We start from the raw sequence: 72,089 nt of genomic DNA on the forward strand, positions 1-72,089 counted from the left end.
TGTGATATGCTTGGAGAGAGAGAGAGAGGAAAGGGAGATAAAAGAGTGTGCTAGAAGAGAGAAAGAGAGAGAAGAGAGGAGAGGGAGCTAGAAGAAAGAGAGAAGAGAAGAGAGGAAAGAGATGGTAGGAGAGAGAGAGATGGTAATAGATAGAGAGAGAAAGGGAGGAGCTAGGTTGGAGGGGAGGAGCTAGGATGGGCTGGGCTAGGAGGTGGTGGGAAGAGATGGTGGTGGTGGTGGGGAGAGTTAGAGAGAGAGTGTTCAAAGTAGAGAGAGATTAGCCAAGAAAATCTCCCTCCACCAAGCTCCCTCGATGATAACCCTCGTCGCGTGAAACCTCTTACTCTTGACACCTGATTGATGGGTAATATATCATCCTTTCATGGTTGATACATACTATGTGGAGACAATTGGTTCTACAATACAATAATCACACAACCACGCTGTTTATAAGTCTATTTTATAAACGTATGTGCCTAGGCAGAGGGCATGTTTTGTAAAAGTTAAACCCATGAGCTTAGTTCATACAAAAGAAGGTGTGAGCCTACATCTATAAGCCTAGAGATGTGACTCTAGAGGCGTGATCCTAGAGATGTGAACCTACATCTAGGAATATAGAGACATAAACCTAGAGACATGAGCATGCAATCATGAGTTCACCAAGAGTGATGTGAGTCTAGCTCACTAAACCTGGATGAGCCTATTTCATATAAAAAAGGTGTGAGTCTACAAGAATGAGTCATGAGTCGAGAGGCGTGAGTTACGAGTCAAGAGGTGTGAGTCCATATATATGAAACGTGGGTCTACATATGTACATATGTGAGCCTAGAGACTTGAGTCTATAGGCGTAGACCTAGAGACATGATCCTAGCAAAAAAAGGGTTTTAAGACTTGAGTCTATAGGCGTAGACCTAGAGACATGATCCTAGCAAAAAAAGGGTTTTAAAAACCAAAAAAACTCAAACATTAAAAAAAGCCTTATTTTTTTAGCTTGAGCATAACAAACTATCTAAAATTAATTTCAGACCTGCTTCAAGAACCACTAGACCGTTTCACCTAAGTGAAAAGTTTGATACAAACCCAATCATCTAGATTTATTATTAGCTATGACAATATAGTCAATTATAGTACATTAAGCCACACCTTCTCAAACCCACGGTCTCAACAACAAGACTCCTTTGGATCCACCTTAAACAAGGAGCTTTGGGACAAGATGAGCCATTTAAATGTAGGTGTGAGCAAAGGAATAGTGGAACCCTTAGAAACACAAGAGTTGCTAACAGTCCTCCAAGCCCTAGATTCATCATATGGCTTTATAAAAACATCAATATAAACTTCATGAAAAGGGCATTTAACCACACTATCTTTAAGAAAATCTCCAATGGAATTTAGGAGTCCCATTATCCCTCTTCTTTTTCTTAGGTTCCCTTGTGCTAGCCAGCTTACCCCATTCCTTTCTGAGCTTTGGAGAGAGTGCCAAAAGCTGCCCAAATGTGATTTGTGCCGTTTTCTCCCTAAGATCTGTTAAGAGGTCATAACTAAGAGTTCCTTGTCCAAGAGGAAAGTCAGATTGTCCAATTTTTCTCCTAGATGACTTCTTCTTATTATTATTTTTCTCCTCTTCTTCAGATTTATCCTCTTGTTCTTCTTCTTCCTGGCTTCTAGTTTTACGACCCCTTTTTGCCATTAATGGCATAAATGTTTCCTCTTCTTCTGAGCATATTTCCTCTAAAAGTGCTAAACTTTTATTCTCTCTTTTCCTCAATCTTGGACACCCAGTGCGATAGTGCCCCTTCTCTTGACATTCATAGCATGTGACACTATTTCTATCCCTAGGTCCATCCTCAACTGGTGGAACCCTAGGTGGCCTTGCATTGACTAAGTGTAACTTCAAATCAGCAAAATTCTGCCATAAGTTGTGCAATGTTATGATCCAAGGATGGAGCTTGTACCTGAGATGTTGAGGCTATCTCTACTCATGGTGGGGTCGGCACACTCGGAGTAGATTGGAATGTGGACTCAATATGAAGAGTGTCCTCCTTCTTCAAAGCAATACGAAGAGTCTCTTTAAAATTAGTGGGATCTTTGCTAAGAACTTTTCCATGCAAACGGGGATCCAAAGCCCTGATAAACTTGCTCATCTTAAGGTGCTCCATTGCTAAAGAACTCTTTGAATCTCCCATAGAAGGTGAAGAAGAAGAAGAAGCAACAACATGTAAAGCAGCTTGTTGATATTTGATGAATAAGGCTTCATACCTCACTGAAAAGGCAGAAACTGACTCTCCTTCCTTTTGGAAAATTTGATCCAATTGCAATAGTAAAGCATTTGGTGACTCCACTGTCCCAAATCTCTCCTTCATTGCTTTGGTCAACCTTTCCTAATCATTCTTGGACTCCTCTGGCAAAGCCTCATGCCAAGTTAAGGCCACACCCTCCAAGAAATCTGGAAGTATTTCTGCCCTCTCCTTCATAGACCAACCCGTCAAGCGGCATGCTCGGTTAAACTCTCGGAGATAACTCCCGGGTCTTCTCCTTCTGATCCTTGGAACACCTGAATGTTGAACATCTTGCACCAAAAGATGAGTAGCAACAAGGAAAATTTACTTTTTTCAAAATATTTTTTCTTTAATCATGCGGGACCTTGAGGTTAAAATAGAATAATTCTAAGTAAAACCTGCCCGCCGTCTCCACCAAAAGATGTGACACGAAGTTGGGGTTTGGACTTCGGTCACTTCTTAGAATCAAAACACACTTGTATGAAACCTCACAGCCTCCTCACCTCCCTTTCTCTCCCTAAGTTAAGATAAAGATATACACATCAAAGGTGAGATCATAATTCATGGAAGGACAGATGAAAGGCTCCAGAGAAGCAAGAATTTCTGCTAGTCTTGCAGCTCCAAATAAGAGGGTAATTCTTTGTTGGAAGAAAATCTTCCGACTCAAAATTATGTGAACGGAAACATACGGAGAATATTGGTAAGGTTCATCCGCACGAATTGGGAAATTTGGACGGAACATATTAAAGCAAAAGAATATAGCAATTACTTACAAGAAGGTAAGACACATGGGATTGGCCTTTTGATAAGAGATTAAGAGGAATTAATCATTATTAAGAAGAAAGAATGGCCAAAAGTCTATAAAAACAGAGATACACAGAGAATTGCAATTTTAAATCCATATAGGCTGTGCAAATGAGGATTACATAGATGCGTAGAGCTTGAAGAGAGCTTCGCGTCCATATAAAAACTTTAAAAAACGGACAGCCAAGTGAAAAGTTATGAGCATTTTACTACAAGACTATAAAACTGCCAAAATTCACCTAAAAGTTTGCAACTTTGGGAGGAATTCTGATCATCAATCAAGTAAAGGATTAAGAAATTAGTTACATGAGTGGAAAGAGCATATAAAGAGCTTCCTAGCCATATGATCAATTTTAGAAATCAATACCCAAGTGATGAGTAATTACCGGTTGAAATTTGGGTATTGGACCGCAAAAACTGCACTTCTCTCTCTTTGCATGAAACCTCAATTTTCACATAGCCTCTTGCTTCTCATCTCCTTCATGATTCAAGCTAGAGGGTAAGGGTTAACATTGCTCAGTGGACAATCATAAAGATTTACCTATGGTCCCCAAAGTCTTTCCACATGCTCATTACCGCTAAAACCATTGGTACCTCCAAAGGAGGGCGGCAATAAAGCAAGGACTACCTTGAGAAGTCATAGGTCCACCAAGATAATAACTCCTTATCCCCCTTATCACATGAATCATCAAAGAGGTCCAAAATTGGGTTAAGCATGAGGAGCTAATGCTAAATGAGATATTCACATGTAAAGAGAGTGTTTGAATAAGGGTTTGAAAGATAAGAGAATGACAATGACACAAAATGCTCAATTGAGGAGGCTTCATTCATTGATTTCAAAGGGAGAGGAGGGCTCCTTTTATAGGTGGAGAATCACCCTCTCTTCCATTGTTACAAATTACAACATAAAAATCTTCAACCCTTCAGTGACATAAGGGTAGATGTCAACATCAATTGTCCTCTTAGGCTGTCTTCTATTGATTATTAAATTGAAGACTTTTTGACTTTGAAAGTGTGATGAGATAATAGCCAAGTCCAAGTGGCATGTAGGTGGAGATCCCACTTACACATGGCAGAATTCTCCTCTTCCATGTAGGCATTCTAGAAGAATCTTTCCCAATTATGCACCTACACACACTCCTCCACATGCCTTCCACACTCCCCAACTTGTAGCCTTATGGTGAATACCATATTAATAATACAATAAAAATCCACGTGAGCATGAAGGCCCACTTTTATTTTCCACATCACTAGCCTATCTACCATACCAAAGTATTTATCAAGCATACTTGTGGCATTTACAATGTGTGCACCCTAAATCAAGTAAAACCATTATATTTGAAGATAGAATATTGTTATCAAGGTAGCCGCCAAGCCGCCGCATCACCACGCCGTTATTCCATTGTGGGCACCGCAATCTTCTTGGATAAGCTTCCACCTTATTACCACTGAGAAACCATCAAAATTGAAAATGAAAGATATCAATTTTTCATGTCACACTACTCAAAATAAGACATTTTGCAAATCAATTATAAAGATATGCACAAAATTAAAAATAAAAGATATCAATTTTTCATGTCACACTACTCAAAATAAGACATTTTGCAAATCAATTATAAAGTAGATAACACTTACCATTGTTTAGACTGTCTTATAGAAGTTCAAGCTGAAGATGAGTTGCATGTGTAACCATGAAGTGGTCTTCATTCTCGCCTTGTTTTTTAATACCCTCTTCCACCTCTTCTACTTCCTTTGTTTCTTTCATGGATTTCAAAGATGTACCTTTTTTTGTAGATATAGATGATCAATTTGGGAACCAATGGTCATCTTCTTCCTGCATTGTTTTCCTCCTCTTCTTTGTGCTTGTTACTTCCTAGCTTGCTTGTCGAGTAACAGTCGACTTTAATCAATGTCCACACTTTGGAGATAATTACATGTTGTGTATCCATTGTGTGTGAATCAATCTAAACACAACATATATAAGATAAATTAATTTAAGTAAATTAATAAAAATAAACATAATTAACAAGGAAAGAATAAATATAAAAATACTTGTGCAATCTCTTGCTGGTCATAAAATGATGTACCCTTTAGTTTGATTTAATGTGGAGACATCGCCATCTTCAAGAGGAAAAGGAAGCGACACTTTTCCTAATTTGACATCTTCAATCATTGATATGCCAACATATCCAGATGGTAAAGGAACTCCATGCACGATATCAACATTAGAGTTTACACAGTGCCAACACCTACTTTCATATTGTTGTGAACATTGGAAACACTCGTGTCCCTCTTTTGAGTTGAGAAAGTGCCATATTGAGGACAAGAGGGAGAGGATAAGAGAAATGAGAAAAAGCAAGAGATGAGAAAAAAGAGGGAGAGGAGGGAAGGAGGGAGTGAAAGAGAGAGTACGAGAGAGATAAAGAAAATGAAAGGGAAGGAGGGTAAAAGAGAAAGGAGAGAGGATAGGGAGAGAAAGTGAGCAATAAGGAGAAGATCAAAAAGAGAGAGGCAAGGGAAAGGTATAAAGGGAGAAAGAGAGAGGAAGGAAAGAAACAAGGAGGAAGAAAGCACGGCAACAAGCAAAGAGGGTGAAAGGAAAGAGAGGAGAGAGGTAAGAGAAAGTTATAAAGATAGAAAGAGAGAGGAAGGAAAGAAACAAGGAGAAAGAAAGCACGGCAAACAAGCAAAGAGGGTGAAAGGAGAGAGAGGAGAGAGGTAAGAGAAAGTTATAAAGATAGAAAGAGAGAGGAAGGAAAGAAACAAGAAGGAAGAAAGAAAGGGCAATTGGAAAGAGGGTGAAAGGAAAGAGAGGAGAGAGTGCTTACTAAAGACAAGGAAGAAAGAGACAAAGAGAGAGAGGATAAAAAGTGGAGATAAGGCAAGCATTCAAGGTTTAGGAAAAGATATAAAGGAGAGTGAGGGAAGCAAAGTTTGCTTTTAGAAGAGAGAGGGAGGAGAAAGGAGGCAAGGTTTGCTTATATAAAAAGAGAAGAGAGAGAGAGAGAGAGAGAGAGAGAGAGAGAGAGAGAGAGAGAGAGAGAGGAGAAAAGGGAGAGAGAGAGAGAAGGGGAGGAGGGGCGTAAGAGAGGCGACAATAGAGAGTGAGAGAGAGAGGGGGCGAGAGAGAGAGGGAGGTGCCCTTACTAAGTAGGGCGACCTATGAAGGTTGCCCTTACTTAGTAAGGGAAACTGGCTAGGGTCGCCCTTACTAGGGAAACTCGGAAGGTTGCCCTTATTAAGGGTGACATTGCCCTTAGTAAGGGCAATGTCACCCTTAGTAAGGGCTAGCCGCCCTTACTAAGGGTGACTGCTGACTAAGGTCACCCTTACTAAGGGCAACGTCGCCCTTAGTAAGAGCGACCCACTAAGGTTCCTTTGGCTAAGGCTGCCCTTACTAAGGGTGAAGTCGCCCTTAGTAAGGGCGACTGGCTAAGGTCTCCCTTACTGAAGGCAACCTACTAAGGCAACTCTTACTAAGGGCGATGTTGCCCTTAGTAAGGTCACCCTTAGTAAGGGTGACCTTAGCCGGTCACCCATACTAAGGGCGACCTCGCGCCCTTATAAGGGCTACCTATTAAGGTTGCCCTTACTACTAGGGGCAACCTATTAAGGTCTCCCCTACTTAGGACGATTGGCTAAGGCTCTCTATCTCTCTATCTCTTTTCCCCCTCTCCTAGAGCAAGCACATGATGGCCATTGTTGGGTGAAACCTGGACAGTCACGTAAAGTTTGCCGGAGTAGGCCGAAAGAGGCATTATGGAGGTTCATTTGAGTGCACTTTTGCCTTATGTGGAAGCAAGACTATGAACGACACACCGAATAGAACATCATGGATCGGTGCTTTATACCAATAAAAAAGCTCACATAGAAGCTTCCCTCTCTTAGCTTAACATCGAAAGGATATGGCTCTTTAGCTTGTTTCTACTTCAAGACCAAACTTGTATGATGCAGAAGCATGTATGACGCTACATTATATGCTTGATGACCATGCATATGAGTAGATTGATGATACATCAGGGGGAACATTTGCATGATGTGCAAAGGGACACATCAAGGCAAGCATTACAAAAGATAAGAATACTTGTGCAAGAGGTAGTTTCGGAGATTTCTATAAGTGGTCCAAGGAATATTCAAATGGATATCACAAAACTTGTATTAGCCTCTGATTCAATGTCAAAAGTAAGTTCAACTAATTTTATATAAATTATTAAGTTATCCCATTCTCTTGTAGATTCAAGAGGATGGTACATGCTTCTAGAATCAACAATATAGTGTAAGGTGTAGAGTCTAGTATCCTAGATTTAAAGAGACTGCACTTTTGAGTTCTTTCTAGGCTAATGGATGAGTCGGAGAGGTGCTATGTATTTAAAATGTCAACCACCACAGGTTCTGCATATCAGGTTTAGACAGTGAATTGTATGCGTCAAACATGAGATGGTGATTTAAAAAGGGCTTGGGTTTGTTTTGATCACGTTATGTATGTGCAGCGATGGACAACAATGGCTGCACATCCCCTTATTCAATGTCAAAGGTAAGTTTAACTCCATATACATTTTAATTGCATGATTGTGTTTCTTGACATGTGAAACATCTGAAGGACAATACCACATCATTTGAGCCTTTGGCCCTCCTAGACCAGGATGTCATCGCTCTGAGTAGAAGCTAGGGGCAACAACTCCAATAGAGCTTCCCTGTATGTATGAGTTGCACTTAAGTCTTCCATCAATACCTCCCAAACATTTGACTTTTGAGTTCAATGGGGTTCGTCTAATGGCCCACATTGTGCGTCCAACGGCCTCTTCCTTTACATGCATTTGTCCTCCGCTCATTGTGCCATAATGTTGTTTAGGCTCTTCATGTCCGACATCTTTGTTTCCTCCAGTCATTGGACTTTTTGGTCCTCCCCTTGAAGCGGGACTTGCTCTATCTCCAAAACTTACTCTTCTTGTTGTTCCCCAATTTTGACGATGTCAGCTCTGCATGACATAACCTGGACGATGTGAGCATTGGTCTACTTCCGTTGTCCTCACCCTCTTCCGTTGAATAGTCTCCTTATCTCCATGTAGAGGCCTTGATTCCTCATACATAGGAGTATCGGCTACTGTTTCATGGACCATGCGAGCCACTTGTGGTGGTGTCGGTCTTGACCTTGCTGCCACCCTGTCCAGCAACTTGCTCAAGCTTGGTCCCTCACCTTTGTGCTTCCCCATCTGGTATGCATATTGCTTTGCACTTTGTAGCAAAGCGTTTGCCATATCTGAAATGCACGCATCATACAAGCTAACCTTTTCCTTGTATCCTTCACCAGCAAGCCAACTCCCATGTACACTTTCAGATAAGTTTGTTCGAGGGGTTTGTGCTAAATCCATCGAGCTTAAGACCACCTGCACACAAGAGGTTTCATACATGAATTCACAAAATTGACTCCAATGCAAATACATCCATACAACATATCATTTCTCCATAAAATTTCTCACCCTTGACATGAGGTTGCCCCAATGTGCTATTCGTACTTCCCACCAACTCATCCACGTATCCATCACTGATAGTTTTCCCTGATGAAAAATTCCATTTCTCCACCACTCACGAATCTCTTTACTTTTTAAGAAAGCTAACTCCTTATTGTTGTCAATCTCCATTCTTCACACAGGTCAATATGGTGTTGTCGACTTTCTGCCTTCACGCATTGTTTAGCATGCTTCATCAAACTTTGTTTCCAATAAATGGAATGAGCACGTTCACTCCCTGTCCTCCATAATGTTGTGCGGACCCCCATTGAAAACGGTCCTAACTGCACACCAAAGCGGGTGCATAACCACATTGCTCCATTGTGCTATTCAGCATTTCCCAAAATAGTACTTGGCTTTTTGTATCCTCCTCCTTCATTTCGCATGTGGCAATTGTCAACAGCTCTTGAACACTATAGGATTTTGGAGAGAAATTTTTTCAATCAGCTATCATTCAAGGTAAATCAAGGTAAATGAAAGAAAGGAAAAATTTGAAGTACGTAGTCTCACCTTGGGTCGTAAACATGACAAGCCATTGTTGACCAATCAAAAACTCGATGAGTGTGATCAAACAAAACCCAAGACTTTGACAAGTCACCTCCACTATCACACCGCATGCGATTCACCAAGTCCACGCCTGATGCTGGTCCTCGCAAAGACATCTTAAAGACATAACATTTGTCATCAGGGCCACCTCGTCCTGGGAAACGGCTACCTTGTATAAATGAATAGCGAGATCTTCTCTGTATAAGAAGGATGCTATCAAAGCCCTCTCCTGCCGGCATCAATTTTCTTTTCTCCTGGGATACAATGCATCCAAACCTAAAAAACATAATTTTACAATAAAGAGAGGACCGAATGTAGAAAAATACATCCAAATATAATTAAGTTACAGAATGAATACTCACCTCTGGTTTTCCACAAGAGGACTCAACTCCTCCAAAAAATTGCAGAGCTCATGATCCCCAATACTTGTAGGTAGCTCATCATTTTGATTCATCGTGGAGGAAAACATCATATCCTTTACAATATCCATCTATATTTTTTGAGGACCTGCACTTCTCTGGGCTATCAACACTTGAGAAACAAACATTTTTACACGCTCCAACATTGACCTTGAAGTTCCTGGCTGAACTGGATGTTCATGCAGCCCAGTGTGGAGCATCATTCTTGTAATAGTTGTGTCACGAGGCATTACGTAATACACAATACATCTACACACTTGCACACAGTGTGCAGTTTTGCGACAAAAGTGACAAACTATTTTAGTTTTCTCATCCTCTGTCAGAAGTCCAACTGCAATCTTTTAGATGTCCATGAAAGAAGGTGTTGTTATACCTTTTATTGTTCAAGTAAAAAAGACAGCTGAGCCTATGGCACTCCAAAGTACCAACACAATAGCTAATATGCACGGTACAACTTACAGACATGTGATGTTACTGGACATGTCCATAGGTGACCATCATATTTTTGCTCCATTCCATCCATATTTCCTATTTTGCCATATGTTGGTGGAAACTCTAGGATGGAATCACCATCATAATGTCTTGGCACCTCCTAGACTTGGATGACTCGAGTAACTTTATTTATATTATTAAAATTGTGTGTGTGTGTATATATATATGTGTGTGTATATATCTATCTTTAGGCTATATATAATTTAGGCCACACAAACATATGTGGTACACATATTTTAGGGTACTTGAAGGAAAAGACGTTTTGGATACTCTCAACATAGCAACACGCATGCGAACGCATGCAGGAGGAAAAGAGGTATTTTTGTTTTTCATTTCTTTTCTCTGTGCTTTTGTTTTTGTTAGCACCGACGGCAACCTGGTTCGGGTGTCGACAGAGGTGAGGAGATGGAGGGAGGTGCAGCCGGTGGAGGAGTTGAAGCCGGGAGCCGGTGGAGGAGGTGAAGTTTAGGTACATGCAGGTGGAGGCGGAGCCGGTGGAGGAGGTGAAGTGTAGGCGCATGTAGGCGCAGCCAGTAAAGGAGATGGAGGAGGTGGAGGCAGAGGCGGAGTTGGTGAAGGAGGTGGAGGTGGAGGTGGAGCATCCCTTGCTCCCATGCTCTAGCCTCTCCAGTCCCCCGGGTGCGTTGGTCTCGCCCAATTTGCCAGTAAAGGAGCCGGTGCAGGAGGTGAAGTGTAGGTGCATGAAGCCGGAGCCAATAAAGGAGATGGAGGAGGTGGAGGCAGAGGAAGAGTTGGTGAAGGAGGTGGAGGCGGAGCATCCCTTGCTCCCATGCTCCAGCCTCTCCAGTCCCTCGGCAGAGAGCCGGGGGGACTGGAGAGGCTGGAGCATGGGAGCAAGGGGTGCGTTGGTCTCCGCCCAATTTGCCAGTAAAGGAGCCAGTGGAGGAGTTGAAGCCAGAGCCGGGGGAGGAGGTGAAGTTTAGGCGCATGCAGGCGGAGGCGAAGCCGGAGCCGGTGGAGGAGGTGAAGTGTAGGCGCATGAAGCCGGAGCCAGTAAAGGAGATGGAGGAGGTGGAGGCGGACGCGGAGGCGGAGGCGGAGTTGGTGAAGGAGGTGGAGGCGGAGCATCCCTTGCTCCCATGCTCTAGCCTCTGCCTCTGCCTCCACCTCCTTTACTGGACACAGGCGTGGACTGTAGGAGGGAGACACACGAGCACTACAATGGCTCCAAAACTGTTTCTAAAAAACCAGCTTTTATAAAGAAGTAAAGTAATGGGTTTCATAATGTACGTGTCACATATTCTTTCACAAAAAGTAAATGATCTCATGATTTGTATGTTACACAACCTTGTGTGACAAGAACACTTTGACTTTGTATAATAAATTACATCATTGAAAGGGTTCTTTTTCCATATTTTTGTTACATTGTGAAATTTATGTAACACAACCTGGAATATTTTTTGACAATATCCTTCTTGAAATGCTTATAGATGTGCATTCATACATATGTGGATTGCAAGTCCTTCATCAAAATTTACTCATATAAACTTTCTCCCATTCATGTTTGGATCGGCTCAATGTGCATGTCGACCTTGATGCCCATGCATTGCGCATGCAATTGACACTCACAAGGGCATCTATATGCACACCCAAACTCTTGGTATTCTAAAGAGTTACTTGGTGTAGTATTGACTTTAAGAGCTCCTTAATGTAGTAGTAAGGTAATGTATAAGGTATATGGTTGCAAAAAGTTTCGACTATGTCAACCTCATGCCAGTTTTAAAGCATCTTAACCTAGTTGTTTGGGCCAACATTGCACCACAACTTGAGTTGCGATACTTGATAATTCATTCGCTCCTATACATGGTAATATTTTACATTTATTGATTTTGCATCAAGTGATACTTTTCATACTTAGTAATTATTAAAGCTTCACCTTGATTTTGCTCCTCTAGCAATTGGAGGAACTTCTCCATAGAGTCTTCTTCAAGTTTTAAATACCTTCTTTGTGACATCTTAAGGACGTAACACTTTGTTCCTCTCCTTGATTTCTATAGGCTATTGTGTTGGAGCTACACTTTTGAGCATGTGCTAGGGATTTCGCATAGAGGAGTTAGCATTGGTAGCATTGCCAATGGAAGCACAATTGCTTCATATAATCCTGGGTGTAAGTTGTTTGGCAAACTGGTCTTTCCCACCATGTTGCCTCATTCTATGCAAAACCATGCAAAGTGAATTTCCAATCAGGTGTGAGAGGAAGGGATTCAAGAGAAGGATATTGAAGGGTGTTTTTCATTTTGATTTTTGTGTGTAGGTTAGCTTTCCATTATAGATTTGGTGGTGTGGGAAGGACGATTAGATCTAGCAATGGGAGTGGGATTAAGGAGTCATTAGGGTGTAATCAAGGCATGTTTATTAGTTTTTTTCCCTCTTTATAGTATCATGGATTTGTCGGTTTTTATTTTTTTGGATTTCTCCCCCCCCCCCCCCCCCCCCCCGTGTGGATGATCCACGGGGTTCGTAGCTGCTCCTCTAAACCCCTTACTCATGGCCTTATTTGATTAAGCCGTATAACCCTACACATATAGTTAGTTTATTTGCTACACGTAGTCGTGGGAAGATTACATGAAGAGAGACGCCTTACAAGCTACGAATGGGCATGATTGTGATCATATTCCTCAAGTTGATGATGGGTGAATGTTTCTTTCCTAGAGGTATCTTTCTTTGAATAGGGCCTATAGTTACGGCCCGATCTTGGTTTTGGTATCCGGCCTTGTGAGCTTACTGATCTACTCTTTGAAGTTGTGTGCTAGCCTCTAGAGCTTTCGCCATCCTGAATGTTTTCTTAGACATGTAGTAAGGTTTGTGTGTGAGGTTGATGTTTTCCTATGGACATGAAGCAGGGTTTATGTGTGAGGTTGATCATCTCTATATGTCATTTAGCTCAAACTGTTTTGCTACTCATATTCAGGGCAAAAGAGAGAGAGATGGCTCCAAGAAAAGCAGGAAAACAACAGGCAAAGACTAAGAAAGGTATATGATGTGAATAGCCAAGATTATTTTGAGATTGTGTTTTAATGTTTTAGATATGCTTACTTGGGCTTGGTGTGTGTGTCTTACAGACAACATGGGATACTCACTTAGATTTGGGTGTGTTTATTTGACTCTTAGCGAGGAAGCTCAATCCCGGACACCTGTGTCCGGGATATGTATCTCCTGTTAGAGAGGAAACAGAAGCGCATAATTCTCTTGTTCATGAGGAAGAAGCACTTGTGCTAAAGAACGAAATGAGCTCACCTCCTCCAACTCACACGGAGATTCCTGAATCTAGTACTGGTCAAGGGGAGACCCATAGAAGGCTTCTTGGAAAATCTATTGAATTGGGATTGCTTGGTGATGTATTCACTAAGTTTTTTGTGCAACGCAATTCCTCTACCCCATTGGTCCCTTTATGCAGGCTGATTCCAAAATCCGTACAGTTTCTAGCCAACTTGAGGTGTTTCGTGATTCCTTTGACTGCCATGGTTATGTCAAAGCATCTCCTCCTTTTTTAGTTTCACTTACACGTCCCGGAAGCTCTATGTATTTTGCGGTCACACAAATAGACTTGCAAGAATGGGGACCAAACTGGGTGGTACAACATGATAGATTTGAGGATGAAATCAGAGGAACTGAGTGGGAGGATCTCAATTGGTAAGAAGTTTCTTGTTTGGGATGGCAATCATCGTGTGAAGGCATGGATGTCTTGAGTGCGTGAAGGTATGTTCTTTTGAATGCCATAGAGTGGTTTTGTGCAACATTAAAAGTAATATATTGTAATATCTTTATTTTGTTTTCTCTAGTTTGGTCTCAAAGCCCCTCACACCATGTCCGGGTCAAATGTCAATTTTTGGTTGTGGACAAGAAGCAAGAAGGAGAATTGCTATTGGCTTTACGATCTCAAAATGAGGAAGTGATCTCTCTCTACTTAATTACGGACATTGTGAATTCATTGTTAAGTTCTTGGCTCATTGTGACTCTTTACAATAGATTGCTATGCACTAGTGTTACACCCACATTGTCACATGAGATCTTCATGTTTCAACGATTTGGAATGGTGGACAAATCATCCATATTGGACTACCTTGGTGAAGATGTAAGGAGGTGGGCTTTAATGGAGCTTAGTTTGGAGCGACGAAGTGGAGAGCAATGGTACAATGCTCCAGCTACAATCTTGGCACAGCTTGTGTGGAAGGTAGTGTTTGCATTTCCCATCTTTTATTAATAAACGGATTATCAATGTTTTTTAATCGTGTGAGTGATAATGAGTCCTTTTCGTTATACGTAGACATCATTTGAAAATGCGGTGAAGCAAGCTATATAATGCATTGATAGACATGCCATGGGGTTGCAAGAATATGAGACAAAATGTGAGAAAGCCAAACGTGGTGTAGAGCAAACATTTCGAGATAGAGCGTACAAGATGCTCATAATTGCAAACCCATCCAATGGTGATGCATTCTTTCAACTCGTATATAACTATGATTGGTCTAAGAAGGGATTGGTTGCTCTGACCAAAGAAAAGCTCTACACAGTCGCCATATCTCGGATTTCAACTCAAAGGTATGTGACATGTCAATAAACCTCCCTTAACATAAACTAACCTTAACATCTAATCTCTTATGGTTTTGGTATGATGCTGAAATAGGAAGACGGAATTGCTTCAAATGCATATGATCGGGAGAGCAAAGGACAAGGTAATTTCAAAGATGTTTGGGGATAACAAAAAAACGTTGCTGCATATGAAGAAAGAGTTGTATTAGGAAGAGCTAATAGGGGAGGCAGACTCTATTTTGGAGGGTTTATTGGTATATGATGATGTTATCTATGTCCCACCATTTATGCAATGGGTGCGAGAGGAGCGATAGAAACACATACCATGGGCCTTCCATGAGGTGTGGGCAAAGATTGAAAAAGTGAAGGAAGGCCAAAAGCAACCTGAGGTGGAGAATGCCGCAAAGAACAGGTATATATCTTCTAATGCCATTACATTTTTGTAGAAAATACATATACGCATTTAAAAAATATTTTAGTGTTTTTGTTTTATTTTGGATATGTAGGTGGATGCAGCTACTCATTGGCCAAGGTCTAATGGACGAAGAGACGGAAGCAATCAAAGAATGGGTAGATCCAAATTCCTCAGAAACAATGTACCCGAAGGAATGGGTTGAGAGAGGGGTTTCTGATTGGGAATTTAAGAGATGTCCTTGGTGGTTGGACTATCCTCTAAATCATGTGCCTCCAAGTGAGGAGCTCCTAGAAAAAGGTACTTTTTTGCTTTCTGCTGAATTATATGCATGTAAATGTATATGTATATGTTTATGTAAACCTTCCTACCTATACATATGTAAACTATCCATATGCATATACATATTAGATACATATACATACAGATATATACATATACAAATACATATATATACATATGCATACATAAATACATACCTACATGTTACACTAAATTATATACTAAATTCCTACATACATACAAAGTTCATGTTACATTTAAGATTTGGCATGTTACATTTAAGATTTGGCATGTTAGATTTTAAAGAAACATTGTTAAGTACTTGAAGTTTATTTTGGGATATTTTAGGAGAATGCAAAGGAGATGCTATCCAATTTTTTTACAAATTTGTACATACATACATACGTACATACATACATAGTTCATGTTACATTTAAGGTTTGGCATATCAAATTTCTAATGGATCAACTTTCTAAAATATATTCCATGGGAAAGAAAGTTGGATTGGTCATGCATCGAACAATGTCTGTTCATGTGGAATCAAGTTATTTGTATGACAATGGAAAACAGGTAAGTCATAATCTCTCAAATATTTCCCTTTGTGTATACATGTTATGTGGTATGGATATCCAAACATAATGTTTTCTCGTTATGGTAGGTGGATACATTGGCGCTTAGTATGTTCTATCGAGTAAATTGCCATGTCCCTATTATTGATCGTGAGGCTGGGCAAAATGTTTCAAAGAAGTTATTCAACGCTCAATGAAATTTCATTTTTGAGAAGAATAAGAAGCATCCATTCCAACGCACGATGGTCTTGGAGCGCTACATTCGAGGTGGTGCAGAAAGATCTCCTATGTTCTTTAGGTGAGACAATTTTCATTCTGTTCATTTTCATAGCTACTTTTTCAAAATACTTAGATGCACGTTTATGATTGTATTTCATTGTAGATGGCTAGTGGAGACCTTTTCAAGTGAAGGAGATAGTGTCTTGGATATTTTTGCAGGATGTGGAGGCTTGGGATGTGCATGCCAAGAGTTAAAAAGGCACTATATGGGGATAGAGAATGACATGGAGGTAGCCAAAGCATGTCTGGGAGATTTCTCATTAGGTCGGGATGACACGTAGAAGAATGCTATAATTTGTGGATCAAAAGACTTTGTAATCGAGATTGTCATGGTTTGGAAGTTTAAAGATCGATATATACATTTTTGATCTTTAAAAGATTGTGTTATATATTTAAGTAAGTAAGAAAGTATGTATGTAATGTATGTATATATGTGTGCTACGTAGGTAGCTCTTGTATGTATGTATGTATGTATATGTATATGTATGAGGTGTATGAATTTAGGTAGATATATGTATATATATAATTATATCAATAAGTATGATGTGGATGAAAAGACTTTGTAATCGAGATTTTCATAGTTTAGAACTTTACAGATCGATATATACATTTTTTATCTTTAAAGGATTGTTTTTTATATTTAGGTAAGTAAGAAAGTATGTATGTATGTATATATGTTAGTATGTAGGTAGCTCTTGCATGTATGTATGTATATGTATATTTTGTATGTGTATATGTATGAGGTGCATGAATTTAGTTACATATATGAATATATGTAATTATATCAATAAGTATGATGTGGATCAAAAGACTGAAATTTATCTTTCAAAGCTTGTTATTTATATGTAAGTAAGTTCTTGGTCCTTTACAAAGCTCATAGTAAGGTCATGGTCCTTTGCAAAGCTCATAGTAAGGTCATGGTCCTTTGCAAAGCTCGGACTCCTTGTTCATTGCTCCAAAAAGCTCGCAAAAAAAAATCCCCCCCCCATCAGCAAATTGGTGGGGAAAGAAGTAACTAGCACACCAATGCATGTGAAATCAAACTATATTGGTGCTAACATTACAATTGGTCAGCATTGAAAACCAATAATTATAAACCTTAAAAAAATACAAATAGAAACAAAACTTTCACTTAAATGCTTCCTTATGCTTAACGTAATGCAGATGATGTATTCTAAGCCTATATTAACCTATGTGGATGCTAAATGAACCATTTAAATCAGTATAAACACAACAAAAACAATAGATTAAGCTAAAATTTAGCTAAAACACATTCTTGTCAAAACAAAAAAGAGTAAAAGGCAACCAAAATCATCACAAATCTCCATCAAACCAACTCTTTTTTGTGAGAATCTGCTACCAGAGAGTATGGATAATCATTTATTTATAGATTTAGAGAAAAAAGCAAAAAAATCCAAAGGATTGCTTCCCAGTGGTACCAAAAATATTATTACTCGCTTTAGCCTCTCCTAGAAACACATTCACAAGAGAATACTATAGCAAGCTACAAGAGTTGTGGGGATCTTTTAATGACTTCAAGAGCTTTACACCTCCTTGGGTAGCTATTTTCCATCACCGTCTCTCTTGTGTGAGCGCTATTACACCATCACGTTGGGATCCTCGTCCCTCCTCTCACCTCACACCACACACCACAACATGTATTACAGAAGAAGATTAGAGAGAGGTTTAGCAAGAGTAAGACTTAATTGCATAATGGGAGATTATGTTGCATTATAAGAGAAAATGAACTACACAAGGCCATAAGTGTTTACACACACTTAACCTGTGGCATCAACGACCAAGTGTCCAAGGCTCATAAGTGGCCTTGCTTATACAATGCTTAATCTCACAATACTTGCGTGAAGTACATTCACATCCAATCTATTCTAGCTATTGGAGTGGGCATGAATACTATGTTATACCATTTTTGAGCACCCATCCAAGTTGTAGATTTGGACACCATTGCTTCATAGATTGATCATACATGCTTTTGGTGCCTTTATCTTTGTTATTTGATGTAGAACTATAGTGGCAAATCTTGTTAACCCCAAAATGGGTTAACAATGAAGCAATCTAATTGAGAAGGAATTTAGGTGACATTGCTGCTCAAAAAAGGGAGTGATAGTATGAGCGACAAATCTATTGTGTACGACAATCAGAGTTACATGGTGATTTCCAAGAACCCGTTGTTTAATGCTCACTGCATAAAGTGCATTGAGATACATGATCATTAAGTGATATTTTTGAGATACAGGATCATTGAGAGTGATATTTTTGAGATACAGGATCATTGAGTGATAGTGTTGATGTGCGGATAATCAGAGTTACATGGTGATTGCTAAGAACCCGATGTTTCATGCTCATGAAGCCCGTAAGATTATCTTCCACTCCTAAAGGGGGTTCTCCATTTGGAATTATGTGACATGGACATGCACAGATCCCTTTTGCACACAGTGAACTCCAAAAGGATGAGCAACCATTTGGTGATGCATCCTGTGGTGCAAGTCTTATTCACCAAATAAAGTAGTACTTTATGGTCGACAAAGAAAAAAATGGGTAGCCATGAGATAATGACTATACTTCTTTATAGTATATACCATGGTAAACCCCTCTCGTTCAATGGTTATGCAGTTATGTTACAACATCATTTAATTGATGGCTAGCAAAGGTTACAAGGAAATCCATGTTGTGCTCCCCTAGTTGTTCTAACATGGATCTGCATGTTGAAAAGCATCGATATACACATGAGATCCATGAAATAATACCTATACTTCTTTATAGTAAACCCCTCTCTTTCAATGGTTATGTAGTTATGTTCCAAAGTCATTTAATTGATAGCTACCAAAGGTCACAACAACTAAATCCATGTTGTGCTCCCCTAGCTGTGCTAACATGTATCTAGTTGTAAATGTTGAGAAGCATCGATATACACATGAGATCCAAGTTGGGGGATCTTAGGATGGGTGTGCTTACTAATGCATGCTTTAGTTTTTCATATGCCCATTGGCATTCAAACACAATCATCTTATACAAGACTTTGGCATATACCATGGCTGATCCCTCTCTTTCAGTGGTTGTGTAATTACGTTCCAACTTCATTATGGCTAAGAAAAGGTTACATGGAAGTCCATTTTGTGCTCCCCTAGCTATGCTAACATGTATCTAATTGTAAATTCTGAAGCATCAATACGCACATGAGATCCAAGTTGGGGATCTCAAGACGGGTGTGTTTGCTAATGCCTACTTTGGTTTTTCGTATGCCCATCTGTCCATTCAAAGACAATCAGTAGCTTACATATGAGTCTAGAATATATGGCCGTGCACATTTCATGAGACAACTCTCATGGTAAAGAGGTAGAAAACATGGTGCCAGATCTAGTTTGGCGCCTCATAGGTCTGCATTGCTCCTATAAGGGTTATAAAGTTATTAGGTGTGATGGCAATCGAGGAGTATAAACATCATCGTCAACATGAACATCATCACCAAGATGCTGCAAGGCATGCACATTTAACTCGTGTGTGTGCACCCTCTGTTGTACATCACCATATCCTCATGCAATGAATCCCTACATAATATGTCCTACTGTGAAGGTGATGCATCAACGTCTGAAACTCGCCCGCTATAATAAGATCTCACGTGATCATCAGGTGGATCAAGAGTGGGTGCATGTCTGTCAACTCATCTATAAACCCAAACAAGCCGAGGTTTGGGGGCAGCGGGCGCTGGAGGGGCCATGGGCTATGTCGCCTGAGGGGAGTGTTTGTATCATCTCCTAGTGCGGCCTCTGGCTCTAGGACAATGTTTAGCAATGTGGCTTTGTTGTCGACAGACACGACACTGGTTTGGTCTACTAGCAATCTCCATACACTATATAAAAAAAGAGCCATCTATCCTCGCAGCATCACATGATCATCTATAGAACAAGGGTCACTGATGAGTATCATGACTAGTGGTACTCCATAAACACTGGTCGTCTGAGAGCTACTTGCAACCCTGAGGAAGGTGTCTCTAGAAGGGTGGGGACTTCTAGAGCCCGTCCAAAGGTTAAGCCTATGGAAGCTCAAAACTTGCAAAAGATCCATGGGAGCACAGGGGGGAGAGATCGAATAAAAGTTGCAGCCTGAAAGTGAGAAGGAAGAGACCCAAAAATCTTTCCCATGAGTATGGTTTTGACTTTCTTTATCAAAACTTACCGATAAGGTCCGAAGCTTGTCTTCGGGGAAAGGGATTGACTAGTGGGGGTGGAGGATGATTGGGCAGAAGCCATAATGCCAATCAAAGGGTGGGCGACTGACTTAATTTCCGTATGTTGCTGCATGCAAAGAAGCGGGAGAAGCAAGAGACGAAAGAAGTTTTTTTCAAAACCATTCTGAGGTCGAATTATTTCAAATTAGGGTTTCATCAAGCTGCTCACTGTGGATCTCAAATTACTCTCACTTTCGGATGCAGGTTTCTTCAAGAGGTAGTGCCAGAACTCTCACCCACACTTCTGTGGTCTTTTCAGAAGAAAAATATAATTAACTAAAAGACAGCTACAAAAGGAAGACTCCAAAAGTGGAGTGAAGTTCAGCCCATACAGAAGGCAGGCATGAATGCATAGACGGCAGCACTGAATTAGAACTTTCCACCCTGTTAGGAAGGGGGCAAAAACATAGCAAAAAGAGACTAAGTAGTAGATATATCCGTGTTTACCAACGGCAAGGCAGAATTAACCACCAGCTCTAGCTTCCTTAGTCTAATCAAGATAATCTTGGGCAGTCATGATAGCATGGATGTGCTCTTGAATCTCCATATCTTTGGCTTGGATGGCCATTTCTATAGCCTGTATTCCCTGTGATGGCCTCTACAAGTTGATCTTAGAAAGTGGTGCCTGGCAAAGCTCCTGAATGTGGCTAGCAGTGACCATCAAAGCTCTTTTGTTGTCCCCTACTGCTCTGGTATCTTCCACAGACCTGAGATCTTTCATCTGGAAGCAAATATCAGCTCCAAACATGAAAAGAGGTTCAACATATTCATTTCTAGGTATCCAAATGGCCCACTTTTGTGGTTTTTGTTGTCTAATGCAAACGTATGACATACATGAGTCATAAAAAATGCAAAATCTAGCTAAACCATTGAATAAAAATCACCAGTGATGGACTCCAGCATGGGTCGCGCACAGTATAATTATGATACATAATATGACAGAGAAAGGAAGGGCTCATTCTCAGGTAAGAAACGTAGTAGTAATGATAGCGTTGTAATCCTTACTGTGGCACACCTTACATTATGCTGCACTGCACTTCCAACAAGCTAGTCATAGTCTTATCACCTTGTGGGGCCAAAAAGTAGGTCATGACAGTTATAGGTATAAGTATGCACATCAACATTCTTCAAATTTGTATCATCACATCTCATCCATGGTTTTCATACCAAGACAAAAAACATGTATCCTTCCCAATTTGACGGACCAAAGACTCTGGTTAAAGCTTTAAACATTGAAGTGATGCCTTTTGTGTTCAATGTTTGCCCCTAATGTTCCCTTTTAGCTTCATATCATCTACAAGACTGTTAATGGGTATGTGGAGTAACATAACTTTGTTTTAAATCTTGCTGCATACAAGACTCCAACCTTGCTAAACTGACTTTTTACCCATAATGTTGGCATTTCCGAAAGAGACATTCAATCATATAGCTGAACTTGGCCAAGAGTTTCAATGCCTAATTTAGGCCCCTTAATTTGGGAGAAGTCAATGCAATCTCTCAGGTGTATGAACACAAACATGTAACGTCTGACCCAATTGCCTGGGTACACAAGGTGACTCAAGCGATCCTCTATCATGCTGCATAATAGTATCTGTTTTGGGAAGGGAAAGGGGTGGGGCAGAGGGTGGGGCAGAGGGAAAATTAAATGCTACTGTGGGTAATTTACCTCTTCCAATATGGAGGATCAAGGAACTAGTAGACAGACATTGTCTTTTTGCATGGCGGTTCTTGTCGTGAAGGCCACCGGTCATGTGGTTGCTGTAATTCTAGGGCTTAATTGTGTTTTTTGCAAGGCATTGTGTCGAGGATGGACATACCAGTGTGCTGATACACAGAGCAAGAGGGGAGTTCTTTGTCACCTTCAACTCCCTTAACAGGGCTGTTTTACTTGTAGCAAAGAAACCTCTCGGTAGCAAAGGGATTGCAGCTATCCATCCCAATCCCCCAGGGCTGAGCTTGCTGATGACAAAAGGGCTTATCTAGGAGAACCTCTGCCATTCTGCAGCAACAATAGAAATCTGTTACTTAAAAATCTTGTAGGTTCTATCTGAATCCTTCACCCCTTTAAAGAAGTACGTCATTAGTGGATCCCACGAGGCACCACTGTATCAGAGCCTAACCTACATCTGCAGGGTGATGGTGGTGGTTAACCAGGTGCTGCTTGCCACGATTTGGAACATCACTACTCCTCTCTGGTTGGAGAAAGATCAGCCTCTTGGGAAGAGTGCCGACTGTTGGAGTATGCACAGGCGGAAGCATAGACAAGGAAAGAGAGAGATAGAACTTGTTGACAAGATCACCTTTATTATAGCATGAGGCTTTCACAATGGCAATAGCCAACAAAAAGAGCAGTACAACGTGCTAGGATTGGTTATGACAAGTGATAATGAGAAGGCCCTTTATATAGTGATGCAAGGAACTGGCCGACTGCCCCTATGGAGCTGGCCGACTGCTCCACAACCCACAAATAAGGAGAAAAATAATAAAAGCCCAATAAATAGGCACAGTCCCAAACACTGAGATGCACAATATTCTAACACCCCCTCTTTGCAAAAGTCTAAAGAAGATAAGCTGATGAAGATGCAACCATGGACCCTCCAGTACTACAGATACTGGAATCACCTTGGAGAGAGCACCCGCTAACTTGTTTCCTCGAAATACAACAATGCCACCACGAACAGCAAAGAAATCTGCTTGGCTCCGAATTCCTCTTGACCCTTCTACTCTGGATCCTCCTCCTCTTCCAACGGATCTAGAGGTGCCCTCACTAGGGACTATGGGCCGCAAGGAGCAGAGAGTCGAGTGAGGGTAGCCTCCAACTCGTCAACGCTCAACACAGTATACTCTCCCATGTCCTCTATCTCCTCTCTACTCAAACCTAGACTCTGCAATACTCCCTTGATGGCTATCAAGAGACCCGACTTCCCAGAGTCCGCCATGGATATCTATACACATGCAGAAGGAGATTGTATCTAAACCTATAAGCATACACTCACAATCCACTAGTACATATATGCAAGATAAAAGATGCACACAATCACCACCATCACATTCTAAGTAAAATATAACATACTCAAATACAACTCCAAATGCCACCAACGGCAATAACAATAACATAATATATCTCATAACGTCAAGAATGGCAACAACAACATAATGTATCTCCACTACACCAAAGCTAACCTTGTCCTACACATTTTTAATGCTTGGAACTTTGACTCACGGTTCCCATGCACCAGAAAATGGAGCTGCATACAGCCCCCTCTCCCGCCCACAAGCCTCCTCTGGCTAGAAGCACATGGGGGAAACTATCTGTATACTAGAGAAGAACATCATCCTGGTCCTCCCGAGCCAGAAGTGCCCCGGGAGCCCTAGATGAGTCACTAGAAGTATCTCTATCACTGTCTTGTGTCTTTGCCCTTCTTTTGAGATGAAGACGTGCCCTTGGTCTTGTCCTTCTTCTTGGACAAGGAGTCCTTAGACAAATGTCCTCTCTTCCCACACGAGAAGCACCGACTCCGACCCTTCTTCTATACAGAAGCAAGTGCCTAATCTGAACTATTAAGAGACACTTGATCTTACCTTGAGAAACGAGGACGGGCTCTTCTTCCAAGAGAAGGGAGCTAAGGTCATCAAAATCCAATTGAGTGGTTGTGACTTGGCACCTGAAAGCCCAAGAAACCACATCATACTCCAGGGAAAGCTTGGTGAGGATAAGTGCAACCAACTAAGCAGAGGACAAGGCAGCACCCATTGCCAATAACTAACCTTGGCCTTCATAAGGAACGACTACATAGAACTACCAGTAGGAAATAATAGACCGTAGAGTTGCCCTTGCAAAGTAATTGCCCGCATCGATGAATCTCGAGCATAGAGATCCTCCAATTTGGACCAAACTTGATGTACACTGGTAAGAGTTTGCACGGCCGGTGAGACCTCCTTTGTAATGGTCCACACAAGCACTAAGTATGCCGTCGAATCACAATCCTCCCACTCTTGTGATTCCGCAAGGAATTCATTCTCCTGAACCTGGGTCCAACGCCTCGAGTTCTGAGGACGCTCGGGCTTCTTCTCACTACCCAAACAATCTCCCACAAACCCTTATGGATGAACCAGATCCACATGTTCAGCTTCCAATGGGCATACTTAGTTCCGTCCAACTTCTCCTCCTTGTTCGTCAAGAGGGGAGCCAGATCCAGAGCGACAAAGTACGCCAAACACAAATCTCAACACTCCAAGACTCCTCTCGAGCACCTTCCAACAAAGCGAAACATGAGGATCAATCAGCCCCCTCTCAAATCTGAGAGACAAAGAGGCTGGACAAAGCAGCAAAACGGTCCACCAAAACACACCTCCAAAGTAGCTCTCGGAAGTGATTTGGTGAAGAGATCCACATTGTTCTTGGTAGAACAGTAGGCCAGCCGAAGAAGTCCGAAGTGTGCAGCCAAAGACAAAACAACCCTGATGGTAGTATACCTGGCTGTAGGAGCAAATGTCTCATCAAAGTCTTCACCTGCCTTCCGAGCATATCCTCGAGCAACAAGGTGGGCTTTGTACTTGTCCAAAGTATCATCTACATGAAACTTGACTTTGAAATTCCATTTCACACCAATCACATGACGATGTAAAGGTCGTGGCACCAAAGACCAAGTGTGATTCCTCTCAATAGAGAACATCTCTGCTTCCATGGCTTGCCGCCACTGCGGCTGTGAAAGAACCTCCTCTAGACTCTCAGGCTCATTGATCTCCTAGAGAGAACTCATAAGAGCATAATTCACTGTGTGATGAGATGTGGAAGCCCGAGACAAACGGCGAGATCCAGGGGTGGTGGTAGAGATCTGGCTATGGAGTTGTGCATCAGTGAGACCAGAATCCATAGTAACAAGAAACGGCGTTTCCGCCCCCTGGAAACGGTTCGGGCGTTTCCGGAAACGGCAGGCCGGCGGAAACGCTGTTTCCGTACATTATTTTTTTTCAGGTTTAACGCGGGGGGGGGGGGGGGGGGGGGGGGGGGGGGGGAGGCGCGTGCATTTTTTCCATTTCGCTCTCCTTTCCTGCGCTTCTTCGAACCTTGCGCCTATCACCACAAGGGCCCAAGGCTCAAGGCCAAGGCCCTAAGGCTCAAGCCTTTGCCCCCAGTGCCCCCCACAAGGCCCCAAGGCCTGTACTCTGCAAGCAGCCTGCTCTCGATCTTCTTCACTTCTATCTTGTAACAACCAGACCCCTTTGCCTCGCCAAAGGCAGCTCCTCGAGCTTGGCAAATGCTTCAGCTAGCAGGAGAGGTGGTGGCCACCACTGAACTGAACAAACGTGGTTTCGGTCAGGAGCCCTGCAATCTTATATCGTGTGGGAGGCTTGCTTGAAATGCAGGGAGCCTTTTGAAAGAATGTGCACAAGCGGAAGCAAATAAACATGAGAGAGAGAAAGATTGCAAGCAAGAACTGAGCTTTATTAGCTTGAAGTTAATAAAGAATGTGCACAAGCGGAAGCAAATAAACATGAGAGAGAGAAAGATTGCAAGCAAGAACTGAGCTTTATTAGCTTGAAAGAATGTGCACAAGCGGAAGCAAATAAACATGAGAGAGAGAAAGATTGCAAGCAAGAACTGAGCTTTATTACAGAGTACAAGAGCCAGCAAATAGGGCAATTGAAGATGATAGAATGAATAAAGGGAGCAACTCTTATATACTTGTGCATGAAGCAGTCGGTTGTAGGAAACAGGCCGACAGCATAAATATGTTGGAAGGTTGGCGATTTCGAGCGTGTGATCTATGGCTAGAGCGTGCCTTGGATTATCCCATAAGTGGAAGCATGGGAAGTTGAAGCGCCATATATGGGGTGTGGTGGCACCTTGTCATAGTCATCTCCGCCGGCCGGTGTTTTGGGAGGCAGCTCACTAGGAGATGGGAGCCCGGTGGAGGGATGCTGCAGTGCCCGTTGGGGGTGTTCATGGAGCTCGATGGTGATGCGTCTCCTACGTGCGTTAGTCTTCCGCTGCGCATTCTGACAAAATAGAGAAAGATGCAATATTTTAACACCCCCTCTGCATCTTGAAGTGTGCAAAAAAGTCAGAAGAAAACTGATGATGAAGGTGCGACCATGGACACCTCAGCATGGCCAATACTGAGTACACCTCGGAAAATGCACATGTCAGCTTGTTGTCTTCAAAACACGTAATGCCACTATAAAGAGCAAAAGAAAATCTGCTTGGCTCAAAACTCAAAGTAGAACTGTGAACACATCACATCCGATAACCTCGAACAAATGAACATGAGACACATCCTGTCCATAATCTCTGCTAACCAATAGTCCTGGAACTCATCCGAACCATGAAGGAAACTTGGTTGATCCTGGAACTCATCCGGACCATCAAGTGAACTTGCCTGTCTTTATACTTGGAACTCCAACACACGGGTCCCATGCTCCAAATTTTAATATAAGAGAGCTTTTGAAAGCCCCCTCTCCCGCCCACAAGCCGTTTCTGGAAGACGGCACGCAGGGGGATGCCCTTAGGATCAGAGCAAGACACCAATCATGTTCTCTCTAGACTGTAAGGCCTTGAGAGAGCTGGGGTTATCACTAGACGAGTCTGTGTCAGTGTCATGTGACTTGTCTTTGCCCTTCTTTGAAGACTTGCCCTTGTCCCTGGCTTTGCCTTTGTCCTTGGACTAACAATCCTTTGACAGGTGGCCTTTCTTCCCACACTTGTAACACCGGCTCCAAACTTTCTTATGCACCGTCGAGAGTGCCTGATCAGGTCCAATAGACGATGAAACTTTCAATTTCCCCTGAGAAACTAGGATGGATTCCTCTTCCAAGAGGAGAGTACACAGATCATCAAACTCAAGGGAACAGGTTGTGATCTGCCGCAAAGCTCGAGAAACCATGTCATAATCTGCAGGAAGCCTGATGAGGAGGAGAGCAGCTAACTGAGAAGAGATCAGGGCAGTACCCATTGCCACTAATTAGTCATGAATTACCTTAACCTTCATCACAAATGACTGCATGGAAGTCCTTGCTATAAACTCCAGGGAGATATACCCCTAACTCTTTCTGATAGCTCCCCTACACTCTGAAGGCAATGCCTAGGTGCATCAAGATTCAAAACAATTTAATCAACCTTAATCGCTATTGGAGATGGTTGAGGCAAAAAAAGACTCAATTAATCACAAATAATAACATAAACTCCACGACATCATTTTTAAAGGCATTTCCCCTTTGACATTTACATAAATTGATGTGTGCCCAAGGTTTTGAGAGCAACAAGCAAGGCGATGATCAAGGGTAAAACCATCTTATTGTGCAAACAAGTGCCCTCCGAACGCTTATGATCTTTACAACCTGCAAAAAATCTGGCAAGTTATAACACATTTCTAGCAAAAATTGGAAATAGATATAAAGATCAGGTTTAGTGGGGATGCTTACTCTAAGCAGAGACTAAACCAACAAATTTGTCATTCTTGACACAGGATCAAGACTGCAGATCCGCAAACCAACCAAAACTCTGAATTACCTGGGTTTTTGTTCTGAAGCACCTTGTATTGTACATGGTTGTGAGAAAATGTGGAGAAAGGTTCTTTGAACCAACCTGCAACTAGTCTAAATCAATAAAAAAATTACCTAATTTCACCGACATACAACCCAGACTGAACATGTGATGTGCTCATCATGACTATGAAGCTTTGCACCATAGCTCTCGTTCAGCTTTGTTTCAGAAAATCACATAAATTATTCGCAGGTGGGAGAATGATTTACGAAGGAACACATGGAAGATGTAGCCGAGAAAGAACATGTAATAGTGACATGAGGGATTATGCCGGCCTTGGGTGAACCAAACTTCCATAGATTGGAAGCCCTGGTACCACTATCCAAGAGTCTCAACAGTGCTCCTGCCCTGCCGCTACGATTTTTTCCTGATGGTTCCCATTCATCTCACCTTGCACCTCTCCAACGTTAGTTTTTAATTCTTCTTTTGCATCTTTGAAATTTGCCAGCTCACCTAGTTCCTCCACAGCCTCCACAACATAATCAAGCCGGAGTGCAACCTCCATCAACAAGGTTGCAAATGTTCCCAAGGATAGGGCACTTGCACTCTCCAACACCCTCACCCTATGCTCAAACACAGAATCCTTGGCAAAGTCAAAGTCATCCATAGGCCGTGATGGCCAGGAATGTAGCTTCTTAAAACACCTCCTCTCAGCGTTGGCCAAGTCATCATGAGAGTATGCAATCCCCATCTTGTGAGTAGAACCACCGCGAAAAAAGCCACCTGAACGGTCACCATTTCCATGCCTTTTCAGTTCTGGTATCACACTGACAGAAAGATGTTCTGCAATGTCATCTTCGAACCCCATTTCCTGCCTTACAAGCAGATATGAATTCAAGTACAGGCTCTGCTGCAAGCGTTCAACTGCATGGCGCACACTATCCAAAATTTTTGTAGGGTCACCTTTCTGCATATGCTTGACTTGTTCACCTAACTTGCGCAGAACTTGGGCACCTTCCGTGCTGACCTCTCGAAGCTCTTTCTCAAAAAGCAGTCGTACAGCCAAGGGTGCCTGCAAACAAATGCCAAATAAGCATTCACAAGAGGAGGCAATTAGCTACAGTTATTTTACTTCGGCAGCTCTCACCCATATTCAACTCTATTATAATAGCTGTCAAAACACACACGTGCGCATGCACGGATGGCACACACATGTGCTGCCTGTGTGAACATGCCTCTCTCTCTCTCTCTCTCTCTCTCTCTCTCTCTCTCTCTCTCACACACACACACACACACCCACACACACCAAAAATTAAGTTGGACGCTTGGTTGCACTAATGATTTGTGAAAATGAGGCAGGCATGTAAATGGTTTACTCCAAAAGCTTGGTTTTTGCTTACTATGCACTAAATATTGACATCAGACTCGGTGTGCAGGATGATGGCCAAAACACCCCTTATATTCAATGACCAGATCCTTACTTGTATTGCTGATCGCAGGCAGCCATGCAAGGCCACTACAGAATATGTACAATGGCGTAGAACTGCTCCGACTTTCACATAATTCTGCCATGGGTAACTGAACGTCCTAAATCGCCCATGTGGTGGTTCCCAGTTTGCAAAACCAGCCTGCAAAACATCCCAACTTTAGCTCCCAGTGTCACCACATAATACATGCCATGTTTCGGAATGTTCAAAAAAATAATCTACCAGCGACTCTTCTTTGGCTGCTGAAACCAAGGCAGATCGATAACCCTTGTACACAGGATCATCTGCAGCCAACCCCATAAAGATTTTTGAAGGAACCCTCTCCAGTACAGTGCCTCTAAGATACTCATTCACACAAACTGCACACATTACATAGAAAAGGGATTAGATTCTGACTTTCCTCTATATGTTTGAAACTTTTAAACAAATGTGGAAACCATAATTGCATACCCTCTAGAGAATCAGCCACACTCTCAAAATTCTTTGCAATAAACTCATGTAATTCCTCCCCAGCCCACAATGGAAGGACAAAGAGGTTCACACAAAGACCTATGCTGGCACCCAAGAGAATAATAAGGAACCGATTCACCGCTGTGTCCACAGGATCGCCTTGCCGGTATTCCGCAACCATAATAAGACTGAACGTGATCAAAAATGTTCGGAAGCCAAACTCATATGACTTCAAGGTTGGCCATAGTTTTGTGAATGTCACAACTCCACCTGTTTGGTAATTCAATTTTCATGCACAGCTCAAGAAGTTATACGTTGCACACTATAATCTACCACCCTTGATTGTTCCATGCATCCTCATCAGGTGGTGGAATCCAAATGTGGGCTCCCATATAGCATATGGTAAGCAGCACAGATTGGTTTCTTAAAGAAAAAATAAGCAGTGACTTTTCCATACCTATGATAAACATACTCAGACCGACCATGATAGGATGTGCTACACCTCCACTCATCCGAGCCAGTTGGCCGATGAGAACAGCCAGAAGGCCGGCCAACAAAGTGCCAGCTCCTCGATTGTAGCCCTTACTCAGGGTGGCACCTTTTAAAATGCAGGGGAAACCGATGTGAGCTGATATGTGATCCATTGATTTTCTTTATATCAGAATAAAATAGTACTTTATCATGAGTTATCATCGTGATCGTGATTAACACTCGTCCTCATCAAGGTTAACACTAAGTAAGGTCTCAGTGTCTCTGCATGATGATAAAACATGACACACATGATTTTAACAAATCAGTTGTTTAGACAAAAGCTAAGTGCTTTACACAGGTAGGAAGAAGGCAAACCTACGCTGAATTCGAAGACGACAACCACGGTCATGATAGCCCAGATGGCATGGCTGCCAAAGAGTGCGTAAGGGGCGCTGAGGAGGACAAGGAGGAAGGCCAGTGAGAGGGCCAGGCCCATTTTCAACGCATGGATCGTCTTGGCAGGCTCCTTGCGCACCGCAGTCCAAATGGTCCAGAAAAATGATGTGAAAGAGGCACCCACAGAGCTGGAAAGCTGATTTACAGACGTGACAATTGATCCGAAGCATCTCCGAATGCACCTGTAAGGCCTTGCCAGGCACCCCCTTCTGGCCTTTGGGTAGGGCTCCAGCAAAGGAGTACGCAGATTTGATGGGTTGTACATGTTGGATGGGTCGTACGGCATGGCTTCAGAAATGTATTGCCCCCCTTTCTTTTATCTCCTGTAAAATAAATTGCTGCTGCCTTCTTTTATCTTATTTCATGCTTCTGCTCGCTATAAATAGTTATTTCTTGCTTCTGCGGCAAAAAGCAAACGCTGGCCTGTGGTATAAAGCAAGCTGAAGTATCGTAAAGATTGCCAAATGCCAAGATCGAACATCATTCGACAGAAGTTGATCGCCCAATTCCCAATCCGAGCAAAAATAAATTGCCCAACCAGCAATCTACGCAGAAATCAATCGCCCAATTCGCAATCTGAGCACAAATTAACTGCCCAACTAGCAATCTAAGCAGAAATCAATCACAAAACTGACAAAATTTTATCGGACTACCCACGTCTCTGCGAGATCCCGATCGCCCAAGTCCGGAAATCTGCGAGAGGGTTATACAGAATCTGCCGGAGATTTGCCTAAAATGGTGCCGAAACTGAAGAACCGGTATCGCGAACTCAAATCGGAATCTGGATTTTCGAAGCTTCGGCCAAAATGAAGTCGAAAGAATAAGGGGAGCGATGAGAAGAAACAGAAATCTCTCTCTCTCTCTCTCTCTCTCTCTCTCTCTCTGAAGCTACACACAGATTGATTCAAAAGCTTTCTCTCCCTCTCTCGACTCACTCTAGCAAAGCTTATACACAGAATTATTACACTCTTTTTCTCTCTCTATCTGATCAGAAAGAATCCCTTTGTCTCTCTGCACAACATGCAATGACAGAGACTTTATTCTGATTTTATTCGTCTTTCTTCGCCTTAAAGTCGCGAGTCACCTGCCTTGTCAGAACTAACTGCGTGCTTTCAAACCTTTAAATGGAAACGGGTAATGGTGGGCAACTCAGAACTCTACACGTCTTTTACACGCACATAACCCCTTGCAACTACCCATTCTTAAAAGGCTTCTCTACCACTTTCTAATGTTTTTATCGTAATAAACAACAACTATACTTCTTTTTTTTTGGGAGTTTTTTATTTGTACCAAGGAGTGTGCTTATTACAGATGAGAGCTGGAAGTAAGATTCTATCAGGAGATCTTACCCCAAACACATGCACGCTTCACCAATTGCTCTACCTTACTGCTGGTAACAACTATACTTCCAACCCTACACAAAATGACTTCCAACCATTTTCAATTGATGCCACTTCAAATCACTCAGAAACCTTCTTTTAGAAACCTACATTCATTTCTCACCAAGGTTGCTTTCTGGAGGGCGCGTTGTGCCTGTTTTTGGATACTTTGGTCATAAAATATAGCCATTTATTTTGGATGACCATCAAAAAGTAAGGTAAACTGTGAAAAAACGGGTATTATTTCTACTAAACCTGCCATTTTGAAGGGTGACCTACTTTCTAAAAAATTTACACTACTACTGCATTTTTATTACAATTCTTTTCATGAAAGATCTCAACCGACCATTTTGAATTGTCCACCAGCTAAATGGTTAAGCTGAGGCACACCTTCGTGTAACACTGCTTCAAAAGAGCACAAAAATGTGCAATTTAAGTCCATCTAATATTAATCAAAACTAGAGACTAGATCTTAGAACTATAGCTTCAATTTTTTGCAAAACTTTTGAAAGTGATATTATTCTCAAACTTTTACAAAATATGGTGTTTCTAGAGCTCAATTATAACTAAATCTAAATCTCATTAAAATTGATAAAATTTTTTAAAAACTAATATTTACATGTCAAAATGAGAATTTTGCAAGTCCATATATAGAGTTCACAGTGAACCATAATCAAAACATATGTAAACCAAATCTTTACATTTCAAAAACCAGTGTTACAAAAAATATCCACCCTTGGATACCTTGATTAGTGACCAAGCCATAAGCTCACAATGTTGTGCCTTAAAAAAATCAAATTAAAAAGTCAAGTGTTGTAGACAACCTAAAAAGAATAAACTTTAAAAGTCAAGTGTTGTTAACAACCTAAAAAGCACTTTTGTTGGGTAAAAGATAGGTCTTTGGACTCCAAGTGTAAAAGGTACTTGCCTTTCTCAATTCACAAAGGTTACACGGCTTTACTCCCACTCCTTATTGAAAAAACTTGCCATCACAAACTTAAAGAAGCCCGTTTATCTCACTTGTAGATGTCATGCCACTTGTTAACTCCACCCCACTTGTAGATGTCATGCATGTCAATACCACGTACAATACAATAAAGTAACAGACTATACAATAAATTAATGATGAGATATCATTAATTTGTCTCTAAGAAATAAATCTCAAGGTTCTTTTGACTTCTGACATGAAGCCCATTGCTATCCATGTGCCACTTTGCCACTAATGAAAATTAAAAGGTCACCACCCATAAAATAACATTACAATCATAAGGTAAAGAATACACATCAAGATTCCCAACCTACAATAACTTTTGAAGCCAATAGCCTTAGAAGCATTCTTGTGACTTTCTTCACATGGTGCTCCTTCTACGTGTTAGCCATACCATCAGTAGAGAAGTTGCCATTATAACTAGTGGTGGCCATAGAGGAGAGGATATAAACTTGATTATACAAATAGACGTACTATTTCATAGCCTCACATAGGTTAGCAAATGATATAGCATTTAAATATAAGAAGTTATACTAGTATCTACAAATGGAATATTATTCACACAAAAAGTTATACTAGTATCTACAAATGAAATATTATTTACACATAAGAAGTTATCATATTACCTATTGACCTTTATTAGAACAAAAAATGATATTGACCTATGCTTTAGTAAAGTGAGTGTGGGTTGCTTGGAGCACGTCTATCTCAAATAATGACAATGATAAAACATTGGAATTGGGACAATAGGTCATGTATTCAATTGGTTGGCTATTTTGATATTATAATGAATATTTCATCCATAAATTTGGATTATACAACTTTAAATATTAAAGTGTGACAGGGGAGGTACATTGCCATCCTTCTCAATTCTTGTAAGATGGCCCTTCCCAATTCTTGTAAGATGGCCCTTCCTTATCAAAATGAATAAGATTCACCTACATCATCATGAAGTATACCTCATTGAAGGCTAAATTACTCATATCAAGACTATTACTTTGTACACACTCTCAGTGATATGGCATTACCTTATTGAACTTAGTGATTCCTTTATTATTACCTCACATGTTTCGTATGTTCCATGTCACAGTCCACTAGTATGTCTTAAGTTAGCATGTGCACTAGTATGTTTCATGTCGCGGTCCACTAGTATGTCTTAAGTTAGCATGTGCACTAGTATGTTTCATGTCACGGTTCACTAGAATTAGTCTTAAGTAAGCATATACATGAAGTTCTTAGACTTCCCCTATTAAGCTCATGGTAAGGGCATTTTATATATTCGAGCTTCGTCTTACAACAGGTAGGTGCACGTTTGAGCAAGTAAGGTGGTAAAGTGCCTTACGATGGGTCAGGTGGGTGAGGCCATGCTAACCTACAGTCGTTAACATACTCCCCTTCCTAATGGAGCACGTCCTCTCATGACACCTAGGCTAGTGGTGAAGCTTGTTGCCAGGTTGGTCAGATGTGGATGGTCCAAGATATGCCGTGAAGATGGAATGTGAGGTTAAGTGGGATTTGAGACCCATGATGCGCACAAGGAGATGTAGAGAATATGTAGCTCTCATGGTAGTATAAATAGTATATATGATGTGGAAGTTCTTCATCCGAGTCCTCCTTTAGTTTTGAATGTGGCTTGGGCCATTTAAACTCATACGATTTTGGTAGATTCAACATCATGTACTGTTTAATTGGTGAAATTAGCGCTAGGACCACCAATGAATGATTTGCACTAGAGTCCGAACCTTCAAGGTAAGACAAGATATTATTCCCAAATCTCATATCTTGAGGCTTAGAGATTGGGCTTCTTTAAGAAAATATGTCTCGCCGTGGTGAGGTTTATTGAGATATCGAGCTTAACTAGTGCTGTGGACATTGATGACCCACTTGGGTGATATCCTCCACAGTTATACCACTGCTATGGTTGGTGAGATTCTGGTTGCCTCCAGTGGATGATAGGCTATGTGATAACCATATTTAGATTACTAGAGTATGCATAGTTATAGTGCCAGCTCATATAGTTATGGGTTCACACTATGGACTGACCATTGTATATTATAGTAGGAGAGTAATTTCCCTTATAGTATGTACTCTAATCTCTTTAGTTTATGGTTGTAGAGAAGAGAAGAAGATAGAAAAAAATTTAGCCATTCATCTCTCTCTCATGTGTGTGTGTGTGTGTGTGTGTGTGTGTGTGTGTGTGTGTGTGTGCGCTTGTAAGGAACTCAAGCTCTCCCTCCCCCTCGCATTCTCTTTATGGTATCAAAGCTCCAGTTTGTGTGAGAGAAAAGGAGGCAAGGAAGGAAGCAGTACACAGGTAAGGGTATTTCCATCTCTTTCCCTCTTTGATTTTGGAGAAACTCCTTTGGTGGTAGCTGTGAGTGATACAAGCAGATTGAGGCATCCTCCGGTGAAGAAAGAAGACCATATTGTGTGTAGTTAACTATGTTAACATATTCGTTTCACGTTTTGGTTTGATTCGGGCCTATTTTGGGCCGTCCCATTTTAGCTCTACAAGTTTTTTGAAGGCACTCTGTGAAGTATCAATTTTGCCTATGTATGCCCAGTTTCTGGTTCAGTGCAAAGTTATAGTAGAAATTTGGCTACTGCAGGACAGTCCGTAAAAAGAATCTAAATGTTACAAATGTTGGTGGATGTATGTTTATGTGGCTGGTGGTTCACATATAGTGACACTATAATAGGTTTATAGTACCACTGTTGAAGATTGCAGTAAGGTAACTATGTATCATCAAGTAAACATGGTGATGATAGAAGTGAATAGTTGTTTGTGATGCAGCACATTCTCAATTCCACAACAAGAGATGTGTTAAGATTAGGAGATATTTGGTATGTAGATTCTAGCATCTCTAACCACATGACCAGTCTCACGACGGTGAGTGGTTTAGAGATATGCAGGAAATAGTTAATATGTAGAAATAGGTGATGATAGTGTATATCTCATTGTGCATGTTAGTAAAAGTGACATTATCTATGTAGGATGGTAAAATGAAGTACATGAAAAATGTACTTCATGTTCCGAATATTAGAAAGAACCTAGATTTTATTAGAAATATTGTTGAATAGGGTCTACAAGAGAGGTTCAATTGTCAAGAGTGTTATTGGAAAGACTTCCAAAATCAGTGCCGCTTGGTTGCAAAGGGTGGAAAAGAATGGCAGGATATTTACTTTGCACGTGAACATCCCTAAGATGAAGGTAGCCATGTTTGTATATGAGATAGATGTTAATGTAGATATTGACATATGGCACAAACACATTGGTCATATGAATATACAGCAAGCCAAAGTCTACACGGGCCTAAAATATTATTATAAGTTTGCTGAAGTTTAAGGTTGATGGTATGCATAAAGTATATGAAGCGAGCTTGATAAGTAGGCTAAACATGCTTTTCCACATGAAAAGCATATTAATGCAAGGTCATTAGATGTTATACATTCTGATGTATGGGGAGGACTAACCAAGACTGCAACAATTTAGGTTATAGGTATTATATTACATCCATTGTAGACTGTACAACAATTGTAGGTTGTAGTAGGTATTATACTATATCCATTAATAGTCACACTAGGAAAGCATGGGTTGATTTCATGAAGGAGAAGAGTGAGGTGTTTGCTCACTTTCACAGATTTAAAGCCTTGGTCAAGAAGGAAAAAGGTATGCAAATAAAATGTCTAAGATTAGATGGTGGGGGAGACTATTTCTCCAATGAGTTTAGTGATTTCTTGAGAAAGCAGGGAATCAAGAGATAGTTCACATGCAGGTACACTTTGCAACAAAATGGTATTGTAGAAAGGAAAAATAAGAATATTGCAAAAGTGGCATATACCTTGATGTCTGAAAAGAATAGGTAGAAGTAGCAGTAACTACTGATGTAAGACCAGAAGTTTAAAGGCATAAAATCAGATGTGTCTCACTTGAAAGTGTTTAGGTGTAATGCATATGTGCATATTCCCGATGAAGTGATAACAAAGCTAGATCCAAAGGTAGAGAAATACATCTTTATTATTATTCTTTGGAGGAAAAAGGTCATATTTGTTATAACCTTACCACTCACCACTCATGAGATGCAAGTAAGCAAAGATGTTATCTTTGATGAGATAAGTAATTGGTACGCACCAGTGAAGGGTAACAGAAGATGTAGATGTAAGAAGTAATGATGTTGCTCCACATTTAGAGAAATAATCATAGGTGATTAGTGGAGCTAGAGAGTAAAATTGAAACAAAGACTTGATTAAATTGAAATCAAATAACATAGCATAATACAAGGCAAGAGAAATTAAATTAAATTGAAATCAAATAACATAGCATAACACAAGGCAAGAGAAATAGAATAACATAGCATAACACAAGGCAAGAGAAATAGAATAACATCACCATCCAAACAAGATTGGCCCCCCTCCATGTCGTGTAGCTCCACTTCCACGACATGAGTATTTAGAGAATTTTTATTTATAAAAATATTCCAAGGAGCTAATAATAGATGTGCGTACAAATTGGGCTTGCTTTTCCCACTTTAGGGATATTGCTTTACATATTATTAACTATATGAAATCTCCTAAGGTTTGTACATATAAAAACCTTTGCCCAAATGTAATTGCTTTTCCCACTTTAGGGAGATTGCTTTACATATTATTAACTATATGAAATCTCCTAAGGTTTGTACATATAAAAACCTTTGCCCAAATGTAATTGCTAATGGGCCTTGTTACACAGAATATCTTTGTGCACATTTGTACATATGACAATCTTGTGCACATTTGCATATTCCATTAAATTGAATCCTACACAAATTAAATCAAGCATATTTTCTCTACGATTATTAATTCATCAAAAGTATGTTAAAATATATACCTGTAACAGTCCTCCCATTTGAGGAAGCAACTGTCCTCAATTGTGTAAGAAAAATGTCGAGAGAACAAGATTATGCTCGGAAGTATTGATGTCATAACCTGCAAGGTAAACTTAGAGGTCCAAACATGGCTCAGAGGCACAAAGGCATGGCTTAGAGGTTCTTATGGACATGGAATACCAACAAGAAAACTCGTGCGACACCAAAACTGGTGATCATCACACTGATTATTAAATAAAAAATAATATGCATAAAAAGTCTAATACATGATTCACAAAAGAAAAATGATCATGATCTTCACACCACCGCTCAATCCACCAGCCATATGACACCTCAATCAATACCCTCGTATAGTGCAACACCTCAATTGGTATCCTCGCATATCTCATGTAGTGCGACACCTCAATCGGTACCCTTGCACTTCTCGTTGCTATACTCAGACACTGTCCACGTTAGTTAAACAATTAATTGAACACATCAATTAATCCCAACATCGTCTTGAGATATAGACAACCCATAAATATTCAAATAATAGCCACGCACATGTTTGCTAGGCATAAGTATCCTGGGAATCATTCCTCCATACGAACCAACTGAAACAAATAGTGGAGACCCAAAAGCATGCCATATACGGGCATCCCCGATATACAGTTACATCAACGCATGAGAGGATGGCTCCAGGATTGGTGTGGAATACTAGATCTACACATAATGCATATGCATTGAACCAATCAAATGAATGTATGTAAGACGAGTCTAAGTGCCCCATACCACATAGGTGCATTGCGCATACACACATAGGATGGTAAAAGATAGAAGTAAATGTGTCTGGAGTAAGTATATGAAACCAATCTGATGTCTTAAAAGAATTAAATTTACTAAGTTATGAAGGATAGTAACTTACTTGCAAGTGTCGGATAGCTCTTATGTGAAAGCTATATGGGTCTTGCTTCATCATATACCTTCATGACAACTCAAAGGATTTGCATTAATTTTCTTGATTTTTTGAACATCAAAAATAGATTATATGAATTATTAAAAAATGATCAAAATATTACTACAAATATTTTTAAAATCTAAAAAAATCTAAAAATACTTAAAACTTAAATATCTTTTTTAAAATTTTTTTTAGCATACAAAGTATATTTTTCAGACAGTTTTAATTAAAAAATAGGAAGTAAACGTTGAAATAATTAATTTTGCACATGCAAAATGAAATACTCATCCTTAAAAAAATGTATTGCCTCTTCCTAAACCATTTCATGTGGTGTAAGCAGGATAATAATTAAACAGTAAGGTGGAACAATTAATTGGTGAGCCAATGCACTTTTGTCAAAGACATGTATGCAAGTATGGGAAGTGCCATTTGTCTTGCACACAAATAACAATTTTGTATTAGATGTGTGCAAGTTACAATCTCTAATGGTAAAATTTTACAATATATCTGTTTAAGAATATGGAGGCAAGCTAAAATTAGTTTTAAAGCTTGATGAAAGTGAGATTATCAAAGGTCAGAAGTTAGAACGTTTTAGTCTAACTCCCATGAATAGAACACTGGATCCTAACATCTTGCCTGGTCATCTTGATTACTTTAGTGTACAGTCTGAGAATGAAATTTGGTGGCTTGCAGCAGTAAGGAAGATCATGAGATTTTGATGATTTTCTTTTACTGGACAAAGATACCTAATACAGTGCAACATCAAAATCATGGTGGTGAAAGTTTGCACATGGAAGGTTATGGTGAGTATCAAGTGGAATGGCACCTTGCTGGAGATCTCAAAACTTTGAAGTGCATGTTTGGTGTGGCAAATGCAGCAAATGCAGAGTTTTCTTGCATATATTGTATGCATTCTAGAAAGAAAGGTAAGAATGGAAAGAAACAATGGGAAGAAGCAGGCACAGAAGGGTGTCCTACACGTGATCAATTTGTTTACTATGGGGGCCAAATGGTACGAGTAGATCCTAAGTGGGATCCTATTCTTGACATCCCCTTGACAAGAGTACACTTTTGCACTTTGCATGCACTAGTGAGAATCGTAGACAAAATGGTTTATGAATGTGTGTTTTGCGTATAAAATGCAGCCAAGCTTCTGATGCCCAAGAAACATATAAAAGGGTGAAAGAAGTATTATCTGGGATGGGTTTGCATCGAGGCTCGGTAGAAATAAAGAAGGATGAAAAAAAGTCGAGAGCAAGTGGCAATGTACCATGCAAGCCTTGCTTTGGTGGCTCAAAAGCAAGGAAATTCCTCTCTACACCACAAAATGAAAATGGAGAACTACTAGTACAACAACCAGAGAAATATGAAGCATGGAAAAAGTTACATATGACTGTTCCTGATCGAAAACAATGGAGGAAAGACTAGAGTAGCAAAAGAAAATGTGTGGATTGCTCTTGATGACAAATTGGCAGTGCTTTTGCAGAAGATGACATTTGGACCAGATGATTCCAAGGAGTTTAAGGAGGTGATTGGTATATTCTATGCATCAATTGTTGAAGCATGGACTTCAAGTAGTATAACACATTACCTGGTAAGTGTGACATTACAATTAATTTATATGATTTTAGAGACTAACTATGATTATGTTATTTATTAATGTAGCACATATTGCATGCTCATGGTCCTTACTTTGCAAATGAAGAAAGTTTAGCGATATGGTCTACACAGGGCATGGAGTGATCTCATTGGCAAGCACGATGTGCTTTCCAAAAGATAACTACTCATGGAGGTGGAATCTATGCTGTCAATCCAATGAAACAATTACTTCTATGGTGGTATAGAAAGATAGTAATAAGGTTAGAGGAGAAGAAACCTATGTCCAATGGATCACATACAATACACAGAGTCATATGTGAGGTTAGAAAGGCACGATTTGAGAATTCATCAGGTAGAGAGAAACATGCTGAATGGTTGAGAACTCAAGAAAGAGAGGTAAGCAAGTGGAAAACCCGAGAGTCAAGTGTTTAAAAAATGAGCAAATGCAAGTTGAAACTCTGTAATTTTTTGTTGATGCAAGTATTACTCTACTAAACCAAAATGGCTTTCACATAGAGCTTGTAAACCAATGTGATATATCACCCATAATATCACTAACTATAACCATAATATTAAATGATTTTATGTGTGAGAGTATGCATACTTGTGTGTGAACAGTTGTGCTATTTTTAAAGTTGACTAAAGTTGACTAAACTATTACTGATAAAAAGTGCTTATAAGTGGTGAGACATTTACATTTTATACTCTTCTAGCTTTCAAGGCATGGTACGCACCAAGCAAAGTGCTAAGAGGAACCCTACTAAGACTCACTCAACACAGCCCCAGGTCAATATACCAACGGAGACTGATAGTGAGTGCACTCAATCTGACAATCCAGGAGGCACTACTAACGCATCCACATCCGCCACATCACAAGAAGCATAGATGAAGACCAGGCATTACTGCTCTTTGAGAAATAAGGGAGTATCCGAAAAGTACAAACTTAATAATACCAAGGGCACCATTTGCAAGACTGGTGAGAGAGATATTGCAAGATATCCAACAATTGTCTCCTCGTAATAGGTTCTATGCAAGACTTAGTTCTACAGTCAACAATGTGTAGCGATGGTTAGCCTAAGCATTGCTAGCTCTTCAAGAAGCTGAGGCATATTTGGTGGACCTCATGCATGATGGCCAGTTGTGGCAACTATTCATGCGAAGCGCATCACTCTTATGGACAAGGATTTGAGACTTGTACGAAGGATTTGTAATAATGGCGATGCATTCAGTTTGAACATGGATAATATGATTTGAGTAAATCATATGATGCGTTGTAAACTTGTGTTTTAATGTACTTGTAATTTATGAGAAGTGTTTTTAATACAAGTACAATTTGATGTTTCTTTCTCAATATCTTGGGTGTTATTATCTTTTTCTCTCGTATAGTTTTTTAAGTTTATCAAATGTATTATTCTTTTGTTTTTATAGGTCTCATATGGATTTAGGATTTTTCACACATGTATGCATGAAAGACTATAAGTGTAAGATTCCTCCCCAAACCCTCAAGATGCCCAGTTTCTTCCCCTGTAATCAATCCCCTTTTTCAGAATAATAAAAGATCTTGTTTCTACCTGTTTTGGCCTAGAGAGAGAAAATATTCTAGAGAGAGATAATTCAGTTTTTAGATATCTTTGGATTGAAAAATATTCCTTCTTATTAAAATAAATTCTCCCAAAATAGAAGTTTAAAAAGAAATTCCTAAGGTGCATTAAAAATAAATTATAATGTGCACAAAAGACCTTAGCCTAAGGGTCCAGATTTTATGAAAATTTTGGATTAAGGTTCTTATAGACCAATAAGATTAATCCAAATGTATGGAGGAGATAAATTGAAGAATAAAATAAAAACCCCCCAAAAATGAGTAAATGCTCATTCCCCCGAAATAGAAGTTTAAAAAGAAACTCCTAAGGTGCATTAGAAATAAATTATAATGTGCACAAAAGACCTTAGTCTAAGGGTCCAGATTTTTTAAAAATTTTGGATTAAGGTTCTTATGGACCAATTTGATTAATCCAAATGTAGGGAAGAGATAAATTGAAGAATAAAAGAAAAACCCCCAAAAATGAATAAATGCTTACATAAGATGAAGAGTGGACTAAAGACCAAAGAAACCATTAAAAATATGAATTTTGACACCTCAGAGTGGGGATCTCCCCTCATGAAGTAGGCGCCTTTTTTCCCATCTCATTACCCCCAATTTTTAATCAATAAAATGAGATATTTCATCTCTCCTCTCTCCTATTTCAAAACTAGATTCAAAAAGTAAGCTAAACTGACCAAAAAATGGTCAAAAATTGACCAAACTGATCTAGAAAATTCTAGAATCAGTTTGCTTGGTTAGAGGCTCAGTTTTTCCTATAAATAGAAGCCTCCCCCTTTGTAAAAGCTTAATGGTGTTTATGCACTGTTACTCTACTCCTGTCTCGTGAGCCATCTACATTGAATTTCTTAATAATTCAATTGTTTTTGGCCTAATCCTCTCCAAAGTGAATTGGTGGCCACTCTTGCTTCAAACAAGAGTAGAACCCTCAATCCCTCAAGCCAAAGGAGAGCTTACAAGCTCCATGTAAGCTAATTTTCTTACTTATTTACAAATTTTAAATTTATGGTTTTCTTGATTTTTATTTACAAATTACTATACTGCTGTCCTGAGCCATCTACATTGAATTTCTTAATAATTCAATTGTTTTTGGCCTAATCCTCTCCACAGTGAATTGGTGGCCACTCTTGCTTCAAACAAGAGTAGAACCCTCAATCCCTCAAGCCAAAGGAGAGCTTACAAGCTCCATGTAAGCTAATTTTCTTACTTATTTACAAATTTTAAATCTATGGTTTTCTTGATTTTTATGTTTTATAGTTGATTGAATTAAATTCAAATGCGATGCCTTTGAGAAAAAGGCCACCCCCTTCTGTTCTTTACATTCCAGCCTTTCTTAATCCTAGAAAGATTAACTAAGGGATTAATTAAACTCTTCTTATTGTTTACTCTCTTGATTTTAGAAAATTGTGTAGATTAGAGTTCTATAAATCTAATTTGGATTAATTTAAGTTATAAAAAAGAATGATAAAAATGAGAAATGGTCAGCCATACAAAGGAGGTTATGGCAAAATTTTCCAGAATTTGGTGGAAAAGAAAGTAGTTTTTGTGTTATTTCAAAAGAGTAATTCCCACCATTTTTGCATCTAAAAGAAATATTCTAATTACTCCATGTATATATTCACCTATGAATATGCATGGATATCACTGATATTAATTATTAAATTAATTTCTATGCATAGAAAGATGCATAATGAAAATTTTTTTATTATAAAAGTGTTATTCTCATTAAATTTAATTTTTATGCATAGAAAGATGCATAATGGAAATTCTTTTATTATAAAATGTTATTCTCATTAAATTTAATTTCTATGCATAGAAAGATGCATAATGGAAATTTTTTATTATAAAAGTGTTATTATCATTAAATTTAATTTCTATGCATAGAAAGATGCAAATGGAATTTTTTTAATTATAAAGTGTTATTCTCATTAAATTTGATTTTTATGCATAAAAAGATGCATAAAGGAATTTTTTAAATTATAAAAGTGTTATTCTTATTAAATTTAATTTTTATGCATGGAGGAATTGTTTTTATTTTAAAAGTGTTATTCCTATTAAATTTGATTTTATGCATAAATGATGCATAAAAGGATTTTTTTATAAAAATGTTATTCCCGTTGAAGTTGATTTTTATGCATAAATAGATGTATAAAGAATTTTAATATCAAAATTAGAATTCTCTTAAATTCTATGTTTAAATCCTATGAGTATTTGATAAATGAATAATTAAATACTCTAAGAGAGAAATTTCTATTGTTTTATATTCACACGGATTGTAAAAAGAAAATTCAAGAAATCTATCGAGATCGAAATATTCAGATAAATGATTATTTGATTTCTCATTGGAATTTGTAACTAGTTTAGAAATCAGTTAAGTGAGTATTCAAAGAAAGAAATTCAGTAAAATAGTAACTGAATTATCAAACCTTTTCAGGAAAAATCTTATCAGACTCGAACCCTGAATCAGACTATAACCAAGACCAAACTCTTTCGCCAGTTTCGAGGCAAGAAGGTGTGACCAGTTTAGAAATATACACTCAAAACTCCCGCCAAATTTAAAACTAAGTTTGAGACCCTTCGAATTGATCTGTGGATCAAGGTTACACAATTCGAGGAATTCTGGTATGAAATTTAGAATTCCGTTCACAAGAAGTTTTGGGGATACTGATTCAAGAAATACTTCTTGTATTCTTAAGAAAATCGAACTAAAAACTTGCATAGAAACCCTATTTTCTTAAAGGACTGTCTTACGCCAGAATGCTGGAGAGAGCATTTGGTATATATTTTTCTAAGGGAAGTTCGGTTGCAATAGCTGGCGGGGAGAGTGTTCAAAGGACAGCTCACGCAGCAAAGCCTACCGTCCTGACCGGCCTCTGTATGGTTAAAATGGTGCGCTTCCAGTACGATGGACGAGGGCCGACGAAGTGGTCCCTGAGTGAAGTGCCAAGACACCTAAGGAGGATCCTGGAGGGTTCTGACCAGGCGATGCACGGGCTTGTGGTGCCTAGGACACCCATGCATATGTCGTGGAAGATATGTATGATGGACAAAATGATTATTGTAATCTGTTATTTACTAGATCTCGTTGGCTGACCAATTGGTCTCAATGGAGAGTCTAAAGTGATACTATTTTTTTGAGAAACAAGGGACTGGATGGAATTTTTGAGTTATGACATCTGTATAACCAATAACTGTTTGCCAATGGATTATTTTTTTTTACGTTAAAGTTTTAAAGAGGAGTGTGTGCGTATCTGTATTCGAAATCAAAAGTTAAGAAAGGCATTCAATTATGGGTGGGTGAGTAATTGTCTGGTTTTATCGATTCCAATGGTTGGGTGGTGGCTAACCCAAGGGCCTAGGCTAGAGTGAGTGGAGTTTTAATAATTAAATTGAAATAATAGGAATACGCTTAGAATTCGAGTAGTTAAATAAAAACCTGAAGAATTTCTCAAATGAGTAGATCAATGGCTATGCCTAGCTTCGGTTAAGAAAAAAGCGTTGATTTCCTCAAATGATTAGATCAACGGTTGTGCCTGATTTCGGTTAGGAAAAAAGCGTTGATTTCTTCAAGTTAAGTCAGTAATAGTTTTCCTTCTATCTGGTTTAATCAAGTGAAGGATAGTTTAGTCTCTTAACCCCCCCATTAGAAAATTCGTTAAGAAATTCAAAAAGGTGGAATCGTCCCCGTTTTCTGGGCAAGAGAAAGCTATAAATATAAGTTTAGAGTCTTTCATTTTCATTCTATTCTTGTTTAATATTCTTCAAGAACATGGCTCGCACCAAGCAAACTGCCAAGAGGGTTGATCTGGTGAAGGTCAGCCCCCACCACAACCGCCCACACATCATCGCAAACGTCACTAGAGACCTGGCATCGTTGCTCTTCGAGAAATAAGAAAGTATTAGAAGATGACATACCTTCTGATCCCGAGGAGACCTTTTCATCGCCTCGTTAGGGAGATCATAGATGATTTGAACGAGAGCTAGATATCTCGATGCATTGTCAGGTTGGCAATAGTGAGGCTCCCACACGATGGACAACAATAGTTTTGGAAGCTCTTCAAGAGGCTGCTGAAGCTTTTTTGGTGGACATGTATGGTGACACAGTGTACGCAACAATCCATGCCAAGAGAGTCACCATCACTGACAAAGATATGCGGCTAGTTCTATGCATGCGAAAGTGGAGGGAAGATTACGGTGATGAGCCGCAGTTTTAGGGAGATCTTGTAATCTCATGTATATGCCACAATGTAATCTCATGTGATCATGATGTAAATGCTTTACTTAATCTCATGTGATCATGATGTAAATGCTTTACTTAATGATTTTTTTTAATAAAAATCCTGCCAAGTGTCTACTTGATTATATGTGGCGATCCTAATTGTATTGTGATTTCAATTTCAAATTAATGATTAAATATTATTTGGGGTTGATCACACAAATACAACAAAACTTCAAAAATATATTTTATTAATATAGAAACTGTTACATCAAGCAAGTAAAAAAACCCTAAACTCTGCACCTCTTAGTACTAGGCTCAGCAAAGTTAGTAGGAGCTTTAAGCGAAGGAATTACAACAAAATTTCCATCGAGCTCGAGTTGGATAGCATCAAGATCAATCTTCCTAGTAGCAAGGTCTAGGCCAACAAGTGAATGAATCTTCCCTCCACGCTGAGCTTCGAACAAATATAGGAGCTTGGAGTGCTTCACAAGCACCCTCTTCTCTAAGCTTCATTTCACAATCTGACATTTCTCTATTTTTTAAAGTTATGGGCTCTATTATTTTATTGTCCTCCTAAGAGATTTGGGCAAAGATATGACAAAAAGATCCATGTTACATGGATCTAGAATCCTAGCTCTCTCATTGATCTAGAGCTAGGATCTAGAATCCTAGCTCTCTCATTGGTTAGGCCAATCTTTTTTTATTTACTCCTTAAGGGGAAAAATGGAGAGTCCATATTTCTCCTAATGCTACATTTTTCTTGTGTCTAATTTGTATCCTTGCACTTATATTTGGATTTTGACTAGATACAACCGTGATGAGATACGTGAAGTCAAGTAGTCTCTATAATTGCACACATTTCTTTAGTCATGAAGCCATCACTTTTTATTATGGATTTTACTATGTATAGATATTATGTGTGAAAATGAACTTAGCAACTTTGAACTTGCTCAATTGTGCAAAGGCTGTCAAACCTAATCATGTGATGATGCTGTAAAAAATGTGACATCTTTATGTTGTAATAACTTCAGGCTTGGGACTTAATGCATCTACATAATCCAAGAACTCTGAATTCCTTCAAACACTACTTATGTTACTTACACAAGAGGCTTCATAATAGTTGGCTAATGTCTACCCTTCCCTTTGTAAGCATTATATATAGTTACTTAATTAAAAAGATTTTGACTTGAAAGTCTAGCTTGTTGATAATTTTGGGGGTCCAATTGATTTAGTATCAACATCAATTGCCCCAAGATTCTAAAACTCTCATTACATAGCCTCTAATTAAAACCTTTGTTTGATTTCCAAATTTGGGCCCACAAGGCTCTAAAGGCCAAACTTGCCAAATCATCTACCAAAGTCGACACTGTTTCTTCCTTGGTTGGGTTGAAAGCATGCCTTACATATCAGGCTAAAGCATGTTCACTAAAAGTGTAACATGATGCATTTCACAAAATATTGTCACTCTGCAGATACATTAGCCCTCTTTCTTTTCCTTTCTCTCTAGCATGTTCCCTGGTCTAAGAAATCCTAAGATAATATATTAATAATACATTAAAAATTTCAACATACGTAGAAACAGTATTATACTTTTAGTGGATTGTGAAATATAATTTCAATCAAATGTAAACCATTACCACTTTGTGAACTTAATGTATGATGATTTATATAAGAGACTTAGGTGGTTTTTAACGACGTACAGGGTAAAGATTTTCCTTGATACTTGATTAAATAATGCGACTGATGTAGGGGCCAAGGGTAAGGATTTTCCCTAATGCTCAATCAAATAATGTGACTGAGTATGATGCATTAATTTGTGGATTAGGGGATTGTTGAAGGATGAAGTTAAAGAAATAGAGGTTAGAGAGGATTCCCAAATGGTCATAGTAGATAGATGAAAGGGAACACAAGGCAAGGAGTCCCAGCTTCTAAGAACTTCATCAAAGGGAAATGGAGTTGCTTTTATCTTTTGCAAATTTATCAAGGGTAATGAAAGGGCTAATGAATTAGCAATGTTAACTTTGGCTTTTTTCAAAGGGATAATGAATTAGCAATGATAACTTTGGCTTCTTTCAAAGGGATAATGAATTAGCAATGTTAACTTTGGCTTCTTTCAAAGGGATAATGAATTAGCAATGATAACTTTGGCTTCTTTCAAAGTAGCTACTCTTACCTTGATGGACATTAGGACATGGGATGTCCAGAGCTTCAGGATTTTTAGTATCACTTGGATGAAGGATACTTTTCCTTACAAGGAAAGCTCATCCTTACAAATCGAGGTGATGTTGCCTATGGTGTTGGTCAGTAGCTAGCCTTTCATTGAGATGAGACTCACAAGAGTAGCAATGGAAAGCTTAGAGAGAGTAAGAGATTAAAGCTAATCTTAAATAAGATAAACCTACACTAATGAAAGTGAGTAGCAATCATGGACTACATCTTGAAGAGCTCAAATACACATAAAATAACAAGATGCAGTGATAATTTTCATTAGAAACTAGGATTGTTATGTAGCCTTTGGATACAGGATGATGACATCATTGCTTAGGTGATGAAGATTTCCTATAAATCAACTCCCCAAAGGTGCTCCTAGATTTACTCTAGAATCTCTCCATAAACATTTCCTAAATGTCTTCCATTGATTGAGCTTCGCTTCTAGTAAAGCCCTATATATTCTTTTACTTAGTTTCACACCTTTACTACTAAATGTTACAGATTTACTATCTATAACTCTAGCTCATCTTCCCATGTTAGGATGGTGCTATATGTCTAACACATCCTGGCTTGATGACTAAAAACAAGTCCTATGCACTGTTTACAATCCTCTTCCTCTTTGGGTCTTACATAGGTATTCATGACAATGCTAGTGGGGGCAAGTTATGCTTACAAGCTTAAAATGCCTTGTGTGCTAAGACAATATAGGTAGGGATTTTACAAATGATGGGTAAGAGAGACCAAGTGATTAAAGCTAATATTAAACAAGATTTAAACCTACACTAATAAAAGCGAGTAGCAATCATGGACTACATCTTGATGAGCTCGAATACACATAAAAGAACAAGATGTAGTAATAATTCTCATTAAAAACTAGGATTGTTATATAACCTTTGGATACAAGATGTTGACATCATTGCTTAGGTGATGGATATTTTCTCTAAATTGACTCCCCAAAGGTGCTCCTAGATTTACTCTAGAATATCGCCATAAATATTTCCTAGATGTGTTCCATTGATTGAGCTTTGCTTCTAGTAGTAAAGCCTTATAGATTCTTTTACTTAGTCTCACACCTTTACAACTAAATGTTACGGCTTTACTGTCTATGACTCTAGTCCATGTTCCCATGCTAGGATGGTGGTGTATTTCTAACACCCTCCCTCATCACCAACATCATGGCTTGATGACTAAAAACAAGTCCTAGGTACTATTTACAATCCTCTGTGCTTTGGGTATTACATAGGTATTTAATGCTAGTGGGCGAGTTATGCTTACAAGCTTAGAATTCCTTGTGTGCTAAGACAATATAGGTGGGGATTTTACAAATGATGGGTATAAGGGCATGGTTGAGGAAGCCTTAGTATGATAAGTTTTCCATTAGCACATGTTTGGGCATTATTTCTACAACCCTCCCATGAACCAAATATGGGTAAAGTTGAAAAATAATAAGATGCCCTAAACTTGAATGCCCTCCCACAATCAAAGATAGGTACAAATCTGGAGATGCCCTAAACTTGAATGCCCTCCCACAATCAAAGATAGGTACAAATCTGGAGATGCCCTAAACTTGAATGCCCTCCCACAATCAAATATAGGTACAAATCTGGAGATACAATGGCTATGATGACCAAGGTGAGTTTGCCATACACAAAAGTGGCTATCTCACTAAGCTAGATTCCCATATAAAAGTTGGTACATCAGATAAAAGCTTTTAGTTTACAATGCCATGAAAAAGAGTATCTAAGCTTAAACAAATAAAAGATGTGAGAATAGAATGGGCCAAATCCATGACCATCAACAAAAGGCATAATCATAGTCATCAAAGAAAAGGTTGGCTTCATAGGTGGCCTTCGATGGAGACTGCCTCTTTCTTCATCTTCATGAGATTTGTTTTGTTGATGTAAAAATCATTGGGTCCCTTCAAAGACTTGAGCATGATAATGACATCCTCTTCATGTATATTGTATGAGCCAAGCCATATGATTATTTTAGCCATATTAAAAATAAACGGGTAAATCTTACCACTTGGCATATGCTCAGGAGCAGTGTACAAGCCTTTATTGGGGACTATTGCTGATTTTTGTACTTGCCCTTCCATTTTCTAATTATTTTTTCAATTAGAAACTGGAAAGAATTGTCAATCTCGAGTGAAAAAGATAAAGATCCTAACTGTTCATGTCTCGAGTCATGACCAAGTGATGAAACCAAAGTAGGGGAGGAGGTGGAACAAATGAACAATACCACTGGAAGGATTCCTTTGTGGTTAATAGGTACTGTAGCTGGTACACTTGTTATAGGTTCGGTGGGCATATCCTTTTACGGAGCCTATTCGGGGTTAGGATCATCTCTTTGATAATGACTAATCCTTGAAGACTCTCTTTCACTTCACTCACAGATCAAGCAAAAAAGTTGTGCTGAATCTCACAAGATTTTCACTTTTTTTTATTACTCCTTCGTGGTTCAAAAAATATGTATAAATTCTCCTCTCAGTCCCTTGTAATCATCCCCTATTTATGAATGCAAGAAACCATTATTTTTCCTTGTTTTTGGCCTAGAGAGAGAAAATATTCTAGAGAGATAATACAGTTTTGAGATATTTTTGGATATAAAGTTATCCCTTTCATTTAAGATGAATTTCTTGAAACAGAAGTTTAAAAAGAGTTTTCTAATATGCATTAGAAATTAATTGAATATGTCCATTAGACACCTTAGCTAAGATTACCCTTTCTCCTTGGTGGCCAAGCCTCTTCCTTGAGGGCTCTACTTCCACTGCTAGCTTTCCGAGTTCAATGCACAGGGAGGGCATGGATCTCTCAATTTACATAGATGCACTATAGCATTATATGGTAGTGATGTGTGTGAACACACTTACGACCACCAGGGCACTTTTTCTCTCACTAGGAGGTTTTTTCCCCTGTGCGTATGTACACACTCTTATCTACTCATTTTGGGATGTGTACTTATGTTTTGTATTTGGCACACATTTGTTTATTCTAATCTAGTGAGTTTGTATGCTCTCAAGCTTCTCTATCTTGTGTGTGTGCATTGTTGCAACCCTAAACCTAATTCCAACAATTGGTATCAGACTAGGTTCCTTACACTTGATCTAGTAGTTTGCCTCCCTTCTCATGACCCTGTTTTTCTATCTCCAATTGAGATACCCTCTTATTAGGAGAAGAAGGTACATATTGTACTGTGTTGTATACAAAGTTTTCGGGATCTACGGCACGATTCAAGTGCGTGTTGGGCATCGCAAGGTTTCTGTAGATATTCTGGAGAGGCATCATTTTGGATTGGCTCGGCTTGATTTTGGGTGTTTGGGCTGTGCAGCGACAAAGATTTGGTGTGCATCAGCATCATCTACAATGTCTTCAACAACATCAACCATCATACTTTCGCCAATAACACTTTATTCTCTACTCTGTGTTATTTTCATACACTTTGCAGGTAATTTAGTCAGTTGTTGGCAACCTTCGACGAGGTTGCATTCAATGAATATTGAGTACTTGTAGTGTGTTGAAAGATTTTGCATTTGGTAGAAAGTCATGGGCCGGTAGTAGTGATGTATTCAACATGTTGTCTGCTAAGTACAAACTTGATGGGACTAACTACCCATTGTGGTCTTATATGATGAGGCATGTACTGGTTTTGCTAAAGGCCTTTGCAACCAGGTGTTGCAGGTACATCTGAAGTAGAATCTGATATAGATGTGGCTCCTCCACATGCACCACCAAGTACCTCCCACTGCTGCCTAAAACGAGATGGGATGGAAGAGATGCACAAGCACATGCATTGCTTGCACTTTCTATGAAGTGAAGCATTATTCCTCATATTCGGTCATGTAAGACTTCAAAATAAGCATGGGATGCACTTACATTATACCAGGTGCATAATGAAGCACTTGTTGCATATCTACACAAACAGTTGAAGTCTGAGCACATGAATGAGGGAGACTCAATGGACAGCTTCTTGACTAAGATTAAAGATTTTAAGGAGCAGCTCGCTAGTGTGGATGAGATATATCTTGATAGTATATTGGTGCCCACAGTTCTCAATGCATTTCCGGATTCTTATTAGAGTTTTGCATGTATCCTTAGACTCATGATGAAGGGAAATCCTTAGACTCATGATGATGAAGGGAAATCCAAATGCCCTTACATTTGATGAGCTGGTTTCAGTACTCTTGCAAGAAGAGCAATATAGGAAAAACACATCTCTTATGCAAGTTGTGGACCAAGCTTTTGTTGCTAGTTAGAAAGGAAAAGGCAAAGCTTCTTCGCATGGTGGCTAAAAGCCAAAATTAGAATCCTCAGGTAAGGCAGAGAAAGAAGGTGATAAGCCTAAAAAGAAGGGCAAGTGTCACTATTTCAGGAAACCAAGGCACTATATAAATGAGCACAAAAAAAATATAAAGAAGGAGAAAAAGAAAGAACCAGGCATGGATGTGGCTGATGTATCTGCACCAAGTGAATAGAAGAAGGAATCTGCAAGTTTTGCTCAAGATGATTGGGCGTGGACTGTACATTGCAAAAATGACCCTTCTGTTCATGATGTATGCATGTCAGCGGTGCTTGGTGCTTTGACATGGTGCTAGTAAGCACATTACTTGTTCTCATCTCTGGAATCTATCCCAAGTGCAAGAACCATCACATGTGCAAATGGTTTCTCATATCCTGTTAAAGGCGTTAGTGGAGTTGTGCTCTCACTGCTGCTACAAATGGGGGCACATTTACTCCTAAAGTTTTATATGTGCCAGGTATTAAGAAGAACTTGCTATCAGTTTTAGCCTTAGTCTTGTCAGGCTTGATGACGAAATTTATGGATGACAGATGTACAGTTCAGAAGGATAGAAATGATGGTTATTATATCATTGCCTCAGGTACCTTGTTTCATGGCCTATACAAGATGGATGTATTTGAGAAGTTCCAGCATGATGCTTGCTCAGTCTTTATGACTCGTGCTATGAGTGATGCAAAATTATGGCATGCACAATTTGGCCATATAAATTATGGCAGTTTGTTACGCCTTCAAAGGCATGATATGGTGTCTGAGTTGCCAACTCTTGAGACCCCTAGACATGTATGTGAGGGGTGTATTCTTGGTAAAATGCATCGGGCATCATTTTCAAAGGATGGATCCGTGAGAGATGTTGAGAAATTACATCTTATACATAGTGATGTATGTGGTCTGGGGGATACCTCTACCTTGTCACTTTATTGATGATTACTCCAAATATAGCTGGGTTTATCCATTAAAGTAGAAGTCAGAGGTTTTTATATGCTTTAGGCACTTTGTATCCATGGCTAAAAATGCATGTGAATGTAAAGTTAGCACCCTTTATTCAGATCAAGGGGGGGAGTATATGTCCAAGGATGCATATATGGCTGAAAAAGGCATAAGGAATCAATGTACAATGTCACACACACCTCAGTAAAATGGTGTGGTTGAGAGGAAGAATAGGTCTCTCATGGAGATGGCATGATGCATAGGTTAAAGCCTAAGATTTACCTCATGGTTTTTGGCTAGAGGCAACTATGTGCACAAACTATGTGTTGACCAAATGCCCTACCAAGGCCTTGCAGTCTAAAACTCCTTATGAAGCTTGGCATGCAAGAAGCCTTCTGTGGCTCATTTGCATGTTTTTGGTTGTCTTGCTTATGCTTTTGTGCCTGAGAAACAATGTAGTAAGCTTGATAATAAGGCAATTAAATGCATATTTGTGGGATACAGTTCAGAAAGCAAGGGATATAGACTCTACCATCTCGGCTCAAAGTGGATGTCAAAAACTCGGTTCAACCCATGCTTTCATGCAAAAAATAGCAAAACGTATGCTCATAAGACATGTTTAATTCACTCCTACCTTTGTTTAATAGAGGATAACCATATGTAGGGCAATTGAATGCTCAACCAAGTGCTGAAATTCAGCCTTTATAGGTTCAAAATCAGCTTACAAATCAACCTTTTAATGAGGCAATTATTGAGGATGTAGTGGATGAGGAGTGAGTAGCCATAGAAGAATCTAGGCGTATGCCAAAATGGCTTGTGTAGACATCGAGGGATAGCAAGTTTGCATTTCCTTTACCTTGAAGAACATGTGTAGGTTCTCATTATACAGATTATTCTCATGTGGATCATGTTCTCATTTCTACTTTATGTAATGAGGAGGAACCTTTTTCCTTTGAGGAGACACAGGATGATGATCATTGGATGCATGCTATACAGGATGAGTATAACTCTATACTCAAGAATGACACCTGGTATTTGACAAATCTACCTCATGGCAAGAAGGCCATTGGTACTAAGTGGGTTTACAAATTAAAACACAAAGCAGATGGTAGCATTGATCTGCTATAAGGTCAAACTTGTTGTAAAGGGGTATGCCTAGCAAAAGGGCATTGATGAGACCTTTGTACCCGCATCTCGTATGGCTACCATTAGGTGTCTCATTGCTTTGGCAGCACATCATGGGTGGAATGTACATTAGTTGGACATTACGACTGAATTCTTGAATGGTGATTTACATGATGAGGTGCATGTATCACAGCCTCGTGGTTTTGCTAGAAAGGAGAAGAGTCTAAAGTATGCACGTTGAAAAAGGCTTTTTATAGCCTTAAGCAGGCTCTTAGAGCATGGTATGAGAAGATTCATACATACTTGGTTACAAATGATTTTTGCAACAATCCAACAGAGAGCACCCTCTATGTGAAGAGGAGTAAGGACATAATACCCTCTATGTGAAGAGGAGTAAGGACATAATCCAACAGAGAGCACCCTCTATGTGAAGAGGAGTAAGGACATAATACCCTCTATGTGACTCTTTTGATGCTAGTTTGTATTAAGGTGGCGTGGAAGATTAAGTTGGCCAGCGCATACTTCTGGAAGCCGGCCAGCGTGATGTTCAGGAGGGTGGCGAGCTGCGCAGAGGAGAGGGCCGCTGGGCACGTGAAGGAAGTGTGTGTGTGACGGGAAGAAGGGGCCAGCGCATACTTCTGGAAGCCGGCCAGCGTGATGTTCTGGAGAGTCGGCGCAGGCGGTGCTGCTGGAGGGCCGATGTGAGAGAAGAGCCGCCTAGCAGAGGCGCTGCAGCAGATGGGAAAGGAGAAGAGCCGCCGGGCCCTGTGGAGTTGCTGGGGACACGCTGGCGCAGCTTTGTTCAAGTGATGAGCTTCAGCTTGCTGAGGCGTTGCAGATAACCAAAAGGCAGACGGGGAAGGGGGCTCTCGGGGTGTATGTGCAGGAAAAAGGGAGGCCATCGTGTTGGTAAAGAAAGCCCTGGTGATTCTGAAAAAAACCGCCGTGTGGTGCTGCTGGGTGTGCGTGCGAAAAGAGTCGGCAGAAGCTGACAACGATGAAGGACAGAAAGCCGCCTCGTAGGTGAGAAGCCTAGGGGCGCTGCAGATAACCAGCGGGAGAAGGAGGATGCCGCCTTTTTAGAGTTTGGAGAGGGCCTGGGTAAGAGTGAAGAGCTGGGGGGGGTGCACAGGAAGGGAGAGACAGAGCGGCCTTGTGAAGAAAGGGAGTGGGGGGTCCAGAAGAGGAATGGCCTGGAAGGCACTGCAGCAGACAACGTAAAGGGTTTTTGGTAGCCACCGTGAAGAAGCCGGGGTGATCGTGTGTGAAGGGGAAGTCTGTGGGATAGTGCAAGCGGAGCCTGCAGAAAAACGCAGAGAAAGCTGGCGCATATGTGAGCTGGAGCAAGTCTTGCTAGCGGATGGTCTTGATGCCATTTTAGTGAATGCAACGCTTTCTGCTGTTCAGCAGCGCAACCTCAAGATAGCATGGGGAAAGCCCGTTCTTGATCGTGTGGGTCTTATCATCGAGATTTATGGTGCTCATGACCAGCCTCGAGCTACCAGTATCTAGTATGTTGGTGTTTCTTTGGGATATGCTCCAATAGGCTGTGCATTTGTTGATGAGCTAATTTCTACCTCTTGATCCTGAGCTCGGTTGTTCTCTGCTAGTATGTGTGTTATGATTATGATGGTAATTGTGTGTGTGATTTTGGGAGTGCATGTGTGATGATGAACTTGTAACCAAGGAAGAGAAAGGGAGAATGATACTAATTTCAAAGCTTCAAGAATTGAAATGATTTGGGACATGTACATGTCAACAAAAATGGTGATGTCTTATGCTCCTTGAGGAGCTATCTATTTTGTTTTCTTGCTGGATTTGAAAGCTACTCTCACAGCCAGAAGCCTCGCGCTTCCCCAGCGACACCGCCCACGACGCGACAGCTTTGGTGAACCCGACGTGAAACCGCTGGGGTGAGAGTACGTAGAGATGGCTAGCAAAATGGAGCATTTATATGCAGAGATGAAAGAGCTTGAAGAGCGGTTCAGGAAGATTGAAGAAGAAAAGCGAATTCAGGAAGCGGTGGAAATTGTGGTGCAATTGGTATATGACAGGGTCAATATATTTGATGGTTACGATCCAGAAAGTTATCTAAGGTGTTACGAGACAGAGATGAAGAATCAAGGGGTTTCTGAAAACATGATGATTGCATCTTTTGCATACCTTGTAAGTCCTGATTTAAAAGATGAAGTGCTGGAACTAGCAGAGTATCACTCCAAACGATGGAGTGATTTTGCAGATGCACTTATTTATGCGAGTTCCAGGTATAATGTGAGCTGTGATAGTGTTCCAGCAACAATCCGAGCCAATTTAGAAGCGGTTGTCGATGCATGTCTTATGGAGGACAATCAATTGCTATTCAAGGCTGATACAGAGATTGTGGAGGCTGTTTATGCTAAATTGGGACTGCAAAAAGCCATTAGTGAGCAACAAGGCCTTCACAGTACAAAAAGGGATGCTTTGCTACAGCCTCATAAAGATGCAATGGGTGAACTCTGCAAGTATAATCTGTCTTCCTTGTTTGAGGGTGCAGACATACAGGGTCCTATAATCATACTAAATGATGTGTGTATGCCTATGCTTGAGGAGACACTTGATTCAGAGAGCTTCAGGACAGGTGCTCAAGACCCAATACACGAGGAAGAGGACATCGCTAATAGTTTCCTCTTGGGCTGTGAAGCATGTAAGCTGTGTAAACTTGAGGATTCTCATGACGAAAGTGCTCATTTGAAGGGTATTCCTCAGGTGTCGTATCATATGTGTGAAGAACAGCAGGAACCAATGCTTCTTGCTGAAAGCATGATTGTAGAGTTTGAAGATCTAACACAAGAAGAAGATGCTATCATTACTGCATTCTTATCTGGTTATGATGCTTATAAGCAGGATGATGTACATGAATATGCAGACGGGCCACAAGTATGTGTGATTGATTTAGAGGGGGTGAGTGATATGGGTGATTCCAACAGTGATGTTGCTTCTGAAGCTGGTTGCCAAGGTTCTTTGGATTTGGGTTATTCTGGAATGCTAACAGGGTGTTCCAACAATAAACAGGGTGATGCTATGTCATCAGTGTCAGGGTTACCTTGCAACCACATTTGTGAGCAACAATCTCGAGCTTGGAAGCCTGTTTATGATGATGATTTGGAGAGGGAAATTGAATCTGTCTTTTTGGATCATGCAGGGTTCAATGACATACAGATTCAAGGGTACTTGGGTGAGGGACCCATAATTCTAAGCCCATCTGCAGCAGCAGACAGGTATCAAGAAATACTGGGAGATAACATGCAGGATATGCAAAGTGTGGTCACAGAGCCTCATGAGGCTGCATATGAGCAACCAAATGGATATAGCTATGGGGGTATGAATGTTCATGATAATCAACATGTGGGATTGCAAGATGATAATGGCTTCAATGCGATTGATCCTGGATTGGATGCTATCCTAGATGATGCATTGGATGATTTCATGGTATACAATAGATCCCCAGCCTTGGGCTCTTCTATGCTTGATGCTAGTCAACTGTCGGTTGTTGCAAGTGAGGATGTGCAGGTGTTATGTAAGCCAAATGATTGTGATAAAATTGATTCAGATCTGGAGGCTATTCTCGATGATGCCTTGTTGGACTTTGTATGTGTTGATGCTTTTCCGTCTTTGGATGAGAAGAATGAATGTTTGCCAATGGGTGAGCTGGATCCGGGAAAAGTAGATTTGGATGGGATGTTACCAAGTGTGTATTCCATGCTGTTAATGCAGTTGTTACTTGGTGTGGCCATACAATATGTGGTGCAAAGGCTTCAAACATGGCCTGAGGAAAATTTTGAAGCAAATCATTTTGAAGAGCATCCCACTTTGAATGATGAGGGTAATTATGCATATGCAGGGAATCTAAGTGAGGATAGGGCTTCATATGAGCAAAGGATATGGCACATATGCCAAAAGCGATTGGTATTTGATCCAGGTGGGAAAGCAGAACCATTCAGATGTGATTGCTGAGGCTTGTACATATACCAATGTTGGTGTGCAAATAATGCGTGGACACTGAATTCCAGGACCTGTGTGGCACATACCAGAGGATGTGCAGGTTTAGAGGGGGTGGATGTCGTGCAAGAGCACGTCTATGGTATGAAACCATGCATGTGAGGCTATTAAATGCAAATCCAGATGCATGGGATTAAGTGTCTGTGTACATACGGGATGTATGGTGTGTGGAGGGTTTTGCTTTTGAGGGCGTCGCCAGGTGTACAGGTGAAATGGCTTGGTGTTGAGCTTGTTACAAGCCTGTTCGGAATATGGTTGGATGGAGGTGGTTTTAGCTGTTTGGTCGCCTTGAATTGTGTGCACATCCAAGAAATGAGTGGACACTTGCAGATTGCATTTGAAAGTGTGGAAAGTGGGGAGCAATTAATATTGGTGTTGCCTTTGCATTGGTGTGAAAGCAATATGGTGGCCAATTTTCAAAATTAAATAAAATAGAAAATAAACGTGGCCTTATTTTGGAAGGTGGCGTGGAAGATTAAGTTGGCCAGCGCATACTTCTTTAAGCCGGCCAGCGTGATGTTCAGGAGGGTGGCGAGCTGGCGCAGAGGAGAGGGCCGCTGGACGTGAAGGAAGTGTGTGTGTGACGGGAAGAAGGGGCCAGCGCATACTTCTGGAAGCCGGCCAGCGTGATGTTCTGGAGAGTCGGCGCAGGCGGTGCTGCTGGAGGGCCGATGTGAGAGAAGAGCCGCCTAGCAGAGGCGCTGCAAGCAGAGAAAGGAGAAGAGCCGCCGGGCCCTGTGGAGCTGCTGGGGACACGCTGGCGCAACTTTGTTCAAGTGATGAGCTTCAGCTTGCTGAGGCGTTGCAGATAACCAGAAGGCAGACGGGGAAGGGGGCTCTCGGGGTGTATGTGCAGGAAAAAGGGAGGCCGTCGTGTTGGTAAAGAAAGCCTTGGTGATTCTGAAAAAAACCACCGTGTGGTGCTGCTGGGTGTGCGTGCGAAAAGAGTCGGCAGCAGCTGACAACGAAGGACAGAAAGCCGCCTCGTAGGTGAGAAGCCTGGGGGCGCTGCAGATAACCAGCGGGAGAAGGAGGGATGCCGCCTTTTTAGAGTTTGGAGAGGGCCTGGGTAAGAGTAAAGAGCTGGGGGGGTGCGCAGGAAGGGAGAGACAGAGCGGCCTTGTGAAGAAAGGGAGTGGGGGGTCCAGAAGAGGAATGGCCTGGAAGGCGCTGCAGAGCAGACAGCGTAAAGGGTTTTTGGTAGCCACCGTGAAGAAGCCGGGGTGATCGTGTGTGAAGGGGAAGTCTCTGGGATAGTGCAAGCGGAGCCAGCAGAAAAACGCAGAGAAAGCTGGCGCATATGTGAGCTGGAGCAAGTCTTGCTAGCGGATGGTCTGGATGCCATTTTAGTGAATGCAACGCTTTCTGCTGTTCAGCAGCGCAACCTCGAGATAGCATGGGGAAAGCCCGTTCTTGATCGTGTGGGTCTTATCATCGAGATTTATGGTGCTCATGACCAGCCTCGAGCTACCAGTATCTAGTATGTTGGTGTTTCTTTGGGATATGCTCCAATAGGCTGTGCATTTGTTGATGAGCTGATTTCTACCTCTTGATCCTGAGCTCGGTTGTTCTCTGCTAGTATGTGTGTTATGATTATGATGGTAATTGTGTGTGTGATTTTGGGAGTGCATGTGTGATGATGAACTTGTAACCAAGGAAGAGAAAGGGAGAATGATACTAATTTCAAAGCTTCAAGAATTGAAATGATTTGGGACATGTACATGTCAACAAAAATGGTGATGTCTTATGCTCCTTGAGGAGCTATCTATTTTGTTTTCTTGCTGGATTTGAAAGCTACTCTCACAGCCAGAAGCCTCGCGCTTCCCCAGCGACACCGCCCACGTCACGACAACGTGGAGGCTAGAGTAGAGGCCAGCGCGTGAATGGCGAGTTCGAGAAGCTGGCGGGAGATGCGCAGTGGAGAGAATAAGCAGCTAGAGGCCACCTTGTTTTGTTTTGGGGGCTCTTGGGCGTAGCCGCAGATACCACAGAAGGGGAGGTCGCCCTGAAGAGAAGCTGGCGGGAGATGCGCCGTGGAGAGAATAAGCAGCTAGAGGCCACCTTGTTTTGTTTTGGGGGCTCTCGGGCGTAGCCCGCAGATACACACAGAAGGGGAGGTTGCCCTGAAGAGAAGCTGCAGCAGCGGGAAGGCTGGCGGCATGGACGAGAACGTCCCTGGTGAGGTGGTGTTGGCGGTGGTTGGAGCCCCCTGTGGCAAACCACGTGGTCGTGGGTTCGTGTGAGGCTGGTGAAGCTGACTGAAGATTGGAGCATGGACGCACTGAGGTGGTGTGGCCTTGGTTTGGTTCGGTTGAGTGGACGCTGATTATGGGGCTGGTAAAGGTTGGCATGAAGGCACAAGGGTGATGCGCAGGTGTTTGTGTAGCGAGACAGGGAGCCGACTAGAGGGATTTAAAGGGAAGCCTTGGCAGCGATTGGTGCAGAGAGCAAGAGGGCGCAGTTGACTGGCGCAAGGTGGAGCACAGCCGTGTGGGAGCTAGCGTGGCACACCCGGCAGGCGTCAAAGAGCGAAGGGTGACCGCTTTGGGTACGAAAGCGGAGATACTGAGTGGACAGAGCCGAGACTGGGAGTGTGGACCGCTTGTAGGGAAAGTGGCAGTTTTTTGTGTGTGGCGCAACTGCAGCCACAAGAGAAGCTGGGTGGGAAAGTGGCAGTTTTTTGTGTGTGGCGCAACTGCAGCCACAAGAGAAGCTGGGTGAGCAGCTGCTCGCGGCTCTCAAAGTAATGGTCGTGTGGCTGACCAACGTGTGAGAGAAGAAGAGACGCTTTAGTTTAGGTGCTGGAGACAGGGCTGTGGACAAGTGATCGTGCAGAGGCTGGTGGGGCTGATAGCACGTTAAAGACAAAGCAGGGGACAAGGGCTGCTTGGCTGGTGGGGCCGGTAGCACTGCAGAGAAGTGACAGAGGATCAGCACAGAGGATCAGCACAGAGAGAGAGGTGTTTGGGTAGCTGCTCTACTGGCGACACACACAGAAGTGATGGGCTGTAGAGAGTTGAGGGTTAGCTGGTGGGGCGCCCTCTGAAGAGAGAGTGGCCAGGTTCTTTCTGGTGTGATTGGCACAACATGCAGGCGAGAGGTTTGCAGTGATTGAGGATGTGGTGTATCCTCGGCAGTGTGACAGGTCAGAGTGTTGATGTGTTCGTGACTAGGAGGCTTGGTCGTCAGACGCAAGGTTGAATTCCAGAGGTGGTGTGGCCGTGGTCGAATTCCCTTGGCAGTAAATCTAGGCCTGAGTGTTTGTAAGTTGTGTGAGTAAGGCTTCTGTGTCGGGAGAAGCTTGTATGAAGTGTTTTCTGGAAATATATTGCTGGGTGTTTGCTTTGTCTATGGTGCCCCTGTTTTGTGTTGTCTGTCTGGCGTGGGTGGGTGGTGAATTGTGGAAAGTGTTCCAGTCGGTGGCTGGTGGTGCCCCCGTTCATGTTAGTGTTTCTAAGTTTGGGAGGTGAAGGGCTATAGAGGCAGTGGTCTTTCTTTCTTTTTTTCACCTCACACCAGGCAACCAAATGTCCTGTGCAAATGTATGCCTGCAAACCAAAGCAAGTGTAAACCTGCACCAAATTGTCCAATTACACACAATGTGTATACATACGCGGCGACAAATCGCAGCTGTAATGTCCAATTATAGCTGTAATGTCCAATTACATGCAATTACATGCTCCAATTTGAAAATCCCCAATTTTTATGCACTCCAATCGCTTCAATGTGCATCTAATTGGCCAATTTTCACAAAAGCCCCAAATTTCTGCTAGTGGAAGAGGCTCAATTTACTGATTTTGACCTCAATTTTGAAAACCCCCAAATTTCTGCAAATGTGAGAGGTTCAATTTGCTGATTTTGACCTCAATTTCGAAAACCCCAAATTGCAGGCAAAGCAAAATGCCCAATTTATAATTTGTCCTGAAATTGGTAAATTTCCCAAATTGGACCTGCAATTTTTCTTTCAATCTGACTTGCACAGAAGTGCCTGCAAAAAATTTGCATTTGTATTTGACCAAAAATTTGTACAGTGAAATACCTTCAGGCAAGAGCAGCAGGCTTGGAGCAGACAGTCAAATAGAGGGAGCCAGCAGGCTGGCCAAGTCGTTGCAGCTTGAGAATCAACATTGAAGGCTGGTGCATGTAGCTGGCAGCCAGGTGGAACCGGGTGCGTGTAGCTGCAGGTATCGGGCGTTCAGGTCGAAGGGTTTGGAACGGGCGAGCGGATGGCTGTGGACAGCCGACGGGCCAGTCGTAGGTGGGAGAACAGCAGACGGGCAGCACTGGCTAGGTGAGCAAACGTGCTGGAGTCAGCTAGGCGAGCTGGAGTCGCTAGCGACGAGGTAGGCGGAGGTGGCAAACAAAGGCCACGAGGCAGTCTTGGGCTAGTGCTGGGAGCGCTGGTGGGCGCGAACAGAGAGCGCCTGGAGTCGCCGACATAGGACGGCCGGAGCAGGAACCAGAGCAGGAACAGCAACGGGTGCCGGTGGTGACGGAGCAGACGGAATAGCAAAACGGATGAGGCCAAGCCGGAGCGGGAGGTATGGACTGTCGACGTGGTAGAGATAGCCTGGATGGAAGGGCGGCTCGACACAACAGTGGGCCAGCGGGGCGGCGGCTACTGTGACGGATCGGAGGTGCACCTGGGCGTTGACGGAACTGGACACCGGTCGGAAGTGGAGGATCCGCCCGCGAGCTAGGCAGTGGGGGTGGGCTCCCCACTAGTGCCACCTGTTTACTAGCGGCCGGATGGTGGAGCAGCGCAACGGAAGCCACGGACGGACGTCGACGAAAAAACACAGCGTCGACGGAAAAACGCAGGCGACAGACGAAACGCCTGTTTTTGATGGAATTTCACAGGGTTTCTTCCAGCTGCAGTTTTCCAAGGCCAACTCCCAGCTCTAATACCAAATGTTGGGTGTTTCACACACTCACAAGCTGACTGGTACTGACATTAATACATCGTCCTCCACCACAGAAGCACATATACCGACATCGCTCAAGAGGATCAGGAAAGTAAAGACTCTCAAAATGACGTGCGAGTCTCACTCTGCTTACTTGGGTCGTAGCAGAGTTGATGAGGTACTTGAATGCAAAGGCTATCATATCCTTCCTATAGGAGAGTTCAGGAATGCCAGATAGATTCGGGTATCCATCTATAAATATCCAATTTAAATATCCATCTATAAATATCCAATTTAATTTATGAGATTTTAATTTTTGAAGTTCATTCAACATAAATTTAACAAGCGAAAACATTATTTCCCAGATTTACTTTGAAATTTTAAGCAATTTCTGATGTTGTTACGTAAATTTACAATAGCGCTCTCATACCAATTGTGGGATCCCACTGCCCCCTCCGCGCACCGGCGGATTCTTGATTGCTAGCAGTGGAAGCAGCTCCCACTTGCACAGTGCAGGGTTTCCCACTCGGGGCCTCGCCCTCGTATGTCCAAGCACACGAGACTAAGCTGGTGGTCATTCCAATCGAAACCGGTAAAATTTTCCATGTCCGAAAAACGGGGACGATTCTACCATTTTGAATTTCTTAATGAATTTTTTTAACGAGGTCAAGATACTAAACTAACCTTCATCTAATTAAACCAAATAGAAATGAAACTATTACAGACTTAACTTGAATGAATCAACGCTTTTTTCCTAATTGAATCAAGCACAGCCGTTGATCTATTCATTAGAGAAGTCTTTAGGCTTTTATTTAACTACTCGAGTTCTAAGCGTAATCCTATTAATCAATTTTATTATTAAAACTCTACTGATTTTCCAACCTAACCCCATCCGGCCCATGGGTTAGTCACCGCCCAACCACTGGAATAGTAGAACTAGACAAGTACTCACCCACCCATAATTGAATGCCTTTCTTAATTTTTGCTTTAGAATATAGATACGCACACACTCCTCTTTACACTTTAACTTAGAAAACAATCCATTGACAAACAATTATTGGTTACAGATATCATAACTCAAAATTTCCATTCAATCCTTGTTTCTCACAAAATAGTATCACTCTGGACTCTCCGTTGAGACCAAAAGGTCAGCAAAATGAGATCTAGTAACAGATTATAATACTTTTCTCATCATCATACATATATATGTATATTCCACAACATACGCATGGGTGTCCTAAGCACCGCGAGCCCGTGCATTGCCTAGTCAGAACCCTCTAGGATCCTCCTTAGGTGTCCTAGCACTTCACTCAGGGACCGCTTCGTCGGCCCTCGCCCATTGTACAAGAAGCACACCATTTTATACCATACCCAGGCTAGTCAAGACCTGGGTAAGTTTTTGTCGTGTTAGAGCTGTCCTTTGAACACTCCCTGTGCCAGCTATTGCAACCAAACTTCCCTTAGAAAAACACATATACCAAATGCTCCCTCCATCATTTTGGCATAAGATAGTCCTTTAAGAAAATAGGGTTTCTATGCAAGTTTTCAGTTTTGATTTTCTTTTGAATACAATGAGTATATCTTAAATCCGTATCCCAATACTTCTAGATCACAGGTCTAAAATTCCAACAGAATTTTTCTGAATTCGGTAACCTTGATCCTCATATCAGAATCAAGGGTCTTAACACTAGTTTGGTACCAAAACAGGACACTTAAGTGTCCTTTTTTGGGGGTTGCGAAAAAAAAAATCAAACTCCTAATGTAAGCTTTAAAAACCAAAATGCTTCATTGGGCATGTAGAACATAACCCTACTCTTATGTAAAAAATGCTAAACATATAAAATGCCTTTTTATTTGGAAGTACATAAGCAACAAAGTAGCATATGTCTTGAAAATGAACATTTTTCAGGATTTTTCCAAATATGCAAGCATCATTCTCTCAAAACAAAATCCAATGATATCAATAGCATTTTTCCCAAGATATTTTGATAGCATACATCAGTCCAAGGAGGTAGAAGTTCACTAAAAAAATCATTTTCCCTTCCTAGAATTTTTTCCAAAACAGTTGCATAAAATCAGCAAAAGTAACGCGTATTATCAAAACTCAATCATGCCACTAAAAAATAATGTAGCCCTATCAGTGAGAATGTTGATTATTGATTTTCATGCTTAAGATGAGATAAATAAGCCATAATTTGATGTGTATGACACTAACTTAGCCTCCACTTAAGTAGGTTCTTATCGCCTAGTTCTAAAAAAACTGTAAAAAATAAAAATGTAAAATTTGATCATCTTTTATCAAAAACTAGTCATAACTATGCTTGCACAAGTAGTCTACACCTATAGTTACAACAAATAATGCACTTACACAGCTTTTCCCTTTGATGAAAATCAAAATTAGGCTCATAATTAGACATTTTATGTATTAAAAACAGGTTGCGCAAAAGGCCATGTATGAGAAGAGGCCCAAAAAGTGGCTCTAAAGTTTTGGAAAATTCAAAACAAAGTAGTATTTACCATATAACATGGGTGCACCTCAAGTTTTACATTATTAGCTTGCATATGGAAGGAGAAAAATTCATGCTCCACCTGTATAAAAAACGTCATATTAGCGAGTCAAAAATTTATCCCAATAATTGTCGTTTGATGATTCCAGGATTTAGTTTACATCATGGGCTTTCCATCAAGCCAAGTTTCATGATCAAACTATGTCCCTTCTAAAAGTTATGTCCAAATTACTACTATTTTGAAAACAACAAAAATCATGCATTTTTATCAGCATGTGTCTAAGAAAATTAAAATATTGCCTTGCAAAAGCTAAGAAAAGTGCAATTTAAAAAATCTCAAGGATTTTTTGGGTCTTGAGGAACATCTGTGGATGTTAAGCATTTCAACACTCTTAATAGATTGCCCACAAAAATTCAAGAAAAATGCTATTTTTTCAGGACACTTTAGTGTCTCAGGACACTTAAGTGTCCAATTACAGAACTAGTGTTAACTTGATTTCAGATTCGGTGGGTGATTTGAGTGAAATTTTCTTGAACTAGTCACATCGTCTTTTCTTGAAACTGATGAAGGAGTTACGTCTTGGTCATAGTTTGATTCACGGTTTGAGTCTGGAAAGATTCTCATGCATAAAAATCAATATTGGTGAAAGTAACACTTTTATAATAAAAAAATTCTTTTATGCATCATTTTATACATAAAAATCAATAAAGTAACACTTTTATAATAAAAAAATTCTTTTGTGCATCATTTTATGCATAAAACTTAATATTGGTGAAAGCAACACTTTTGCAAATAAAAAAAATTATTTTATGCATCATTTTATGCATAAAAATCAATATTGAAGAAAGTGACACTTTTATAATTAAAAAAATATCCAATATGCATGTTTCTATGCATAGAATTTAAATCTAATGAAAATCACACTTTTATAATAAAAAAAATAACCAATATGCATCCTTCTATGCATAGAATTTAAATCTAATAGAAATAACACATTTGTGATAAAATATTTCTACTATGCATTTTGCTATGCATAGAATGAAAATAACACTTTTAGAATACACAAACAATGGGGATTACTCTTTTTGAATAATAAAAGGTAATACTTATTTCACAAAATTTAAGAAAATTTTGCCATAACCTCCTTTGTATGGCTGACCATTTTTTAATTTTTTCTATTCTTAATTTACTTAAAAATTATCCCCAATTTGTTTAAAACATTCTAAACTAATCAAATTCCACTTTTAAAAAGAGAAACATTACGAAAAGTTTAATTCAAACATTTTGATTACTTAACTAGGATAAAGAAGGGCTGAATTTAAGAATGAGAGAGGGGGAAAGCCTTTCCAGCAAGGCATAGCATCAGATTATCATTTTAAAGATAACAAAAAATTAGAAAACCATTAAAAGAATAAGAAAAAGTAGGATTTCTAACTTATATGAATTTTTGGGAGCTTTCCTTTAGCTTGATGGTTTGAGGGCTCTACTCTTGTTTGCGCAACAAGAGTGGCCACCAATTCTTTAGAAGAGGGAATGGTCAAAAACTAATGAATTATTAAGAAATTCATAGTTTTTGGCTTTGGGGAGGAGGAGTAGAGTAATAGTGCATAAAACACTATAAAGCTTCAACAAAGAGAGAGGCTTCTATTTATAGGAAAAAGTGAGCTTCTAACCAAGCAAACTGATTCTAGAATTTTCTAGATCAGTTGTGACGATTTTTGGGTCAGTTTAGCTTACTTTTTAAACTAGGCTTGAATTAGGAGAGAGGAGAGATGAAATATCTCAATTTTTGGGAATTTAAAACTCCACCACACATGTGAAATAGGCGCCTCCTTCATGAGGGGGAATCCCCACTCCGAGGTGTCAAAATTTTATTTTTTAAGTATTTCCTTTGGTCCCTAGTCCACTCTTCATCTTATGTGAGTATTTACTCATTTTTGGGAGGAATTTGTTTATTTCTTCTATTTATATCCTCCACACATTTGGATGAAGCTGATTGGCCCCTCAAAACCTTAATTTAAAACTTTCAGAAAATCTGGACCCCTAAGATAAGGTCTTTTGAACAAATTATAATTGATTTCTAATACACCTTCTGTTTGAACTTCTGTTTTGGGAAAACTTATTTTAATAAGAAGAGATATTTTTCCATCCAAAAATATGTAAAATCTGAATAACCTCTCTCTAGAATATTTTCTCTCTCTAAGCCAAAATAGGTAGAAACAAGATCTTTTATATATCTGAAGAGGGATTTGATTACAGAGGAAGATTATGGACATCTTGAGAGGCTGGTGGGGAGGAATCTTACACTTAGATAGAAGTTTGAGATGAAGGATCTGGGGGAGCTTAGATATTTGTTGGGCATTGAGGTGATTAGGTCACCACATGGTATTGGATTACTACAGAGACATTATGTCTTGGACATGTTTTCCATGTATGGTATGACAGGGTGTAAGCCTATCTTAGTGCCATTGGATAGAATGGCAAGTTGTCAGGAGAGATTTTGGAGGATCCTACTATGTATAGGTGCATAGTAGGAAGCCTAGTCTACATGATGATCACCAAGCTAGATTTGAGCTATTCTGTTGGGTTGGTGAGTTAGTTTATGCAGGTTCCTCGGAAGACGCATTTGGATGCATTGAGATGCATACTGAGGTATGTGAGGTCTACTTTGCATTGTGGACTATTGGGAGAAAGAGATATGTGTACATGGGTACACAAATGCTGAACCAGATAGAAGATCTACTAGTGGCTTCATGTTTTCTTTGGGGAGTGCTATTGTGACTTGGAGCAGCAAGAAGCAGCTGTGACTTGGAGCACCAAGAAGCAGCCTACAGTTGCTCTATCCAGTACTACAGAGGCCGAGTACCTATGGTGCTGCTATGGCAGCACCTCTGTACCTATGGTGCTGCTATGCATGTGAGGTAGCTTGGTTGAGAAAGCTACTTGCAGATTTGGGTTTATTAGTGGGTGGATAGACAAGTTGTCATTTTTTGTGACAATATTAGTAGTATATAGTTGGCCAGGAACCCAGTTTTTCATGCTTGCACAAAGCATATAGAGGTCCACTACCATTTTGTCAGAGAGAAGGTTTTGGCAAGAGACATTGACCTTGTTTATGTCAGCACACAGGATTAGGTCGCTGACATCTTCACCAAAGCATTGGGTACAGAGAAGCTCCGCAGATTTAGGGCTTCACTTGGTGTACATGAGATGGAGTTGAGCTCAAGGGGGAGTGTTGAGATATCAAGGGGGAGTGTTGAGATATAAGATTTTGAGCCTCTCACCTTATGTGTCTATTTTAGGGTTTTGTGAGTGTGTGTGTGCTTGCAAGAGCTCAAGCTCTCTTCTCCCCTGCATCTTTTCACTCTAGATGAAGAGCAACTCATGGCCAAGTTCATTCAGGGAATGAATAGACCCTTGGACACACTGGTCAAGAATTCCAAGCGAGTGTCCATGGCAGAAGCTATCAGAATGGCGAAGGACTTTGCCAAAGCCTTTATTGTGAAAGTCCCGCTAAAGCCAGCTCCCTCATCCTTCAAAGGATTTCAAACACCAAGAAGTTCTCCCAACTTTTCGCCTCCAAAGAGACACCAAGGTCCTAACCAGAATGTGGAGACGGGAAGTTTCAGAAATGAAGGAAGACCTTTCCCCCGAAGTACATTCTCAGGAACTTTGGCTCTCTCTAGAATGAAAAGGGAAGAGCTTCGAAGCGAGAACAAATGCTTCGGATGTCAGGGATTTGGGCACCAGCTCAAGGATTGCCCATCTCCCTTCAATGGGCCAAGGAAGCCAGGGTCCCAGAGTTCAGAGAGACCGACTCCCTCATATTAGTCCAATCAGGGTCCCCCACGCCATAATCAGGGTAACCCAAAAGGGTGCCAGCTCAGCCTGCAGCCTCCATGCAAAGCAATCTCTGAACTCCATCCCAGAATTGGAATAACCAAAGAGAGAGAGTTCCACCACCTCAGACTACAGTAGCCAGAGCAATCACCATAGCTGAGGAAGTAAGAGGAAGAGAAAGGATAGATCTATGCAGCAGTAGAGCATCAGGGGAATAGCCATCAATTCTCAGTCCTCCAGACTCCAGCAGAGTACCAAGGTAAGCAATTCAAGCCTTTAATTGATTTAGGCAGTACTCATTCTTTATTTCCCCAGGATGTCTGTGTAAATTAGTCCTAAATCAAAAATCAGGGAAACATATGCAAGTGGAATTAGCTAGTGGAAAGATTCTTTTCACTGACCTTATTCAATTTAGCCTAGATGGGAACATAACAGAGTGCCAATTAGAGTCCTACCCCTGGGAATATATGATGGAATCCTTGAAATGGATTGGATCCAAAAGAATCAAGCTGACATTCATTGTCACAAAGGAACCATCTCTTTCCTTGACCTTCACACGGGAATAAAGTTCAAGGAATTGGAATTTTTGGATCCCAGTGCTACAATTAGTTAAGGATTCCAAATTATTAAAAGGGCTTAGAAAGAGGCAAACTATGTATGTCGTTAATCCAATAGACATAAAATGCAAGGCTAAAGAACCAGAGTGGTTAAGTGAGTATGCAGATGTGTTTCCTGAAGAGCTAACTGAGATGCCTCCATCTTGTGAAGTAGATCATGAGATCGAATTAACCCCCACAGCTCAGCCCCAGTAGCCTAGCGTGCATACAAAATGCCAGTACTTGAAGCTATATATAGAACTTAAGGAACAGTTAAGATAACTATTAGAACAGGGATTCATTAGACCCAGTGTCTCAGCTTAGGGTGCGCCGTTCTCTTTCAAAAGAAGAAAGATGGAACATTAAGACTCTATATTGACTACAGAGGACTGAATCAATTAACAATTAAGAATAAGTATCCTATTCCTAGGATTGATGAACTTTTGGATCGGTTAAGTGGGACCCAAATAATCACAAAGATAGATCTCAAATCCGGGTACTACCAGATAAGAATCAAGGAGCAGGACATCCCAAAGACAGCATTCAATACTCGGTATGGACATTATGAGTTCACAGTCATGCCGTTTGGATTGACAAATGCCCCAACGACATTCAATCGTCTTATGCAAGATATTATCAAAGAATACTTGGATGATTGACTAATGCCCCAGTGACATTCTATCATCTTATGCAAGATATTCTCAAAGAATACTTGGATGATTTTGTTCTTGTATTCTTTGATGATATCTTAGTATACTCAAAGAATGCTGCAAACCATGAAGATTATGTGTGCGCAAGGTCCTGGAAATCCTAAGGAAAGACCAACTCTTTGCAAAGAAGAGCAAATGTTATTTCTGTGTTGACGAGGTGGAATACTTGGGATTCATAGTATCAAAGGATGGGATTTCTCCTGACCCTGCAAAGATCCAAGCAGTTGTAGAATGGCCAGAACCTAAGTGAGTAAAGGAAGTCAGAGGATTACTAGGGTTAACCGGATGGTATAGGATCTTTATACCTAGGTATGCTTAGATAGCATCCCCCTTAACTAACCTTCTCAATAAGAGTACACTTTTTCAGTGGACTGCAATGTGTCAGAGTGCCTTTGACAAGCTAAAGACAGACTTAGTAACCAACCTTGTCCTTAAGTTGCAAGATTTTACCAAACTCTTTGAGGTAGTTATTACTGATGCCAATGGGTTTGCCTTAGGCGGTGCTCTGATGCAGGAAGGTCATGCAGTGGCCTATGAATCCAGAAAACTTAGAACACATGAGAGGAATTATGTCGTCCATGACTTGGAGTTACTCTTAGTAGTGT

At 40.5% G+C, this 72,089-nt stretch overlaps 1 protein-coding gene across 2 annotated transcripts; it reads right to left on the reverse strand.

Moving 5' to 3' along the window:
* Positions 1 to 27,765: 27,765 nt before the first annotated feature.
* On the reverse strand, positions 27,766 to 31,910 carry LOC147618423 (aluminum-activated malate transporter 4-like). 2 transcript variants are annotated; one of them, XM_086774861.1, is made up of 7 exons: positions 31,397 to 31,866; positions 30,659 to 31,284; positions 30,270 to 30,410; positions 29,813 to 30,082; positions 29,585 to 29,721; positions 29,357 to 29,503; positions 27,766 to 28,947 (listed from the first exon to the last, which is right to left on the reverse strand). In XM_086774861.1, exons 2-7 carry the CDS (start codon positions 31,023 to 31,025, stop codon positions 28,267 to 28,269), a joined length of 1,743 nt encoding a protein of 580 aa, XP_086630987.1. In that variant the 5' UTR covers positions 31,026 to 31,284; positions 31,397 to 31,866; the 3' UTR covers positions 27,766 to 28,266. The 2 variants fall into 2 exon arrangements, with proteins under 2 accessions (XP_086630987.1, XP_086630988.1); XM_086774862.1 differs by having other exon boundaries at positions 30,663 to 31,910.
* Between the last annotated feature and the right edge of the window lie 40,179 nt (positions 31,911 to 72,089).

Source organism: Cibotium barometz, chromosome 35 (assembly GCF_041138505.1).
Source record: "Cibotium barometz isolate CiBa-2024 chromosome 35, ASM4113850v1, whole genome shotgun sequence".
NCBI lineage: Eukaryota > Viridiplantae > Streptophyta > Polypodiopsida > Cyatheales > Cibotiaceae > Cibotium > Cibotium barometz.

Coding starts and splice junctions, on each gene's coding strand:
- LOC147618423 (XM_086774861.1), bottom strand. CDS start 31,025: ATGCCGTACGACCCATCCAACATGTACAACCCATCAAATCTGCGTACT. Junction 30,083..30,269: donor TCTGAGTATGTTTATCATAG/GTATGGAAAAGT, acceptor ATTACCAAACAG/GTGGAGTTGTGACATTCACA. Junction 29,504..29,584: donor CAGCCAAAGAAGAGTCGCTG/GTAGATTATTTT, acceptor GATGTTTTGCAG/GCTGGTTTTGCAAACTGGGA.